At 41.6% G+C, this 72,089-nt stretch overlaps 2 long non-coding RNA genes across 3 annotated transcripts in view; both read left to right on the top strand.

Annotated features, from left to right (window-relative positions):
* LOC148219639 (uncharacterized) overlaps positions 1 to 5,167 on the top strand; it is a 7,705-nt gene extending 2,538 nt beyond the window's left edge. Inside the window, exons 2-3 of the long non-coding RNA XR_015799435.1 lie at positions 2,585 to 2,813; positions 3,793 to 5,167. This is a non-coding gene — a long non-coding RNA (uncharacterized LOC148219639). The remainder of the gene's footprint in view (positions 1 to 2,584; positions 2,814 to 3,792) is intronic.
* Positions 5,168 to 15,194: 10,027 nt separating this feature from the next.
* Positions 15,195 to 65,875, top strand: LOC148219638 (uncharacterized). 2 transcript variants are annotated; one of them, XR_015799376.1, is made up of 5 exons: positions 15,195 to 15,382; positions 33,811 to 33,903; positions 46,566 to 46,696; positions 55,794 to 55,908; positions 64,722 to 65,875. It is a non-coding gene; the product is annotated as an uncharacterized LOC148219638 (long non-coding RNA). The 2 variants fall into 2 exon arrangements; XR_015799377.1 differs by having other exon boundaries at positions 15,263 to 15,343.
* The last annotated feature ends 6,214 nt before the right edge of the window (positions 65,876 to 72,089 follow it).

Here is a 72,089-nt window from a genome sequence, read left to right as displayed (position 1 = left end):
AATCATTGGGCTCTCTGCTGAGGTAGGTGCCAATTAGCACATGTTATTTTAGTGATGTGGACAGCTGACCATTACAAGAGGACAGAAACCATGAATTTCACTTTGTGCAACGACAGTTCATCATCATGGCCATGTTGGACAAACTCGTGCTGCTGTCCTGAAAGAGTTTGTCTGGGCTTGAGTCACATTGCCAAGACATTCCTGGCATCTCAGCCCCACCAGCTGTGCTGGTTTTCACATGGGAAAAGTCTATGTGTAGTCTGCTGACAGTGAACCAGCTACCACAACCCTGAGCTTTACTTCTGTCCTTTTTCTGTCTAAAGGTGTAAGTCACCTTAGTCAAGCCAGACAGTGAAATATCACTGTCTGCCTAGAGTCTTACAGGAAGAGAGATAACCAGAAATACCCAGGAGTGGCAAAAACACGTTGAAAAACTCAAGTTCATGAGAGATCTCTCTTTAAAAGATCACCCTGTTGTTTCATGCTGGGGAATGGTGATGGTGGGGGTTTTTTTGGCCATCAGACTGGGAGTTACTGACTGTAAAACCAGGTGCTGTTAGTCCCCATAAACCCAACTGAAAGGGAAGAATATCAGGGTCCTGAGCAGGAATGAATGAACTTGAGGTGATCCCTGGCTCGGACCTATTCACTGTTTTTAAGTCTGGGCTGAAGTTAATGCATACAGAAGAATCTACTGTGATTACAGATGTGCCCTGCATGGCTTGTTTGCACAGCAAGAGGCCAAGCAGTCCAAGGAGGCTTTGAAATGTGCTTCTAAGAAAGGGAAGAAGGGGGTGGAGGATGCTGGCACTCTTGGGCAGTGTTACTGACATGCACACAGAGTTGCTCAGTCAAAGGAATTTGCAGCCAAAGGCTCCTCATTGAGACTGGTGGGCAGTGGAAGCCCCACCTTGTTGAAAACTTGAAAACATCCCAGGCTATAAATCTCATTCATTTGCATTTCTTTTCAGAGGATGAGGTGGAGCGTGGAGGATAGCAGTATTGATGAGGATTAAACTAGCAAATGGGATGAGCTTGTGGAATACCTAGTGCTAAGCCAAAGTGCTCTGCTTCTGATACATGTACCAAGTGAGACGAGGAGGTTGCATGTGGCATGGTTCAGTTAATACTGGATTGTTCAATTATTTTCATAAAGATGGACAAAAATCGAATCAGCATCCAAAAAATGAAATATTTTCCTTTCTTTTTGAAAAGAAAAATGAAATTTACATAGGTTGAGGCAGTATTTTGTGTTTCTATTATTTTAAATTGTTTTTAGTTGAGGAGATGTTGTGTCTTGGTTTTGTGGGCTTTTGTTTTTTTCTTTTGTTAAAGTTTAAAAACCCCACCTCTTGAATTTGGAAATCTCCCAACTTCTTATCTGTTTTTATCAGCCACATCCATGACATGACAATGGTGATGTAAAGTGGACTCATGGTAGTGGGTGGGATCCACCATGTGGACGTGGTGTGTCAACCTGACAAGTGTAAGAGACATTGTTTTGTATAAGCTGATTTATTTAGGTCTTTTTTAAACTGCTTTTCAAAAACAATATCAAAAATATCAGACCAGCCTTAAAGGAGAGAGAAAAAAAGAAGTTGTTTGCCTGAATGAAAACAAGCAGGAAAATGTCCTTGAGAACAAGGTGCATTGTTCTCCTGCCTTGAGAAGGCACAAGATACTTGGTCTGAAGCACTGGGGAGAGAAACTGATGTGGAGGAACACACATCTTGATATCTCCACCCTCTTCCTCCCCAGCGCTCCCCCAAAACTGAACAAAGCTGCCTCCCACTCTGTCTGGTGTAAGAACAATGCGTGCGATGATAGAACACAAATCAGGTGAGGTCTCCCTGAGTCAGGGGAGAGATTCCCCACCAAGCTGCCAACAGCTATTCCAGGGATTTGAATGAACCTTCAGAATACAGCTGCAGCCATCACGGAAATCTGGTAGGTCTCCAAGATACATAGATATCGATACAGATACACAGATATGTACATGTATGGATACAGAGAGAGAGGGAGGGAGGGAGGGAGGGAGAGATGCTGCATAGACCTGACAGTCTCCTTTATGCCTGTTGCAAGGTATCAGGAAGGGAAGATTCTCAGAATACTAAAAACAAGTCATGTAAAGATCTCCCCGTCTTCCATTCTTCACTCAAACTTGATGTGCAACCTTTCCAACATCAGCCTTAAGGTAGTAGATTTTGTGTTAGCAGATCTCATCCAAAGCAAGGAGTTTTGAAACCACATGTTCATGAACTGAATCCTCTTTTCTACTCATGCTGGTTATTTTTTTTTTTTCCTGCTAAAATATCTTGCTGTATAAAGACTTTTCTTTTTGGCAGCCACTAAAATCACTTTGTTATGAAGCATCCAGATTTTATCAGACAATTAGCAAGCCAGCTCAGTGTTTGTGTGTGTGCATGTGCGCGTCTGTTTGCATGTGTCCGTGTGGTAATTGATATTCATGATGTATGGCTGGCTGGCTGGAATATCTCACTACCCACACAGAATGATTGCTGGTGAGAAGGCCTTTTCCAGCTCAGTATTAGCATGCTTCATCTGAAATTTGCTTTGCTGACAGGCCTTTTGCTCCCGATTGTGTGCTCCCGATGCAAAATTCATCATTGCGCCTAATTTCAAGCACAACAGTCCTGTAATAATCTCCCGAGGAGATATTTAGTTGTATCTATTTGTGCTGTCTTGGGTGATCATGCAAGTTGCTCGTGTGACAGCAAGACCTGGACACAGAACAAAGGGGAGGCCTGCCAAAGCCACAGACGCGTGCTCCAGTTGTGGTGGTAATAGATGAGGTATGTAAGATGTCTTTTTAGGAATGCTGGGTTCCTGGCCTCTGCAGGTTAAATATTCCCCTCTGCCTCATGTCAGCTGAATTGATGGTTTTGCCACCCAGCAGCCCCAGGAAGATAATAACTGTCAGTCACCAGCAACCTGCACTGCATTTACAGTAACAAATAGGATGCCAGTTTGGGGAGAAGTTGATATTTGTACAAATATGTGGTAAGTGACCACGTATTGCTGCAACAGTTGTTGCCCCTTTATACACCCATGTGTGTCCAGACACCTGGGACAAGAGGGTGTTAAACACACACCGTGCCCAGCTGGTTCTGGGCATTAATAAAAGCATTGTAACAAAGTAATTTCTACACCTGCCTTGATGAAGAATGCGACGTGGATGCAGAATCCCTGCAAAGAAATGCAATATGAGATTTCTTTTTTGCTGGTTCAGCCCTATTAATCTGTTCAGCATGAGCTCAAGTATTTTAATAACAGGCATGGAATATTATGCCTGCTCTGAAATGGCTTGTTTTTAAGCACAACTTGGGCTGTGTTTGTGTTAACCTAGTTGGGGGAAAAAAAAACAGGTTTTAAGCTTATCCTCCTTTTCTTTCCCTAATCACAGCTACAGGGCAAAACATACCAAGGCTCTAATAGGAGAAATAGCATTATCATATGCTAATTTACAGTAATGTTAAGAATAGCACAAAGAACAAGCCGTTGACTGAATGTACATGTTGAAATTCATACTTGTGAATAGACCTGTGGCATGGCTGGTTGCCCTTTTAGGGACAGAATTTGTCTTCCTGAGTAAACTGCATTTCAGGAATTCGTGCTGATATAAGAGTTATTTTATCTGATACAAGAGATTTTTTTTCCTGATTTCACCTGTATTTATTTACTGCTGAATACTACTGCAAGAAAAGGCACTCAGTCTGCAGCCAAAGAGTATCTGCTCTCTATGATCAAGTGCAACCTCTCCATCTCGTACAGGAATAGACACTGACAACTTCCAAACGAGGATCTGTCTGTTCCTCTTCCTCTGGAAACTGCAGGCTACACCAGACAAGTCCAAGGGTGAGAGAAACTGCAAATGGAGAAGAAAAAGGACATCTGAGAGTCTTCACTAAATAATCAGAAGACTGATTGATTTCAGACAAAGACAGGAGTTATATAATGCATTCCTCCTCTGTGAGTAACCATATGCAAAGATTGACATGTTTGTGAGTGTTCCCAAAACTGATCCTGGGCTTACTGTGGCCGTTCCTGCATGAAAAAAACATCAGTCAGAGGGAAAGAGGAAAAAAAAGAGAGAGAGAGAAGAGAAAAAAAGGAAAGAAGTGTGATTGTACTCCTAGGACAACATCCTGAATTTTTCCCTGGTGGACCCTTGCCATTACCATGGCAAAATGCCTGGAAACTGCCGTTCTTTTCCACAAAAAAATGTTTTGAAGGAAGAACAAAAGAAGTTTGAGCTTTTGGCAGATCATTGAAGATCACTGTGTTCAGATCCTCAGCTGGTGTAAATCAAGATAACTACAGCATTGCTACAGTAGTTAAAAACTGACTGACTCTCCCATCCATCATGGCTTGCTGCTATGGGGGAATATTTCTTTACAGCTTAGATAGAGGAAGGAATTGCTTTTACTGCATGGTGCATGTTTTCCTGTTAAGAAAACATTTCTTATCCTTAATTGCTTAAGCTCCCGTGTATATATAAGGTGGTGGTGCCTTCTGTCATGGAGGCATTTGTTGTGTGTGACACCTTGCTTTATTTCTTTGTTTTACTAGTTGAATGACATATTAATCTGCTGTGAAGGTGCATAATAGGATCAGTGGGAATCAGGATGTATGTTTTAAATTAAAAAGAGGTCCTTTCTTTGTCTGATTCACGTTTCTGTATTATATCACAGCATGTGTGGCCAAAGGATATTCCCACTAGGCCAGGATAACCTGACACAGGTCAATAATTAAATAATAATCTGTAAAATTGAAAGGCTTTATGTTTCAGAGTGAAAGGGTGTTTTTGTGGCTAATGGTGGTCAACAGGTAAGCACCCTGAGACCTCCATACATGCAAATACCTCATGATCATTCAGATACAAGGGCTTGCAAATCCATTTTTTACAGTTGCAGAAGGATAAAATCTATAAACCCTCCTTTGCTTATGAGCCAAGGTGCAGTGCATCTGACTAGTGTGCAGCAGTGGTCTTTGTTTTGTTTTGGTTTTTTTTTTTGCCCCTCTATATAGAGAGAAATGTCTTGGGGAAATTAAACTCATCTGAGCTATGTCCGGAATTGCGTGTGCCCACAAGACTTCAATGAGCCTAGAAAATTCCATTATCTGTTCCTACCACCCATTATTTGTCAGCCCAGACTGGATTTGTGATGTTGCTGGTGAGTGAAGCAGGGGAGGCAGGTACAGAGCTCCACGTGCTGAACCAGCAGCAGTGTTCCACCTTCAAGGGATCAGGAAGCAGGCACAGGGGTGGAGAGGCAGTCTCAGAGACAGACCTCACATTCCCTTACACCCCGAATTCACCCAGCTCTCTCCACCCCTTGCAGTGCAAGGGCCCAAGGCTTTCCACAGCATGGAATACTGCAGCAAAATTTATCTTTGAAGGCATTCTGGAAGACAGATTTTCATTTTTATTGAGGAGCATTACTCCTGATCTGCAGCCCAAGCGCTGTATCCTGTTGATACATGTATTCACTTTTTTGTCATTGTTGGTAAAGGGTATTATTTCAGGATCACCTAGCAGCTGATTTGATTAGCTGTGTTATCTTCCAGAGAGCTCTAATGCTGCTTCGTCCCCAGACCAAGGGAATGTGAGGTTACCAGGGTAAGAATCATAGGTAGCAAATAAAATACCATTAAGACTGGGAGAATTTTTGGACACATGTAAGGAATAGCAGCCCTCTGAACTTCCACTTTTCCCCAGGAGTGTCCCAAATGGCATCCTTTTGATAAAAGGAGATAAGGTTAATCCAGTTAATCCAGGACCAATATCTTCTCCCTGAGGAAGCCACAGCTCTGCCTCCAACCCATCCTGTGCCCACACAGCAGCGTCTGACTCGTCCAGTGCTCACCCAAAGGTCACCTCTGTGATGAGTATTGTTGTGAGGAACACTGTGTGGGCCATCCTAAACCTCTTGTGTTGACAGAGAATGCGAAGGCTGGGAGAAATCTCCCTCTCTTTGTGGTTTTAATACATTTGGAATTAAAAAAAAAAATAATTACTTTGTTGCTTACTCTTGCTTAAATGTAGGTTTCAAAACAGCATTGTTCCTGCTGTTTATTTAAAACATTTTATTCCTGTGTTTGGTCTCAGAAACATTGCAAAAATAAGTAGAGCATGGGACTATTTATGTGGAGATTTGAATTTTTGTATCTACCAGCTTGCTGCTCTGTTACCTGAGGAATATCACACCATGTCTTTCTGCCTTGATTTACTTTTGCAAAGAAATAGTTACCTCTTTCTGTAAGATGTTACAGCCTTTCTGGGTGGCTGCTCCATTAATGCTTCCAGTTGCCTTTGGACCTCCAAAGAAAGTGGAGAAAACTCAATGAATGAGAGATTTCTGATCATATTATTTGGGAAATTGTGGATTCACTGAGGCAAAGCATGGCTCTGGTAAGCAATACAATACTAAGGGGGTTGAAATCCTTCTGAGTGTGTGGCTGGGAGAAACCTTGCACAACATGCACCTGGCTGAACTCCTTCATGGTTGGAATCATTGAGAAATGAATAGTAATGGATTTGCACAATGTTATGGATTGCTACACCTCTGCTGGGGTACCAAGCCTGTTATTGCTATTTCCCACCGTTATCCTTTTGGCTCTGAGCCTGTCCTTCAAATACACAGAACCTGCCTGTGGGTGAGGCCTCCTTCCTTACTGAATCCACCCATGACCTCCTCACGAGGTCGTTCTTTCTAAGGTTCTGCCCACCACAATTTTGTACTCATTTTTCTTCCACACTTTCCACAAATTTCTCTCCTTAGTGTTTTCAGTCAGCCCCAAGGAGGAAGAAGCTTCAATGCCATTTGTTTCTGTTGGACTTGAAAACTTCCTTTCCTTGCCTAACCACAGCTTCTCTGGAGATGACCCAGTCCAACCCCCTGCCAAAGCAGGGTCACCTGGACCAGGTGACATGGGGCCACACCCAGGTGGGTTTTGGGTGCTTCCAGATGGGAAGCACTCACCCACCCAATGCCCTCTCTGGGCAGCTATTCCAGTGCTTTACCATCCTCAGTGGGAAGAAGTTCTTCCTCGTGTTGAGGTGGAACTCCTTGTGTTTTGGTTTATGGCCATTGCTCCTTGTCCTGGTCTGGGCACCACTGGAAAGAGTCTGGAGCCATTCTCTTGGCACCTGCAAAATTTTTATATGCATTAATGAGATTCCCTCTCAGTCTTCTCCAGAATAACCAGGCCCTGCTCTTGCAGTCTCTCCTCACAAGAGAAATGCTCCAGCCTCCTCCTGGTCTTTGTGACCCTTAATGACAGTGCCAAGCCTTTCCAGCAGACCAACCTGCATATTTTGGTCTGCATATTTACAGCTGGTGAGTGCCACACACCCTTCTCTCCCCATGGATTGTATTCTCCTGCATGTGCATGCCAATTTTGATCTGCCTGCTGCATCCAGTGCTTCTGAGCTGTGTCTTTGGTCCTTCACTGAGGCTTCCTGCAGTCTGATCCTGTCCAGATCCTGCTTGCCCTCAGGACAGAGAGTTTTTGGGGATGGATGTCCCTGATACCAGAGTGGGTCTGGTGTATGTTCAGTTCTGAGGACCCTGGAGAAGAAAATTAACTCAGGAACAGGGAGCAGTCAGGCTGAGTTATCTTTGCAAGGCATCTGCTCTGCTGACAAATGAACTCCTCTGCTGTCTCCAGAACACCAGGGATTTCTGAGGGCCAGGCTGCTCTGTGAGAGCCCTCGTTAATAACAGATGCCCGTCACCTCCAGCATGGAGTAACTGCACTTCTGTCTGTGCTAGTACCTCCCAGCATCATCCAGCTCCCGTTGAAGCCAGGAACAACACCTTCCTCAGGCCAGGATCACAGGCTGCAGCCTCCTCTGGGGGTTTCCCCATGGCTGGAATGCTGTACTCATTCTAAGCGGACTCTTGATCTTCCAGGGAGAGAGCTGCAATGAGCTGTGAGAGCTGAGGAGACGAGTGGTGGAGCAGAACAAGTGTGCTAGAGGGGTTTTTGGTGTTTCTTTCAGGTTAATGCAATCACTAAAGATAAAACCTCTCCAACAGAAAGATAATACAGCTTCCCTTTCTTTACCTCCACATTAAGAGTGCTTCTTACACACACATAATAGATGCTAGAAAAATATGGGAGATGAGACTGCACAAGCTTTCAATAATGGCTGCAGAAAACAGTGAGTTATCGTCTCAATCAAGAGGTCTTGAAAATGTGATAGGGCAGCTAGCATTTCAAGAGGACAGTTATGTTTGTCTCTGTCCTTACTAATAATTTCCTTCTTCCCTTCTGTGCATAGGGCCCCCACAAAGCCTCTGAACACGGTTCTTTGTTTTCTGTCTGCTTAAATAATTTGAGAAGCAGGATTACATTGTGGTAAAAGAGTTGCAGTCGGGTCTGAGGGATCTGGCATAATTTTCAGACCCATGATATTCTTCATTCCCTAGCTGTGTCTCCCTGTCAAAGACAGTGGTGGGTGGCAGAAGGTACACTACCTTTCCTTCCAGAAGACAGTAGTCGTTTTCAGATGGATGCCACCTGGCTGATTTTCTGGGTGTGAGGAGCTATTAGCATGTTTGCTTTGAGTGAGCACACATTTACGTGGCCACATTTCCCCGCATTTCTGAGATGGATTTTTCAAAGCTCTCTGTGTGCGTGATGTGCTGCCATGAGTTTACACCCTTCCTGTCTGAAAGCATCTCCTCCCCACCCAGATACAATAGCAGTGGCATGACTGTTTTCCCAACCTCTGTCTCTTTTACTTATTTTCATTAGAAGCCTTTTTTTTTTTTTTTTTTGCAGAGACTGGCTCATCTGCTGTCTTTTTTTCAGCCCATCTCTCAGAAATGTCTTGCATGAGGAGTGGAGGATGAATAAGATGGTTGTGACTTAAGAAAAAAAAGAAAAAAGCAGCATATCTGTATTTTTTTCTGCCAGCTGATGCAGCTATTACTTTGAAAGCTGATTGTAAGGAGAAAGAAGGTCTGTGATACAAAGTCAACAAGCAATGGACACCAAAGAGGTGACATCCTCTTTTGGAGTGAACTACTTTGTGTGGTGCACACCAGAATGGGTAAACAGCCAAAAATTAGACTGTGATAGTGTACTTTTAGAGAGGGAGTTGGGCTTTTTAACCCCTGCTGGCTCAAAGGAGGTCTGTGATCAGGTCTAACCGTGGCAGACAAGCTATTTCAGACCCCACAAATGGATCAAGGGAGATCCTTGAATGCTCCTTTCCCTTGGCATATCTGTAAGAGGGTAGTATCTTTTCCCTCTGACACTGAATCAGTTCATCTTTACTGTGACTGAATTCAAAAGAATATGAGCAATTCTTCTCTCCTGATATCTTTTCTGTGACTCTTAGATAGTGGGAAACACTGCCATCATTTACCTATGCATCCCCTCACTCTTATTGCTGCCCCATAAAACAAAGCCTCAGAAAGGATGAACAGTTGTCAGTTCGTTGCCTGCACTGTCACTTTGCAAACTCTAAATAATAGTGAGATTATGGCATGCTATAAAAGTACCTTGAGATAAACCTGTCTGAGTGCAGGGCTGATATTTGCTTTTGGATTAGATTTCAGTATGATCTCTTTCTTCTTTCTTTTTCTTTTTCTTTCTTTTTTTTTTTTTTTTAACATAGCTCTTGTAATTCTCTTAGAAACTCAAAGAATGGCCTTGAGAGTGAACCTGCAGAACATATTGTTAAGCCAGAAAGGAAGACTGAATTAGGTTTACTTTCAGCTGATTTGTTTGTGCTCTTAGCTGAGTTACTCAGCCTTTCATGTAGTTCTCCCATGCAAGTGCTAATCTGGCTCACTGGCTTTTGAGATCTTAAAGGATCCTAGCTCAAGCCCAAGCAAAATTCATGTGGTGTCTAGACAGAGAGTTTAATTCGCATTCAGACTGCAAAAGGAGTCTAATGTTGTTTGCCTTTACGTTAGAAAGGCTGAGCTTGCTTAAATCTTGACTGAGTTCAAGAGCTTGAGCTCTGGCTTTCCAGAATAAGAAATTGTTCTTACTAGAACAGAAAGAAAAGGTATGACTTGAGCAAGAAATACATAAGCTGATGGACAGGCAGACCCTGGAAGGTAAATATAAATACACAAACTATCAATCAAAGCTCTTCTCCTTGTTTTGTCCCTTGCTCCATTTCACTTTCAGAGCTGTTCCAGAAGGAGCTGCTGCTTCTTGTTGTGCTTGTGCCTGGTTTTACAGCTGTCAGTGGCTGACTTATTTTTCATCTATTTTTTTTTAAAGTGAAACCTAAAAAAAGGGGAAGACTGTTCTCTACCAGGGACACCACCTTCCTCCTGGGCAGACTGAAAGGCTTCTCTGTTCCCAGCCTGTTGTTTGCCATCCTTGGACCAGTGAGTTAATCTCTGGGCAATGGACAGGAGGGGTAAGCTTGGTGAGCCTTTCTCATCAAGAACAGGAATTTCTGGAAGCATTTTCCAGAAGCTTAGCAATCTGTCTTGAGGCTGTGATCTCAGACTGCCTCACAAGCTCATTTGGGGAATCCCATGGTCAGTTCAGTGGTGAAATATCTTATTCTCCAAGTCTTATTCTCAGGTGTTGCTGACAGAGCCCTCCACATTCCCTAAGCCCTACGAGGCCCATGAATGAAATTGCAAGTTTTGTTGATGAGAAGTAAAAGAGAGTAAGATTTTGGTGAGCTTAGGCTGAGAGGTCAGCAAGGAATTAACATTGAAAACTGGAATGACCTTTCACCTTTCTTGCCCAAAATTTGCAATTAACTTCACCAAATTCTGGTGAGAACAAAGTACCCATGGGCAAGCACAGGTGGAGATGCCAGGCTGCCCTGGTGCTGAAGCCAGTGACTGTGTCAGCTACCTCGATTTGTTTTGCCAAACCCATCCACAAGTGGCCAACGTGCACAAAAAACCCCAAGCCATTTCATGTCATCTGACAGGCAGCCACGCAGGGGTCGTGGCTCTCATGATTTATTAACTTGGAGTGGCTGTGAATTGACCACGCAGAGGTACAAGGCTTTGTATCCTGCTGTCAATCCCTTGGGCTGCAGAGAATACCTAAATATATTTTAGTGCTCAGAACAAAGCCCTTCACTGCTACCCATCGTTAATCCTCTACACCACCTCCACCACATCATTAGCTGGAAAGCTTGGCTCTCATCAAATTGAGAGAAAAACAAATAAAACAGATATGAGAGAACAGAATGTGGGTGAACCTGAAGATTTGTTCAATAATTATTGTCTCTGTTAAAGAATAGGAGCAGTACTTTGGAAATGAAACCACATCTCACTTGAGTATTTGACTACACTGTCCTAGAGGCCTTGGTTGAAGTTCTGACAGCATTGTCAGCACTTTTCTTAGTTCAAGCTCACTGAGTTTCCTGCTGTGGAAAAAAAAAAAATCTGGCTAAAAAAAGAAAACTGCTAGAGCTTAAAAGCCCTCTGTTAGCAAAAGCCAGCACTGGAGGCCTTGGTTGATGAGTCACTTCACACAAATAAGTGCCACTAATCAATGAGAAATACTATAAGGGGCACTCATGGGCAGGAAAAAGCAAAATCAAAGATGTGGGAATGTTAAGGGTGGGTAAAATGGGAAGGGTTGTGTGTTGGCATGTGGGTTCTTCTGTATGGGATCAGAGAGCAGGTGGGAGCTGGGAGTGGGGTATTTCACTGGAGGACGTTGCTCAAGAGGTAAGAACAGGTGTCCAACAACCCTCTGGCCCAAAATCTTGTTTGTGATAATATCTTATCCAAGGGTTTCATAGTGAGGAAGGAAACCTGACATTTCCATCACATATTTATGACCTGCTGTGGAGATTAATGTTTCATATGCATTTGGAAATCCAGTCACTAACACAACTGGCTTTGTTATGCTTAGCATGAATTCTGTCATTATATATCTGTTAAGTATGTATTGGCAATTTATTGACATTGCTATTCAAATTAAATTCTTGAGTAATTAGTCACCAGTGAATTTGCTTTCCCAAGCTGCACCAATATGTCTCAAAACCTTTTCAAGCTTCTTCCAAGCTTCACTCATTGGCATTTTTCCAAGATGTTTCCTAAGAACAAGCACTGAAGCTGATATTTAGAACATATGGTGATGATGTGTTTGTATGTTCATTAAATCAAGATACCAATGAAAGAAAAGTGTAAGGCTTTCTATCCTTTTAAATGAAATTGTCAACCTAGATATCTATTGCCTTTGCTGAAATCCAGCCTGAAATGACTTGTAAGCAGTGCTCTGTTATGATGACAAATTAATTCACATCAGACTTTGATCACTGCTTGAAAAGTTTTCAAGCATCAATTTCCAGCAGTTGCATTTAGAAAATGAGAATTCAGTTTGGAGCCTCAGATTCAAAACAACAGAAATAAAAGTGCCTTCATGTAGCTGGTATGAAAACCTCCAAAAAAAAAAAAAAAAAAAAGGCAGGATATACAGTAGAAACTTCTTCTGTGGGTAAGATGAAGAATTTCAGCAGCAGTGGCTGATATGTGCAATTAATGTTCTACATATGGCTCGCTTTACACAAAGCCCCCTCATGTTACTGTTGCTCATGTGCACAGATTCATACACTCACACAGAATATATCTGTCTGTCTGTCTGTCTGTCTGTCTTCTCCCATTGGTCTGTCTCCTTGCCATGTAACATGTCAAAAGGAAATTAAAAAAGGGAGGAGGGGGGGAGAGCGAATCTGTCTTAAAATAGAATAGAATCGTATTAGCCAGCCTAATAGTGGAGGTGCATTTTGGAAATGTGGTTCTGTATATCTAATGTTTACCACTTGACTACTCATGCCTCAGGCTCAAAATGCATAATAACACAAATTAAAGCACAGCAAATGGAAGAGCCAGGATCTCAGAGATAACCACACCTAATGCAAAGTATGATAGAACATCTGCTCTTTAATTAATCTTACGTAAAGATTGAAGCTGTGCATTAAGATGCAGAGTGTTTATGACAACAGTTTTTATTGTAGTTAACATGCTCTTGGCCTCCCCCATGAAATTGTTTCTGCTTTGTAACACACATAAAGCCCTGATAAACAGCAACAGCCACCTAGAAATAAAAATGCAGGGAGAGGGATGGTTAAGAAACACAAAGTCAGGATGTTTCCAGGGAAGCACAGGAGTAGCATTTAAGTAAGTGGAAGTGGATTTTGATGATGATGAGAAGAATCTAACATCTGGTTTTGAGAATACACTGATGACAGCTGAAATCCTGTGATTAAGATTAAAAATACAAGAAACCCTCTGAAGTCCTCAGTTTTTAGGTGGTCAATTTGAGCTCTGCTTTAAGAGTCAGATTTTCAGAAACCATTCTGGCCTCTTTTCCAGTGCTTTTCAGAAAAGGAGGGTTACTTAAAAGAATTTGGATCCAGCTACCCCAAAACACTACTGATTTCTGAAACTCTCTTCCATTTATTCCATTTCTCCTTCATTAGGAAAGCATGCAGGTGTTTGCATGGATACAGTTGCTACAAAGATTAAAAAGTATATCTGGAACCTGCTCATTCATCTTGTTAAAACAGTTTCTTCATTCCACTGTTATTTATTTTATTGAAAAAGTAATTATCCTGTTATCCACGTGGACATAGCTGCACTGTGATGGACACACTGGATGAAGATTAATTTGGAGACAACTTGACAAACTAACTTGCTTTAATCAAGATAATTCTAAAAACAGTTTAAATCCGTTTTTTGGCTTCTGTTTAACATGGGGATATGAATCTGTTCTTGGCCTCAGTACAAAGGTGAGTGAGGGAGTTGTCACAACAAAATATGAGAAGAGATATTGGTAGATCATCCTTCTCACTGGCTGCAGTGCAAAATGCCATCACCATCAGGAGCTTCAAGAAGAACTCATGAGAGCTAGCAGGTTGACTGTCAATGTGGCTTAGACCACTGGAGAGAAGAAAAACTTCCTTCATCTTTATTCCCTCTCACAGAGTGGTGCAGGGCTTGGACACAGTCTGACACTCAAGAGGCAGATACTTCCTGTGCATCCATCTGGAAGAAAGATGTTCTCATCCAGATTTGTTAATCCAAATTTCATCCTATACTAATTCAGTCCAAGCCTGAATGAGAAACTCAACTTTGTGTTATTAGGAGATATTTATTTGCAAGACATATACTAGTTGTATCATCTGTGAGTGAAAAGGGAAAGAGGTAAAAACATCCATTTTGCAACTTGTTTGTTTTTTCCTAAAATAGTGTTTGGGACTCTATGAGGCACCTTGAAAACTTTTCACTTGGTGCAAATGGCTGAAGTCCTGAATAAAAATTATAGGATACACTTTAGGTTGAATGAAAATAGGTTACCTGGAGAAAATGTGAAGCTGGCATGTGGGCTACGTCTGTCAAGAATAATTTTTATTTGCCTAAATATGTATAAGGGAGGAAGACAGATAAATTGAAAGAAAAATGCCATCACAGTAGCATTCACTCTGGAAAAAGGTTTGTAAACAACATAAAATAGCTGCCTCTCTGAAATGATAGCTTTACTCAAAGTATGTCCAATATATATGTGTGTATATATGCACATATATATAATCCAAAGGTAGCCTTTTTGCCATGGGAATTGTCTGCAATTATTTTCCCCTTCCATGCTGTATTATAATTAGCAATTTCTGTGTCATCATGGGATGATGCAATGTAAATGCAGGCTTTCTGCTCATCCACTTCTTCCCATGTGTAGTTTTATTCCTCCAGCTGAGCCTGTGCAGCAGATGCCAGCATTCACTGTAATGAGGGACTGGAGAAGGACCTAAGCTTTACCAGCATTTGAATTGCTCTGGACTGCTCATCACCACTCCTTTAATTTATACCCTTAGAGAGATGGCAATAGGGTCTATGTCTCCTATGGAAGTGATTTGAAATCTTGCCAAGAAAGAGCCTCAGTCCCTTCCTCCTTATAGTCCTGGCACGTAAAACCACAGGAGAAAACAAAAAGCATTTGTGAGGAGTCATCCAGGAAGAAAGATTAACAATATAAACCAAAGGAGAAGAGAGAAAAGACCCTTTCCTCACTGAAAGTGGGTCTGTGCTTATTTTAATGGATCTTTTACAGTCCCTGAATGTCCTCTAATCTGAGCGTAATGCTCATTGCTGTTTCTGCTGCTTCTTTGTTCGACATCCTGCCTGTTCTGCTTGTGGTTGGGTGAGGGGAGGGGGAAGTGCAGTCACTGGCCAGCTTTATCTTTGTGTGAAGAACAAATGTTGTTGTCATCCTCAAGGTTATGGAGCATGTCTGCTCTGCAAAACAAAGGAGTAGCCAGGGCCTTGTTTGTCCACCTAGTTCTCAGCGCACCCTGGACCTCTCATGAAAAACCAGGAAGGTTTCTAATTTTTTCTTTTCCTGAAACACATCAAAGACCGTGAGTAGAGGAGGGAGATGCTTCCCCCGCTTCCTATGCTCCCCCCCGCTTTCCTCCCTCCCCCGGCCATCTCTTTTGGTTCTGAAAATTGTGTGGCTTTAACCTTGCTTGTCTAATAATGTGTGACCTTGACTAAAGGTGGGTTGGAAGGATTTCAGAGTTGGTTTTATCAGGATTAGCTTTTCATCTGCACAGAAGTATCCAAGGAAGTAAGCCATCTCATCTTCTTTCACCTTAGACTCCGAGCTTTCTCCTTTAGTTCTTGGAACAGTGAGGAGAAAAATAGGCAGAATTATTGCGATGGGTATGGTGATATCACACCCAGCGCCACACATGAAAGGTGAAGGCAGCGCTGGGTGCGGTGGGGAGCACGCAGCTGCCCCGTGCAGGGGCTCAGAGCTCTCCTCTCCCAGCACCAGGTACTCCTTTTCATGTGCTCTCTGCACAGGCAGCTCGGGGAAGAGCGGAGAAGGAGGGCTGTGGAAACCAAGTACAGAGGATTTATGCCTCCTCGTGTCTTCTCTGCTCCTCGGAACGCAAAATGACTTTGAAAGATTGGCTCGGAAAAATGAATACCCAGGACATTGCTCTCTGTTACTTTGCTGTGAAATTACTTTCCTGAATGAAAATATTTAATTCCTTTGAAAGCGAGTGCATAACATCTCTGGAAGTGAAAATCCTGTGGAAATCACAAAGGAAAGAAGGACGAGGGATAGAATACCTTTATATCTCTGAATGTTAGCGAGGCTGAGCTTCCTTTACTTTCTTTTTGTGTGTGTGTGTTTGTGTGACAACAATCATAAACGCTCTTTCTAATATTGATAGGGACAGTGCTAGAATCTTCTCAATTCTTTCGCTAGATTTAAGTTTTATCTACAATAAACAGCCTGTAATGTGATCTTTAATGCATTGGAGAGCTTATGAACACCCTGACCTAACAGATTCCAGTTGTTTAGTAACCCCAGATCTGCTGTCACCGTACCTTGTGGAAATTCCTGCCTTCCATGGAGGACTGCCTCATCCAAGATGGCATAATATAAAATTCCCCTACAGTGGGCCAACTCTTCAAGCCCCTAGCCTTGATCAATAACACCTGACTCCTCACATGTTCTCCATGCAGCTTCCATCAGAGCAAGGTGCTATTCCATATGGGAGAGCTGGCAGGAGGCATAAGCCTCAGTGAAGACTGATAAAATACGTTGGACAGATTTTTGGATGTAGCTGGCACCTTTCTCCTTTATATGTTCTTACTGCATCCATCCCAGGCATTAAGGAATGAAGTTGTTCCCCATATATAAAGTCAAAGAGGCAGGCCTAGAAGCCAACAGCCAGTCTGAGCATCTAAGAGGACACAGGACTGTGCACCTTGGCTGTGGCCTCCAGTTTTCTTTTGTTCAACCCACCAGTCTGAAAAGAAAAGGTCTCTTCTTGGAGGCAGCCACAGTCCTTTGTTGTTCACTGCAGCTCCCTGCCTAAAGTCTGGTATGTGTAATATACAGAGAGCTCTGACATGCTCTAAATCAAAATGTCCAAACAGCTCCTGGGTATTCCTTTAATGGAGTCACAGAGATTTTGTTGTGTGGGAAAGGGAAGTGAAGGGATGCTGGAAGAGGGGTGAAGGGTCATGCAAATTTTGATCTAATTTTCTTTAATAAAATACCTTGGGCTGCAGATAACAGAAATCTATGAAGGAAAAGGGGGTTTAACTGTGACTCCAAAACATCCTCTCCATAAGTTTTCACAGGAAGGTAAGCAGGTTCCACAGTGCAGGGTATGGATTAATTGATTCTGTATTTCATCCTTCTCTAACTTATTCACATAAGCCTCTTGCCTTACTCATGATTAACATCAGTGAAAAAAGATAGAACAAGCCAGTGAAATGTCCTATTACTAGTTTACATCCCCACAATTCTCTTTCACATTGAGTAAGATTCTTAAAATGTAGAATCTGCTGCAACTCTGCCCTTGCTAAAATCAGAAGATGACGACTGTGTAGAATTAAATCAACATGAAGTACTTTGGAAGTTCTCCCTTTTGGACTTGTTATTCAATATTATTTTTAAGTCTAGAATGAGAACACATTTTAGGTCCAATTATATCTATTTCTGGCCATTGTCAGAATAGTCTGGCTCATATAGGTGTATAATGTTCTTATATGTGCACATACACAAATCTACATATGATATAAAGAGCTGGTGTTTTCATTTTCCAAATTTCATTTCTAGTATATGCTGTTGACAAAGAGATCAACAGTGCTACCCAGACTGTCTTCTTCACTCTTGTCTAGAATCTAAACCTGTTTCTGAAATCCACCTGGGTGTCTAGTCATTGGACCAAGGTGTACACGTCCAAAACAAAGCTCCTAGGTGTGCCATTTGCTGAGCTTCTTCATCAATCTGTTCAGATGGTCACAATGGAAAATCACACTGGACAGTGTCTTCAGCTTTCTTCACAAACTCAGATCTATCTTATAACTTAATCTTCACATTGTTTTTACATCATATTTTACATGACTGTGTCTTCTCTGCCTACATCTCCTATGACTGGTCAGGGTCCTCACATCTTGTGCTGCAGCTCAAATATTCTGGTCTTTGGCAGAGATTTTGGCCATCTTGTCTCACTCTTATAAATCTCACCAACCTGTCATCTTGACTGAAATTCCCTTCAGTTAGTATCTATCCACTTACTTTTCCTTCTTTAGCATTTGGGATGTAGCCTGCTTGCCTTCACAGTACAAGATCCTTCACACCTTTCCTACCTATTACCTCTCATTACTGAAAGATACCTCATTAAGATAACATCTCCCATGTCTGATCTCCACCTTTGATGTTTAATATCTCCAAAAGGGAATCTTTGTGCTTTCCCTGTGCTGCTGCATTAATTTGATATTAAGTCTCCGTTAGTCTCTGCCTCATCTCCTCCAGAAATTCTTCATCCAAATCCTTATTTAAGACAATTTTATGGTCCCTGCTATGACGATTGACTGGTTGGTATGTGGGGATGGCTTCTCCTCAAAGTCCCTAACACGGCTCTGCTGTTTCTTTCTCCTCCCCCATCAAACATTTCCATCCTTTCTTTCTCCTTCCCTGCTGTGGCTGTTTTTATCTGTTGGCTTTCTAAGCCTTTCATTTTTGTTATGCTGAGTTTGGATAGAACCTACAACAACGAATTCTTAGCCAAGACCTTGAGAACTCATGTGACCTCTTGGAATACAAATCAAGAGTATGCATTTACAGAAAAAACCTGTGTTACTTTCAGGTCTTGCAATTAGAAAAGATAATACTGCCATAAATTCTTTGAGCAGGCACTGAAGCTCTATACTCAGTTTTAGCTGCCACAGTCCTCTTGTATGACCATTAGAGAGTCATTTAATCTCAGTGTTTTTCAACACTCCCTTCAAGACTGATAAACATTCATTAATATTTTGTTATGGTTTGAAGTTATAAACTAGTGCCCTGACAAGTCACAGCAGTATTTAGATAAAAATGCAGGGAAAATTCTTGATCATCTGGATATGCAGTGGAGAAAACAAGTTTATTGCAAGTAATAGTGTCTATGATAGTTAATGTCTGTGCAGAAGGATGATGATGGTAAGAAATATCTTTCCAGTGTCTTGGCAATATTTCCTTAGCAATCAAGAAATTAAAGTCGAGCTACAAACATTTTTCTTGCTTTGTGAATGACTATTTCCTCTAAGGATCTCCTGAAATCTGAGATGTGCAATAGCTTTAACATTTCTTTTCCCATACAGAATTAGTTTCGTAAGCAAGAAATAAAATTAAACCCAGGCACAGCAGTATTTTAAAAGGGAAAGGCAGTAGCCTTGAATTATCCATGTTGATTTGACAAAGCCAGTGATGCTGCAGATAAAATACACTGCACTGCTGTCACATCACCAAGTGACATCTTTTTATCCAAAGTGAAAATGAAATGTCAAAGTGAAGGAGTTCTGTGAGTCTTCTCTTGCTGTTTGCAAAACATTTAAAACTCACTTTTGTGTAGTAAGGTGGGTGTTTACCAGAACTTTGCTTTAAATTAGAGATTGTTAAGATAGCAAGGTCTAGCTGAGGTTCCCTAACATTCTTCTTACCCACGACCCTGTTGTACATTACTTTTAACCTTGCCAGACATGAGCTGTTTGGATTGAAATTATCAATGCTTCATGTATTTGCATCTTGGGTTTGTTTTGGAGATGCTTTCACCATTTAAACATTGTTTTGAGAATGTTAGCAGAAGGAATGCAAGAATAATAAATGTTTTATCATTGCTCTCATGGTAGTCCTGTTCCTCTTTGTTTTGGGGATTCTCCTCTGATTTGCCAGGAATGCTTTCCTGTAGAAGGCTCCTGTTAATATCCGTATGGAAACTTCCTCCAGAGGCCCTTTTCAGTTTCTTTGTGCTCAGCAACTTCCTGAATTATGACCAACCTTCTGTGGACGTTTTGTCTGCACTGAGAGATGGCTGCCATTGACAACAGAGTGTGCAAACTATTGCCAAGGAGAGGCTGACCAAGGTACAAACAGCATTGTTGAGCTTTCTTGCCAATCACTACCATAGCTTGCTGAAACTGGAATTAAAAAAAAAAAACAACCAACAAAACCCCAAACCCAAAACCACAACAACTAACAAACAAACAAAAAAAAATGCCCACAAAAAACAACCAAACAAAAAATTCAAAATGCAAAATAAACCTCCACCCACCCAAAAAAAAGGAAAAAAAGTGTAAAAAGTGCTCTTAACTGGGAAAACTTGAGTTGATGGCTGCCTGGTCAAGGTAAAGAAAGGTGGGACTTGTAAAGAAAGATGGGACTTGTGGAAGAAGATGGGGTTTGATCCTTTAGCTAAAGTATAAACTAAAGTAGGAATTATAATAGTTACTCAGTGGCTTGTCTGCTGTTTATAAGAGTAAATCTTATATTGTCCTCACTATTGTGTGTTTGACCTTGCAATATTAAACATTTTGCTTAATAGAGCTCTTGAAGAGGGCACAGAAATCAGGATATGCAATGTGCAAGTAAATTCAGACTAGTGTTTGCATTGTGGACCTTCTATAAACTTGTAATCTAGATGCAGACAAAAGGAAGATTGGAAAATTTCTCCAGCACGGATAACTTCATCAGCATGAGAAGAAAGCACGTTTGTGTACACACAAATACACATATGAGTGCAAAAAGGAATATATTTGGATGAATTTAGTTTTCCCATCTACTCATAACAAATTTTTCAACAGTTAAATGATACCAAATCACAGTCAGAACATAGTCAGAAGGAAAAAACCAGCTATGAATAGTACTTGGGTTTATGAGATTGATAGTGCTTGGTTGACACCACCACATAATTCTCTTTCTTTGCTTGCTCTCTGGCAATTCTGAACCTGTTAGTTTGTCACCTGTTAACTCTTACACGAGGAGGACAGAAGCTGTAAGAGATTTTGGCTGGCATTCTTCAGCTTGTATCAGACAGTTCTTGCAGGTAGGACATGATCATTCTGCCTGTGTTGCTCTTGGGGTCTGTCCTGGAATTGCATTTGCTTTTGTTATAGGACTGCCTGAGGTCCAAATGTGCTGCAGGTCATGTATGAAGAGAATAATTTCAAATGCGACCTACTGGTAAGGAACTGAATCACAGGGAGGTAGAAGTGACTTAGCTTAGATAGGAATCCATTGAAAAAGCCATGAGATGAAACAAATCCCAGTCCAGCGCCCTAACCATACAACCAGCTTTCTACTTCAGACAACATTCAGCTGGTGTCATTGGAAGAGTCTTGAGGGCAGGAATACAAAAAAAGACTCAGATACAATGTGTGTGAGACAAGACAACAGAACATAAGTGACCCAGGAGGTTCCTGGGATGTGCTGAAGACAACTTCCTTCTCCAGCTGATGGGGGAAATGATGAGGAGAACTCGTGTCATGGACCTTTGCCTCACCAACAGGATGGAGGCAGTGGGCAATGCCAAGCCCAAGAGATGCACTGGCTGCATTGACCATGAAATTCTGTGATTCTGTGAAAGGCTGGACTTCAAATTCCTTAGGGCAATGCAGGGGGTCTGCAGCAAATTCTCTGTCCTGGACTTCAGGAGAGCAGCTTTTGGCCTCTTCAGGGATCTGTTTGGTAGAGTCCCATGGGATAAAGCTCTGCAGGGAAGATCAGCCCAAGAAATCTGGTTGATAGTCAAGGATCTACTCTGAGCTCAGGAGCAATGCAGCCCAATGAAGAGGAAGGCAGGCAAAAGTCCCAGCAGAGCTGTCTGGATGAACAGGGAGCTCCTGGAGAAACTGAAACACAAATTGAAGTTTGTAGGGTGTGAAAACAATGACAGGTAGCCTGAGAGGAGAAAAAAAAACTGCCTGAGCAGCCAGGCATCAGGTGAGGAAAACTAAAGCCTGAGTAGAATTAAACTTGGACAGAGACATCAGGGGCAAGAAGAAAACTTCTATAGGTACAAAAGGGATAAAAGGAATACTGGGGAAAATGTGGGCCCTCTCCAGAAGCAAATAAGAAACCTGGTTACCTGGGACATGAAGAAAGTTGAGGTATTTAAAGACTTTTTTGGCTTGATCTGCACCAACAGGTTCTCCAGCCACAGAACCCAAGTCACAGAAGGCAAAGATAGCAGGGACTGGCCAAATAAAGAACCATGTTCTGTAAGAGAAGATCAGGTTTGAGAACATTTAAGAAACCTGAAGGTGCACAAACCCATAGGACCTGAGGAGATCCTGATGAGATCCTGAGGGAACTGGCTGATGAAGGATCTAAACACTGTCCATCATACTTGAAAAGTTGTGGCAGACTAGTGAAGTTCTCACTGAGTGGAAAAGGGGAAACCCCAATTTTAGAAAAGGGCAAAAGAAGGACTGAGGGAACTACAGGCCAGTCAGTCTTACCTTGGTGCCTGAAAACATCATGGAATAGGTCCCCTTGGAAAATATGCTAAGACACATGGAATACAAGAACATAATTTGTGACAGCCAATGTGGCCTCAGTAAGGGCAAATCACACCTGACAAATTTGGTGGTTTCTATGGAGGGGTGACAGTGCTGGTGGGTGAGGGAAGAGCAGCTGACATCACCTACCTGGACCTGTGCAAAGCATTTGACATTGTCCCTTGCAATATCCCTGACTCTGAACTGCATTTGATGGATGGAATTGATGGGTGGAATACTGGGGGGATAAGGAATTGGCTGGACAGTCACACTCAGAGTTGCTGCCAGTGTCTCAACATCTGGGTGCCCCAACAAATGGGCCCTCAGGTGACATGGACACTGGCACCAATAATTCTGCAAATTTTCAGAGCTACGTGCCCTGGTGGACACGCTGGAGGGAAAGGATGGATCTGGAGGGACCTTGGTAGGCTTGAGGAGTGGGTCTGTGTGAACCTCATGATGTTCAACAGGGCCAAGTGCCAGGTCCTGCACGTGGGTCAGGACAATCCAAAGCACAAATACAGGCTGGACAGAGAATGGATGGAGGGCAGCTCTGAGGAGAAGGACTTGGGAGTGTTGGTTGATGAAATGCCCAACACTACCCAGCAGTGAGAGCTCACAGCACAGCAACCACTCCTGGACTGCATCAGGTCAGGGGAAGGGATTCTGAACCTCTACCCTGCCCTTGGGACACCAATGCTGTGCCCAGCTCTGGTGTCCACAACATAAAGGACATGGAACTGTTGGAACAGGCTGGAACAAGAATTACTATATTATTTCTTCTGCAACAAAAATTATTAGAGGGATGGAACTCCTCTCCTATAAAGACAGACTGGGAAAGTTGAAACTGTTCAGACTGGAGAAAACTAGTCTGTGTCTAAAGACACTATTTCCAGTGTCTAAAGGAGCTGAAAGAAATCCAGAGAGACTCTTTACAAGGGCATGTAGGTACAGGACAAGGGGTAATGACTTTAAACTGAAAGAGGGCAAGTTTGAATCAAACATTAGAAAGAAATTCTTCACTGTGAGGATGGTGAGAGATTGGCACAGGTTACCCATCTCTGGAAGTTTCCAAGGCCAGGCTGGATGGAACTCTGAGCAACCTGGTCTACTGGAAGTTGACCCTGTCCATGGAACAGGGGGTGGAGCAAGATGGTCTCTAAGGTCCCTTCTAACCCATACCTTTCCATGGCTGTCTAATTCCATTAATTATTTGTTGTGCACATCTCAGAAATCAGCATGGCCAAGTCATTCTGCAGCCAAAGGGAGGGCAGGAAGCAATCAGGCAGTTTTCAGGTGAGGCACTTTATTCTGTCACCCTCGCCCAACATCTTCACTGCTGGCTGGACAACTGTAAACTGTAATTCATTTACTGAAAACTACTCTCAAGAGAGATGATCTTTCCTAAGAGCAGAATGTTGAATACTCAGTCCAAGATCCCAGATTCATGCTTATTATTTACATGTTCTCAGAGTATGGTGGTCCAAGCATACTTTATGCAAAAAATAAATCTTCACATAACTAAGCTCATTTTCTTCTTTGTGAAGTCCAATTTGCTGTAGCTCTGTTTATGTAAGATACAGATGAATCTTATTAGAAATATTGGATTACAGTAGTCTTGACAGATTAAAACAATTGCAGGAAAATGTGGACCTATTTACACATTGGAATGTACAAGACTATATCGTGACCATTCCACATTATTCCACTTCAGCAATAGTGATTTCTGTTAGGAAAAAACATCAACATTTAACACATGGTGATACTTGAAACTTCAGGGTTTTTTGGAAATTTTAGAGAACTGTGGGGTATTAAACTAAAAATTGTTGTATTGAACAGCAAGATTTACTGAAGTGCAAAGCCTTTTATAGTGCAGTACAGTACAGATTTAGAAATTAAGTTATTTAACCCTTCAGAGGTGGAAAAAAGGGCTGCTTGTAACATATACACAGAACAGCTGTATTAAATTATTTCATCATCAGAGAGTCCCATTCTGCATTTTACTGAAAGATGGTGAAATCTCTGTCTATCCCACTGGGTAGAAATTCCTATTATGTTAAATATTATGATGACTAATGGAAGTTAAGACTAATAGTTTGCATTTGGCCTTTTTTGTTGGTTTGGTTTTTTTAAAATGAATATGTAATAGATACTAATTAGCCCGTCATTTTACTTATTTTCTCATGACATGTGTTTTAACATATACAACACAATGCTTTAGCTCTTTTTTACAGATGCCTCAAACAAGGAGGTTTTGAACCCAAACACTTTTTTTGTTCTGAAAAATCCTTCCTTCTCCTTTGTGAACAAAAACATGGAAATATACTCCACTCTTACTAATTCAAAACTCTTTATGCCATTTTACTAAGCATTTTCAATATTTGTTTTTAAAGAGTGTCCTTCTAAGTTGCTGTTTTAGACAATTAGTGTGAAGTAAATTTCAAATTGTTTTAGGCAATGTTCAAGAATCACTCAAAATACAGAAAATGATTACTCATCTACTTCCTTTAAGCTGGCTTTCTACCTGTATCACCTTATATAGACTTGGTTTTGGACCATAAAAAAAATAACATTAAGCAGTGGTACACAAAATCTATAAAACTGCTTTGAGTTTGAATGGGCATAGTTACAAGAATCTCAGATGTCTAATAGAGAATTGTACATAAAAGCTCTGTTAAAAAAACTAACAGTGTTCACGAGATGCTCAATAAGGTCTCATGGGATTTGTGCACAGTTTCTCACTCTTCTTGACTATCTTTTTCCAAAAAACTGGCATCAAGGATAAAAAGTGTACTGAGTAAACACTCCTGTGTTATGCACATGCAAAGCCTTACTCCACCTTGATGAACTTTGGTGAATACCCCATTTATGTCTCGCCTGAACTTGTGAAACCACCTGTGAAAGGAGTTGCTGGCAGATGTGCACAAGGATGTCAGAAACTCAACAATGGTGAGTCAGGCTGATCCAACCATTGCCTGTGGATGGAGGGCTGTGCAAACACATCTCTAGAAGAAGGCCAGGTGAGATGTCAGGATACCTGGTCACTGAAATGTGATTTCCCCCACTCCCTTGGTCAGCACCCAGAGAAGAACTCATTCAGCAACAGTGATTAAAAGCCTGGGTGTGGGTCTGAGTGTGAACACCTCCATATCTCCATGCCTTGGTGAGGGTGGCCTTCCACCTGCTAGTCAAATTCCACCTGCATCTCTGGCTGCTCTGAGACTGTGGTTTCAAAATATGATTGTCAACCTGTCCTTGGAAATTTTGGGGACAGGCATAGTTGCAAAAAAAACCCAACCCTGCTCAGGGCATTCATGTTGCCTGCTAGAGAGACTGCAGCCCTTGCAGCTCACCCAGCTCAGCATCCTTAGAGGCAAGCCTGTGTTCTGTCCCTCATCTCGGTTATCTAACATATATATGAGTTTAGAGAGAGCTTCCAAATCCTGTCTGGCTTGTAAAGTTGTTTCTCTTGGTGGAGGTGGATGGGGAGCAAAACTCACTAGACTCACTACAGTCAGTGAAAACATCACCGAACATCTGGGACTAAGGAAGTGTCGACACTAAAAACAGCCACCACTTAAAATGCCAGCACTTGCAGAAGTTGATGTGTTATGGTATCAGTATCAGGCAGCTGCTCCCATACTCAGAAAGGGAGAAACTTTGGGGTATCTCATTTAGTCCTGGTAAGTGCTGGGCACCAGGAGGTCTCTCATGTTGTGTGTGCTGTGTACAGGGCTGTAGCTTTCAATGGATTCCCTTCCCAAAGCTCTATTAGGAAGAAGAACTCATCATTGTTCACTGTCTGAGACAAGATAATGGGGGAAGGCAAAACTCCTCCCCTGCTATCTCCCCACAGACTTTGAACAGGTAACTACCTGGAAAAGTCTTTGAATCTCTTAGAGGGAATTCATGGGTCTCCTTTGTCAAGCTGAAAGAAGTGTGCCTGCTCTTGCCAATGCTGAGCTGTGTGACAGCATGCTACTAAATCTGCTTTTAGCTGCTTCAGAGGTATGTGAAGCAAGGAAGAAAGCAGAGTATCAGTGGGTGAGCTTTTAATGGGGTGGGAGACAGACTGCTGCTCTTTTCTCCATCATTCTGGAGACCATCATGAAAAATGTTGCTATTTCCTTCTCTCTCCTGAGGTTTTGCACTGTTACTGTACCTTCACTCAAAACTGTCATTCTCCAGGTGTGCCACCCTGAGTGATCCCTCAGGTTTGTGTATGTCTTTACAAGAAGGTGTGATACACAACTTTCATCTCCAGCTTGATGATAAAAGAACAAATGCAGCTCTCCAGCAGACTAAAGCAAGTCCTGCTGTGTATTTCCACCCTTAGTAATATTAGACCAGAGTTAGAAATATAGGGAGATAGTAAGAGTCACTAGGCATAAAGTTGTTTGCTGCAGCTTGGAATTCCTTCTGCTTCAAATAAAGCCAAATTCCAGCTCCATATTGCCATTCAGTGTCTCATCACTCCTCTTAGATACAGTATCTGAACATGTTTGTCTGGGGCATTTAAATTGTCGTAATGTTTAGCTGTCTTCTTTACCCAAGTGAGTATTTAGAAGAAATGCATTCAAAAATCTTTCTTGCTTCATGTGTCATATTGATTATACCTGGTTTGGTTCTTACTGATTTGGATAGTTAAATGGAAGTAGTTCTTGCCTCCTACTAGTCCTTGCCTCGTTGCTTTGTACAGAAAGTTCTGGGCCAGATTTGCAGTAACTGGGAGAAGAAAACCATCCTCCAGCTCTTCCACATTTAGCCTGATTTATTTTTTTTCAATGTCATCTTTTATTTCCATCAAAACTGCTAATGACAGCAAGCCTTTAACATACTATTTCTGCTTGAGGTGAGATTTTTGGCTCATTGTACAGCTCTTTGAAGATGTAGAGTCTATTTAAAAATGTTGTTTTTCCCTCCTGTCTAGGTCTTTTGCATTCATTGAACATTTAGTGGGCCATGCTCTGTGGAGAGTGGTAGCCATGGAGACCCCTGGTTTTCCAAGTTTTTCTTGGTGGCTACCACCTAAACAACACCTGGGTCTGCTCTCTGGAAGCCTCGAAAGTTTGAAGTGTAGCTCACACTGCAGATAATCCATTTGATTTCAGGGACTATTCTGTGACAGTCCAGGGCTGCTCAGCATGGTTTTATCTGCTCTTCTGCATTTTAAGCTTCCATCCCCACCAACCCCTGACAGCATGGAGATGCTGAAACAAATGGCTCAACAGAGTCACTGCATTCATGATGACAGAGAATAACTACTAACAGAGCTCTGACCAGACATTTCAACCCCAACAACAAACCCAGAGTCTTCCACAGTTCTCAAGTAAAATTTTACCAAGCCTTTTGTACAATTACTCTTTATTTTCCATGACATCATCTGGAAGCAGAATCACAGTGCGTGTATGTGAAGGCAGAACGTGACCCATGCTTTAATAATCTCTTACAGATTTGTTGTTGCAGACAGTCAGGTGGGAGTGGAGCATCACTCCCCCAGCAGCAGATTTTTAAAAATCAACACTCTGATTTTCAGACCATTTTTCACATTAGAAAAAGTAGGCCTCAAATACTTGTGAAAATGTGGATACCAACAAGAATTTAGGTGACTCTCTTTCATGGGAGGAAGAGATGCTTAAGTCTAATAATCACAGTTATGAATTATTTTTTTTAACAAGAAGAGAGAAAATCAGTGAATACAAACATCTATACCCTGTTACTAATCCTACACTTAATCTGACTAAGCGCTGCTGATTTTGCATGTGAGAAAAGATGTGTCTTTGACAGGGAGTTTGAGAAAGTGACAATTTAGCTGGCAATTCCCCTGTTGCTACTGAGATCAAAGGCACACCAAAGCTGCTAACCTGGAATATGAAGTGTGCTAAGAAAGTGTGAAAAGAAGCAACAGATACCTCAGGAAAACAGCTACTTTACAGTATTGCTGCAAGAACTAAATTTGTTCACTTGTTTTTGGCATTGCTCCCTGCATCTGACTCAGTGATATTTTCCTAGCTGCCCTTATGGTATTTTTTTTTTTTGCTCCTAAGAACTAGTTTGGATAATAATGGCCCTGTAAAGTATGTCTTGGTATTTGTCATGCAATCTCTAGTTCTCCCATACAGGATGGCTCAGTCATTCTGCTTTGACAGTAGATGGGCCTTAAAAGAGAGTGCAGGTGCAATATCCTTCCTCCCTCCACTGGCTGATGAAAAGCTGGACCAGATCCCTGGAAATGTACCCCTAGCAGGCCACTGCTGTGAATGGTGCAGTGTTAAGGACTTGCATGGAGCTGATGGTCTCGCCTTTAGCTGTGCACTCTGAATGTGTCTCTCTGTTGTAGAAGAAATATTTGCTCTCGGCTGGCAAGGCAGGACTGCAAAAAAGAGGAAGTGAGCCTGTTCTCCTTATTTAAATGTTTCTCCTTTCTCGAAGCTGTTAACTGGTTAGATTTTTCACTCCATTATTCATCAAGCCCTGGTGAACTGCCTGCAAGCAGAGGATCAGGGGTTTCCAGAGCTGATTTACCTTGGTAATCCAGGACCCACTGAAATGTTCTTACCCTCTGACTAAGGGCAGCCCTGAACCTTTTTTGGGGCTTTGAAGTGTGTTTTGTTCCAGCCGTCAAAAGCAAGGCAGCCTTTTCTGCAGAGGAACTGGGGCTCCAAGCAGCCATCACTCTTTGTCTGGGACTTCCCCTGCCAGCACTGAGTTTGGAGTTGCCTGTGGAGAGAATTCAGGCCTTCCCTGACAAACAAATGGTACAACAAACATGATGGGAAGTGCAGAATGTTCTCTCTTGTGCGGACAACTTAAAATATTTATTGTGTTGGTTTTTTTTTCCCCAGAGAAAAACCAGCCCTCCTCTGCAATGAATCAATGAAGATTTAGTAATATGAACAAATGAACTTTGAATTGTGCAATTGAGTCTTTCAAACTGCACTATCAGGAACTATATTGTCTGCATCTCTTTAAAAGTCCAATTTGTTCCTAAGCCACGAATAGTTTAAATCGTCAACGATTTTGTGAAAATCAATGAGAATCATGCAGACAGAACTCAGAGTATCATTTTAACCATAAATTATACACCTGATGAATCCTATCCCACGATCACAATAGACAACAGAGGACCACAGAAAAACAGTATCCTTGTTGCTTTTATTTCCTTTCTCTGTGCTACTTCCAGTGTTGGTGATCAGAAGGGGAACATGAGCTACAAACCTCTTGGCTCTGGAAAACAGGCAGCATTCTTACTGATACACTTGAAAAAATGCTTTTAGACAAATGGTATACAGCACATAATTCAGCATATAATTTATCTTTCAAATGTTCTGTCAATTTCTCCATTGAGAAAATTCTTCAGGTTTTTCCAAAGCTGGTGCTCTCTCTGGTGAGCTCCATTCTTTTCCCAATAGTGGCTCATAATGCTTCTTGCAGCTATAAGAAGGTGATTAATCTGTTTAACCTGGCAGATCTTAAGTCTTCAAACTGCAAAGCTCACAAAATTTCCAGCAGACTCCCAACAATATCTTGATATAATCTTAGTAATGTGGAGGATGATCCTCCAATTCTTGCAGGTTTCTGGCAGCTCTGCTTGAGGTGGTGGCATGCATGCATCATGCTAGGTTATCCAAACCAAAATTGATTCCCAAACTTGTGCATAAATTCATTTTCAGATGAAGAAGGGGGGGGGGGTGTAAATCCTTATTGCTTTAGTGCTGAGGAAGACCAGAGGATTAAACCCCATAATTTTTTTTCTTGATCATCTCCTTCATAAAAGTTCTCGATCAACATTTTCCTTTCTCCTTGCTCTGCTGTTTGGAGGAAAGGTGGTAACTCACTGCTGAATTTACAAGAGGGATGTTCTCTTGGATCAAATGGGAAGAATTTTACCTGAAGCATAGTATGTGTCTGTGATGGCAGCAGCTTGGAGCAGAAAATTCTTGATGTGTTCCTCCCAGAGCAGGAGGCATGGGCAGGGATGTAGAGAGAGTGATGGGCTTGGGTTAGAGGCACACAAGAAAATCAGCAGAAGGGGGAAAGAAAAACCACACAAACTAAATAATATAAAATAAAAAAAAAAAATTTAAAAGAAAAGAAAAAACAAGTTAAACAAGACCTTACAGCAGAAATTTTCTCCAAAATCTGTCACTGCTTTTCATGCTGGAACAAGAAAAAAGGAATGGACTATTTCAAGTATCTTCTTGGCAAATCCTGTTGATAGCATTCACAGTTTTTAACTCCAAGGAAGTCAAGAAAATATGGAGGGAGACATGTCCATAATGAAGTTTCACAGTAGTCCACTGATACAGGAATCAGCACTGGCAAAAGTACACCTTGCACATGTTTAGATGAGGAGCAACCACGGCCAGTTTCTTCCTTAAAGCTTTTTGGCTCCTACCCGCATATTTCTCATTTTTGCATAAAACCTGCTGAACTGTTGCTTTGACCAGTTGCTTCTTCATTTGAGTCATTCCCTTTCAATATACAAACCAGATGGTGGCTGTTCTTCATGAAAAGATCTATTGTTGCATCTTTTTTTTCTCTTTGTGTTTTGTTTTGTTTTGTTTTTTTGTTGTGTTTTTTTGTTGTTGTTGGTTTTTGGTTTTTGGTTTTTTTTGTTAGTAAACGTGATTCAAATTACTTGGAAAAAAATATTGTCAAATTCTTATTGAGAAAGTTTTCCTCTCTAAATTTTCTGCTTGCATTGAAATTAAGAAGTTACTTACAATTTCAATTTGCCAAAACTTTGGGATTTTCCTTGCATAATATAGTCCCCTTGAAAGTTTTGAAAACTTATTTTGAAGTTTTCTGGTGGTTTTCTTCAGTGATAAAATGCAGAGAGAAATAAAATAAGTTCTTTGCTGTTTGTTTTTAAGTCATCATTTTAGAGCTGTTTGAAGCGGAAGCAGCTTTAAACACTTTCTGTAGAAAACCTCTTTCATTTTCAATCAGTGTACTTTAATGCACAGAACAGAAGACACAGATACCCAAGTTATGAAGTTTGGGTGAGTTAGACTCACAGTGTGGTTGCAACTGTGACACACTAATTTTAATTTTTTTAGTATTTTACTTAGATGCCTGGAGAATCTTACAAAAATCCCCTCAGTGCTGCTGGAGACAGCTAGGAATGGATTATAGCTATTGGAGAGTCTCCATCACTGTAAGGTCTTATAAAAAGGATTTAATGAACCTTTGACAGGAATAGTTTTGGTTTTCCTGACCCAGTTTTAGGGCAGTGGAACAGGATAGATAATGGCTTTGCATCCTTGTCTCCAAGAAAGATGATCTTACTGAACATTTGTAAAAGTCAGTAGGCTCCAATAATTCAGGAGTTGCAGAAATCCTAAAGCTCAGTGGAAGCTGCAAAAACCAACCCACCCTGGTACCAGGGCTGCTCTGGTGTGCATGTTATCTTATCAGAAAAAAGGCGTTTTGATTTTTTAAATGTTTTGATTTCTGTGGGCAGGAGCTCTGCTCTTTGGTGGACAATTCTGACCAAGAGTATTTTTGTCCTTGTGGTGGGCCAGTAGCATCTTGTCCTGTCTCCCATTTTCTTCACACCTCTGTGCATATTCAATGAAGGTTTGGTTTGTATTTCTATTGTACAGCAATATACCGAACAGTCATTTTGGAGGTTTTTTTTAATTATAGAGAAGGGACTTCGAAAAACCTTCTCTTTGGAAAGTATCCAATGCTTTGACGTAGTCTTGAAATAATCCCTGAAATTCATTATAATCAAACCTTGTCAAAGACAGACTATATTACATTCTACCACTAACATGCTGCCTTTTCTGGATTTAAATATTGGAATGAAAACAATAGGTGAGATTTTCCATTATACAATGAAACCTGATGTTTGTCAAAACCTATCATACTGAGTCCTTCTAGCTTTTCAAACAAAAACTGTGAGGGTTTTTTTTATTACATGTTTTTGATATGTTGACCTGCTTGGGGATTTTTTGTGGTGGTTTTTTTGTTTTTGTTTTTGGTTTTGTTTTTTTTGTTTGTTTTTGTTTTCATTTTCTTTTGTTTGTTTGATTGGTTTCTTTTGTTTTGGTTTGGTTTTGTTTTTTGTTTTTGGTTGGTTGGTTGGGGTTTTTTTGTTTGTTTTGGGTTTTTGGTTTTTGGGTTTTGGTGGGGGTTTTTTTGTTTTTTGGGGGGATTTTTTGTATTTTTGTTGTGGTTTTTTTTTTTTTTTTTTTTTTTTTTTTTTTACTTCATTGAAACTTTACAGTAAAACATCACTGTTCTGGTCAGAATAAGGATATAAGCAGAAATCTCTCAATTTCTAGATTTCTACCCATACTCCAACTTTGTGTGGGAACCCATTTACAGGACAAGTTGACAAGTAAACACAAACTTCTTGGCTGCTGGGAGAGGGAGAAAATAATTCTAAAATCTCTTTACCCAGAGGAAGGCCTCAGCAGTATATGTATGCATGTATATGGCAGAGCAGTTCTGTTTCAGAACTTACCTTGAACAGCCATGTCCCCTGCAGATTGAAATATTTTGGTGTAGCTGACAGAACTAAGCATTTACAGGGGGCTCCTGGAGAAGTGTAATCACCATTTTCATGCAGAGGAGCAGCATGCATGGCACTGACATCAAAAACTTTCTGGAACTGCTTTTTCAACTGGTGCAGAAAACGACCAGTTAGACTAGAAGCCACTGAAAGTGTGTTTTGGTTTGAGAATGATGGGGTTCAATGTTTTAAAAATGTGCTTAAGTCAAATTCTAAGGTAAGGCAGTTTGCTCCTATATGTGCTTGCAGGGTATTTCTCAGCAGATCTTTTTGAAAGGTATAAGCCCTTAAATAGGTGCAGTTCAACATTTCTGTAATTACAGTAATTTTTGGTTATTCACGTCCTGATCTATAATTTGGAGGGTTTCAAAGACCAGCCATGTTTAGCAGTCACCATGTCTAATGTGTTCAGCTCTGCAGTTCTGAGCCAAGAATGAGTGGTATGTGCATACCAGAGCAAATGGAAAAAAAGGTCTGTGAGCATTCATTGAAATTCAGAAGTCAGTTTGAATTCAATGATGTTCATGGAATGTTCCCATTCACTTCCTACAATCAGATTTTGAGCATTTGTGAAAGAAATCAACCAGGCCACAATTTTGCACAATTTTTTCGTTGCAAGTTAATTTTAAATTGAATGTTTAAAGCACAGGTTTATGGGGGAAAAAATTGAAAGCATGAAACATTAATAATATTTTCAAGCTGGGTTTGGTTGGTTAGATGATGTCATTATCCTCTGCCAATTCCCTCTTGGATGCTTTCCATGAGTGACCAAACGTCTGCAGATCAAACCTCACAGATAAATCCAACTGCTACATTTTGTTGCTGATTTCATGCAAAAACCCAGTTTGGACTAGTACAGTCTTGGGGCTGGCTCACCATAAATGTGATAAAGAAAATAGATAGCTTTAAAGAAATCAGGCATCAAGAGAGTGCATTTCATCCTATTGGATCCTAATTTTTTTCCCCTCTGGTTTGATTCAGGAACAATGGTCTCATCATCAGTGGAGCTTCACTGGACTGGATTTTTTTTAAACTGTTGCCCTCGCAGAGACAGGATTTTGCATTTACCATTAGGTAAGTCAGGAGATGCTGAACCTCAGCTGTGCTTTCTACAATCCTTAAGTCACAGCATTTTCTGAGTCACAAATACCCATGTAGACCCTCTGCCACAGAGCAATGGGCTGATTTGAGTTGGAAGGGACCTTCAAGCCCATCCAGTCCCATCCCCTGCCATGGGAACACCTTCCCCTATCCCAAATTGCTCCAAGGTCCATCCAGCCTGGCCTTGGACACCTCCAGGGATGGGGCATCCACAGCTGCTCTGTGAAGGATGAAAGGATCTTGGTGGGTGTGATGTACGTGACAAATGTTCTCTTTGGGAGAGAAACAAAAAATGGTCTGCTAGGGGAAAAAAAAAAAAAAAAAAAAGATATTTCATAAGGAACTGAGAAGAAATTAATTTTTCAAGGTGTTCGTTTAAAGTTTGAAAGTTTTTGACAAGTAAAGGGCTTAGCAGCTCCATGAAATAGTGTAATCTTTTGGTTATACTGTTACTGTCTGTGTCAGTCTATTTATGTATCTGCCCAGGGTTAAGATCAAGGGCATTTTTCAAAAACTTTCTTTAATTCCTGGATTGCAATTCAAGTAAAAATCAAAGATACCTAAGAACATCTTGTGACTTGTAAAATTTTCTCTTCTTGATGTTAAAAATGCTGTTGAAGATCTCTCTTCCTTTATCTTATGATCAGTGCCACCCAGTGTGATCTGGATCACTCAATTCTCAGTTAAAAATTCTTTTGTAAAGACTATTTGTCTGTTTTTAAAATTTGTTCTACAATTATATATGAAATTTCAGATACCTTGTTTAACACATTTTTCCTAAGAAATGTAATGAAATGAAATGTGAGAGGACAGAGAAATACAATTATTTGCTTTTTAAAAAATAAAAATGAGATTCAATTAATGAGACCGCAATCCCTGCAAAGAAGAAAATCACTATAAGACCAAACTATGGGAGTCATGGATAAGCACACGAGAATTTTTTTATCTACTACAGTTTTCAGTTTTGTTCCTCAAGTAATGATAATTTTTGCTCCTGATAGTCCTAATAATGTGCTGAGAGTGAGGTGTGAGATTTCTGTGACTTTGTGACTGTGGGGTCAGGATCTCTCACCCATGTGTAGGAAAAGTGAATGTGTGTGCACATTCCTGCTGTGCTCCCTGAATAATGGTCAGATTCTGTCCACTGGAATGGCACCAGCTGGCTGCTTGGATTTCTTTTTTTTTTTTTTTTTTTCTTTTTAATATTTTTTACAAGTGAATTAAAGCAAATTGTATAGTGCCCTTCTCTGTTAGAGGGCTTATTTCCACATCTTCAGTTTGGATGTGAAATGAAACCTGGAGTCAGCACACACCAAAAAATTCCTTCCACTGGAAAAAAACCTGGGGGAGATTCCTAATGGTGGCTGCAAAAGTGTTTCACTGAAAACACTGGACACTTCTTCTCAGCTGTCATCTCAATTTTCTTCTGAGTTAAACAGTAACTTCATTATGGCTTTCGTATGGCAGACACATGGAGGACACTCCAGACCCTACAGAGGCTTTGTTGTAACATGGAGAAAACAGTGGCAAATACACAGCAGCAGCCTGAGTGGGGGATCCAAGCCATAGTTTTATATTAATCCATGACAATTGACTAATGAAGTCATCCAGACTGGGCAAGGTTACAGGAGACAGGGCTGGGAAGCCAAGAGCTGTGTTTTTAGGATGTGCAGATGTGTTTAAGGCAATAGGCCTGCAACACTCAGGAGCATGTGCAAGCCAAATTGTGCCTCCCAGTCTCCCCAGGCAGAGCCCCAGTGCATGCTCCTGCCTGTTCAAGGATGATTTGTCATTTGTACAACATGCAACAACCCACCAGTTTATTTGGACAGCCTTTTGGCCAAATTCTGGGCTCAATTCCGTCCCTGCAACCTGTGACCTTAGTGCTGCTGAATGGGTGTAAGGGAGCACAAGATTTATTTTTTTGTGCTGCTTTTTAGACAATGAATGTGTTGAAATCCTAGGGAAAGATGTAGCTATTTACCATGTTTCACAAAACTCATCCCAGTCAAGTTATGAACTGATGGTTTTACCCTATTAGGCTTCCTGATGGAATGGTAAGAACTGTAGGTGAAGGAAGACTTCTAAGTTTGGGAGTTTTGTTCTGAATTAATGAGTGATGCAAAAATTAAACAGCACTACTGTAATTTAAGGAAATGAAAAATCTCTACCATGTAAATGATACTTTAGGAGAAGTGGGCCACAAGCTGCTTCCCAATTTCTCCACACTTTTGTGTGTTATTCCAATATATATTGCTGTAGACCACTGAATATGGTCTTAAAATGTGAAACTAATAGTAAGTACAGCCTTCCCATGCTCATGCTCCAGTAGTTTTTGGTGGCCTTTGTAGCAAGGGAATCTTCTACATCTAGAAAATACGGTTCAAAATTTTTGGTTCTGTCAGGCAGAGATTCACCTGCAGATCTCCTGCAGGGTTTATTCTGTATTTCACTGTTAGATCCTTCACCCTCCTTTGTGCTTTCCTAATCGTGACACTTGTCTCTACAGAACTTTTTTTTTTTTCCCTAATTTTCAATAGTTTAAGTGCAGTTATGTGTGCATTTGTCAAGGAGAATACGTTTTCAAAAATAATACATTCTTGGAATCTTTTAATGCTGACACAAACCTTTCTGACACATTTTTCTCCTGGCTCTGCTGCTTCTCATTTCCAACAATGCCTCAGAAAAAAAAAATCCCTGACCCGGGAGAGTGGGAGCAGCTCCCCACTTCTCCCCACATCTCTACTACTTAACCAACAGTAGTTTGGGGTAGGTAGTTGCAGTGGGTAGAGCAACACACAGACACACAAAATCCCCCCAGAATGGAAACTGAGGTATCCAAGAGCTTGGGTTTTGGTGGCTGGGAGAAGGCATTTCAAAACAGACCATGTTACACATAAGCTGACTTATGGATGGAGAAGCTGCAGGGTAAAGAGGAACACAGGGAATAGAGAGGAGATTTGAATTTCCCCCAAAAAAGGTTTGTTTGGAAGTGAAAAGGAAGATTTCTCGAATATCTCGTGCTGATGTCAGCGCAGTCTCTGGGCAGGTTCTGTGCCAACGATTTGGAGTTTCCTGGAGAAAAAATTGTTGTGTCAAAAGAAAATGTCTGAGCAGCTCTGGAGCTTAGTCAGTATAACATCACCACACATGGGACCACTCACAGCACACCACAGAGCCACACACCTCACTGTGCCATTTCACTGCCTGGAATTTAAGATCTCTTAGCAACCAAAGGAAGATGGCTGGTGTGTTTGCCCATATTATTTCAAGTCATAAAGCTGACAGGAAAAGAATTCCTCTTTTGCAATTAGTTGTTCCCTTGGGAGGGACCATCTGCAATATTCTCATGAACCATTCTGAATCCTGCACAAAGAAATGGGTTAGATAGCTGATAAGCAGAGCATTTAGGCTGAGAGACCTTGCACACAGAGTTTTCTGCAAGGCTTCAAGGACTTACCAGTGGTTCTCATCCTCACAGGTATTATCTACCAAGCCTGTTCTAAGGCCTGAACTAAGGCTGAGAATAAAAATCTGATAAAAGAACAATGGTATTTCTTTTTTCTTTTAATGTGGTAAGGATGTTAGTAACTCTGCATAATTAGGTGAGAATGACAGGACAGCTATTTTCTACCCACAAAACACCTCCCATGGTATTTTACTGATATGGCCATGCCAATGTTCTTGCAAACAGAAAAAAATTCTGCTTCAAAAATATTCTGCTTCTGTCTCTCTAGTTTTGATATGTGTTGTGCTGTTTTACTAACTTATATTTGTGCATGGTAATTATTTTTCACCCTTAAAGAGGACCTTGAAAGAAAAAGATTTTCTGTCTTCTACCGTGTACAGTTTAGACTGCTTCCTGTGCCCAGAGAGAGGCTGATGTTTGATAAATTCCCTGCTTATATTTGTTCCAAAAATAGTGGTAATTTCCCGTGTCTGCTCTCACCTGTCCCTATGCCAGCAAGTAGGTTCTGGTGGTTTAGGTTTTCTAAGTGTCATGGATTATTGTGTGATTCACAGAGCAGCCTGGAGCAGCTATTTTTGTGAAATCTTCTGATTTAACAGTAAGTCCTGGGCTGGACTTGGTGAGCTCCATGGTGCCTTGCCAACTTCATCCTGGGCTGGTTCAGAAGAAAACTCACAAGCCCATTTGTGCCCTTGTACACACAGGTTTCTGCCTGGGCTCAGAGTCACTGGTGTCACTTGCTGCACTGGGCTGCTGCTCTTGAGCTTTGATTCCTCAGAATCACAGAATCACAGAATCAGAGAATCACAGAATCACAGAATCACAGAATCACAGAACAGCTTGGCTTGAAAGGGACCCAAAGCCCATTCAGTGCCACCCCTGCCATGGCAGGGACTCCTTGCACTGTCTCAGGCTGCTCCCAGCCCCAATGTCCAACCTGGCCTTGGACACTGCCAGGGATCCAGGGGCAGCCACAGCTGCTCTGGGCACCCTGTGCCAGGGCCTGCCCAGCCTCACAGGGAACAATTCCTAGCTCCCAAAATCCCATCCAGCCCTGCCCTCTGGCAGTGGGAAGCCATTCCCCGTGTCCTGTCCCTCCAGCCCTTGGCAATTGTCTCTCTCCATCTTTCCTGCAGCTCCTCCAGGCCCTGCAAGGCCACACTGAGGTCACCCCAAAACTTCTCCTGCCCAGGCTGAACAATCCTAGCTCTGCCAGCCTTTCCTCCCAGCAGAGCTGCTCCGTGCTCTGCTCCTCCTGGAGCCTCCTCTGGGCTCTCTCCAGCAGCTCCAGCTCCTTGCTGTGCTGGCCCCAGGGCTGGGGCAGCTCTGCAGGTGAGGTCTCACCTGAGTGGGGCAGAATCCCCCTTGCCCTGCTGGTCACCCTGCTTTGGATGCAACCCAGGATTTGGTTTCTGGGCTGTCAGCACACACAAAAAAATTACCTGTGTGCATCATCCTTCAGCATAAATGTGCTTGGCTGAGCCACAGTTTTTCATGTTATTTGGGATTTGCGTGAGTCACTGAGAAGGGGGAACAAATTGTGGCAAACCTAGATAAAAGTGTCAGGTTTTCTTCATCATCAGTGTTGATTCCTAGCTAGTGTGTAAAGAAGGTCTTTGCAGGAAAGCTTTTCTCAGCTTGGCTTCTTTACTGGAAATAAGGCTTTCCACAACAGCCATTGTTGGCAAGCTCCATCCAGGCATACTGTCCCTCTTCTTTTATTTTGCTTTATGATCCAATGCTAGTCAACATCTGCAAGCCTCAAAAGTACACAGATGTCCCAAATTCACTTCAGATGTTCTGTTGCTCGGGTTGTCTGATGGACGTTGTCATTTTAAGTTTATGAACCACTAACCCCTTGTAAGTAAATGCATACTCTATTTTAAAAGGCAAAACATTCATTTTTGGTCATAAGCCCACATATTCTACTCCTTTGGTGAGTATCAACACTCTCAATCTAATCACTGTTAAAATGTTAACAATCTTAATTTTGAAAGTGACTGAGCTATTTCACATTCAATAAAGAATAAATGTCAGATAAATCAAATTCAGGCAGACAATCACCACAGAATATTATGGAATAAGTGGGTTGGGTCTGGCAAAGTTATAAAAAACAAGATTTAATGACAAAAGTTTAATGGCCTCAGGTTCCACTAATTGTGTCTATTGCCTGTCCACACACATGCTGTTGAATGGATATATATAGAATGATACTACATAAATGTATAGAATGATACTATATAAAATACACTGCTTCCACACATGTTACAAGACATAATAATTCAACTATTTGGTTTATCAGCACCTTCTATTTGTGAAGCACCATTTGCAGCAGTCTGGTCTTCTCAGAGACCATATTTCAGGAAATAATCTGGTAATCTGGTACAAATAACATTAAGGTCTTGTGCCAAAACATCCCTCGTGCACAAGGATATTTGCATTCTGCAAAGAAATAATGGGGACTCAAGTCTGATTTTCCTTCTTCAGAACTCTTATTGCTCTCTCCTGCTGCTGTGACTGTTTTGGACTGACTCCAAACCACTGACTCTTCTTTCAAATGTACTGTTAATATGCTATTATGTTAAACAGGCTGATAGAGTAAAATGGAAATGAACATGTGCAAAAGTCATTTAGGTCAAATGAAGTAACATGCTTTCAAAATATTAGCCAAAATTTTAGCATAAAACTTTGATGAGGCTGAGAAATCCTCTATTGAGCGGGAGCGTGGAATTAGCCCTCGTACAGACCATGTTTAGAACCTTATGATACTGTTTAATTCTACAGTTCCCCAAGGGCTACTTATAACCAAATTAAAGGGCGTCTTGTGCATGTTCTGGACACTGATTACGGGACCACAGACTGAAGCTGAAGACAGCTCTACAGCCACTAAGTATGCAAGTAGAGACACCCCTTAATTCAACTATATGTACCCTCAGGGATCTTGGTAATTATAATAAGAAGACATTTTGCAATTTATCCAAGGCCAGACTTAGTGCTGGTATGGTTTTTTCAAGTGGGTTCCCCCCCACCGCCGTGGTTTCTTTTGTTTATTGTTTGCTTGTGGGTTTTTTTGTTTGTTTGTTTGTTTTTGTGTATGGGCCTGTGAAGAAGGTATTTTTTCAGCCTCAGAAGATTCAGCGAATCACCTGTGTCTGCTTTTCCTTGAGATATTCTTTGAGGATTGTGGTTGCCTTGCAGAAATGTCTCAGAATGCCTGTGGTTGATGGAGTGCTGCACTTGAGAGCGTTCAGGAGCTTGGGTCTTGGTTCTGTCTGGTCTAAGAGAACACATTCCTGGGAGAGCAGCCCTGCTGGACAGACCCATCATTTAGAGTCTGCTCTGGGTGGTCAGCAAGTCCCTGCCAGCCTGGAGATGGTGGAATGCAGGAGCTGAAATGGCACTCGAGACACCTGAACATCCCTGAGTGGTCTGAGAGGTGGCAAATGCCACAGTGTAGAGTTGGGGTAGGGGAAGGAGCCTTCTGCTCACATTTCTCTACTTCTCCACAACAGATTGTGTGGTTTGTGAGGATAAGTCAACTTAAGTACAACTTATATATAATAATAATAAAAACTTATCTATAATAAGTACAACTCCTTGGACTTTGGCAGATGTCTGCCAGCAAGCACCATCTTAAGATTTGGCTTGGTCAGTAAACTGGGTTTTTTGAAACAAATATGTACATTTTAGTGCAGAGCCTGGTCACACAGATCCCTTTTTTTTTCTCCCTCATGTAAAGTAGCAGATGTTCCTTTGGATGATCATCAATACCTCCAGGACCAGAGGCACTGTCACGCATTTTCAATGGTTACATCTGGTAGACTGTCGTGTAAACCACTGCACTCTCTTTTCATTGTCAGTGAAGGGCATATACTGGTGTATATTAACAGCATTCAGCTGAAGTAGAGTGCAACTAATACACTTTGCATACTATAACATAGGTTTCACTGGTTTCAGACCCCATTTTTTTGGTACAGTGTTACTAGGCTGAGCTAAAAATTATTTTCTTCCTATTCCCCAGGCTGGTTTAGTCGCAGTGGAAATTCCCATCTGTTTTTTTTTTTGCCAGCTGAGGATCTGGTCCTGCTGGGTTTGGTCTCAGCTGTAGGGCTGCCACCAGCAGAGCTCGTGGCCCCTTTGTGCTGTCTCATCTCCCCTGAAACCCCCTTGCTCAGACACAGGCAGTGTCCAGAGCAGAGAAATTGGGACAAATACATGGATGTAACAATAATGTGCAGTCTGTAAAAGGGTGACATTGCAGAGTACATCTCAGGCACACCTTTATGGGAGCCAACCAATAATGGACCTGTTTGGCCATTAGGAATGGGAGCCCTTGAGTACTTGCACCTCTTAATGACATTATGAGGCATTAAAGGATGGAAGTGCAAAGATCTAAGTGGGTGATAAGTTGTGAGTGTCCCCGAGACTTTCTTCTGCCACCTTTGAATTCAGGAGTGATTATGCAAGTGAGGTGCTACTCAACCCAAATTAAACTGAGAGACCGTGTGTTGAGAGCTGTGAAAAAGTCTAAAGTACTTGTTGTATTGTGGGAGCTGGTGCCTAAGAGGTTCTGCAGCGAGCAGCAGAAATTAAAGCAATAATATAAGCAAGAAGGCTGCTTACTGGCACTGCAAACTTAAAAGAAGTTTTTAACAAACTGCCTCTGCTCTAGTTCTCCTTAGACTTGTGCAACATATTGCCTACAAGGAAAAAGTCATGTTTGGTGGAATAATTGTCTCAGTGCTGTCAGAGTTAAAGACAACCCCCTAGAGTGGGACAAAGGAAATTCTTGAGGGGAGACAATCTATGGAGAATGACCAGAAAACAAACAGATCAAAATAATTCAGAAAATATCATGTGTTTGTGTAAACGTGCTGTTTTAAACCAAAAGCAACTCTCGACTCCTTTGAGTTGAGAAGTTTTCCCAGCAAAAGCAGGTAGGAAACATGAACAGAAGCAGGTTGGTTGCTCTGGTTCATGAGCTGCCCCTCCTCATCTGTGCATGCAGTGAAATCCAACTTGGGAATCCTACTGAGGGACACAAAGCAAGCTTTGTGAAGGACCTAGGAAGGTGGAATGTGAGAAGTGTCACATGCTTTCCTTGCTCTTCCACCCTGCCTTAGGCAACTGGTACTGTTTCCTGTCATGGACACAGTATTGAGTCAGGGGGATTTGCAGTCTAATCTGGCATGTCTGTTCTTACTCTGCCAAAATAACCTAAGAGAGGGACTTAAAAATCTTGTCTTTTGAGTGGAACAAGTCAAGAGTTTTTTTAGGGGGGAAAAAACTGGATGGAAAGCATTAGAGCTGTAACCTGAAGAAATGAAAAGGCCATCATGAAAAGCAGGTCCCACCAAAATGCTTTGCAAGCCCTCAGGTATATCACTGCTTGTTCTGGCATTCAGTCCAAAAATGCATTCCATCCACTAGGAGTTGATTGTGCCATGGGTTCCCCTCGGCATGTCTCTCCTCCTCTGAATAAAATTAACTTCTGTAACTGGCAACTGATAAATTCTGGTGAACACTCCAGGCTTCCTCTCAGTAAAGCCCACCTGGAAAAACCTGGCAACATCAGGTTGCCACCTTCAAACCCATGAATTTCCTGCTTGCTACTGTTCACCAAAGCAGACCTTCTTCTCTCTTTTTAATCCCCCATCTCACTCCCTGCTGATCACAGTCATCCTTCCTCCCAGGGATGTGGAGCTTGATCAAATACATGATATTTGAAAGATGCACTCGGTGCATGGTCTTCTAGTAAAAGCCAAGACTCATGCCACATGAACATCTTATAACACTTCTGAAAGAGCTTATATATTCAGGAGGATGAGAAGAAATTCCAGCCCAACCCTTAGGGTTCTCCTGTAACGGTGTTGTGCTTCCTTGGCATGAAAGCAGAATGGGTTTCTTTGTGCCATTGTCATCCTTTAGAAAAGAAAGGAAGTTCCCAGTCCCTCTGGAAGGTTCTCTGCAAAGCCTGCTGACAACGAGGTGTCTTCCAATGATATTTCAGGGGCTGGTTATCATGTAGACAATGAAGAAGCAAGGTTTAGCATTTCAAATTCAGTGATTTTGCTGTTAGAGAAGGGTTGTCCCTGATTCCAACAAAAAGAAAAAAAGGAAAGTCTGTTTCTAGTCCTAGTGATTGTAAAAATTCAAAAATTTGACCTCTTCAGGCCCTCACACCAGAAAGCAAATGAAAAATGAAAAAATGTGCTTAAAATTATTCAGGCCTTCGGGTGGGCTCGCTCATGAATTTTGGATACCTCAAAGATGATGACATATTTTAGTTTTCTAGTTCCCCACTGAGTAAGCATAGCTCAACTCAGTTGCAGGCTGATTACTTGGCAGTTTTCATAGTATTCAGTTTGGCAACCAGTGAGGGGTTAGAGACAAGTCAAAAGTGATAAAACAGGATTTTCTCTGTCAGGATGGCAATTACTTTGGTAGGATTTGTCTCACAGTGGACTGTGCTAAGCTCAACTATCTTTCTCCTGGTGTGGACTAAGAGACATTTACCTTAGCTCAGCACATGGGAAGCCACCTGCTGAAGAATGGCAAGTTGAGGGTAGACCAGCACTTCTGGGGAAAATAATATCTTGTGTGAAGAGATAACTTTCACTGAGAACATTGTATGGAAAAAAATAACAGTGGAGACAATTTTTCTAGAGAGGATGGGATGGAGAAAGGGGGAGAGGAGAGGAGAGGAGAGGAGAGGAGAGGAGAGGAGAGGAGAGGAGAGGAGAGGAGAGGAGAGAAGAGAAGAGAAGAGAAGAGAAGAGAAGAGAAGAGAAGAGAAGAGAAGAGAAGAGAAGAGAAGAGAAGAGAAGAGAAGAGACGAGACGAGACGAGAAGAGAAGAGAAGAGAAGAGAAGAGAAGAGAAGAGAAGAGAAGAGAAGAGAAGAGAAGAGAAGAGAAGAGAAGAGAAGAGTCCCCAATATTTTGTTTTACAGAATCTGAAGGGCAACCTGAATTTGAAACAGTTTAAATTTCTTTTTTTTTTTTTTTCCTATGGCACAGTAAGACTGTTTGGCCTTCCTGAAAATTAGAGGCCATCCATTTCAGTTTTCTTCTCAGGGGAAACCTATAATATTGGTAATACGACATCCACACAGTTGCACTGTAATCATAATAGTATGTTAATCCATATAATTACCATGAGAAGCAATGCAGATTTGACCATAATTATCTGTATCTCACATAACCATGGAAAATTCATGTTATTTTGATTCTGCTGATTGATGTGTCATTTTGGAGCCAGCATCTGGACACTGTCTCCTGATGGCTACCTAGCAGGCTTTGAACTAGGTACCTCCAGGCTGAAAATATGAGGCCAGGTCCTAAGGTGACAGATATCAACATAGCTTCACTTAAGTTAGGGCAGCTGCTAAGCCATAGCTGGGTGTCTGCTGGTGGCATGAATTTGTTCTTGCTTCTTCCCAAAAACACAGGAAAAAAAATTGCAGAGTTCAGAGAAGGACAGACAAAGTGATCTGTGAAAAGACATCTTATGACAGGAGGAACAGACAGGCTGTGGGAGAGTGTGAGGGTTCTGCATTTCCCCACTGAGCACTTCGGATGGATTTTGAGAGGAGAAAAGTTCATGAACTTAATGGAGAGGTTTCACCAAGGAGCATTGGAGATAATCTCTGCTATTTCTCTCTGCACATATTAATGGTGATCTTCCATTGTTACTGAGGGCAATGCAAAAAAAATCATGTGTGTAAAAAACCAGATTCCCCTTGGAGTAGAAGCAAAAGTAACCAGTGAACCTCAGATGCTACAAACACAAAATGAATGACTGAAGATGATTGACCTTAAATGTGAAGATTTGCAGAAGGTCAGGGTGAGAGGAAGTGAAATGAAGCAGATTTTGAGCCTCTCAGTGTATTACACTGGATACTCCTTGTACTTATGTCATAGGAGGAGATCAGAAATTTACAGGCTCCCCCATTGTCTTCTTGCCTCCCATTTATGTCAAAACTGCGCCTGTCCCTTTCAGAAGTACAATTAATCCTTGAAAGCCATTGGAGCAGAAAATTATGCAAATTAATTTTCAAGTTTGAAGAAAGGATTAAGAATTGAGAGGAGCCAAAGTGAGGGGCTAAATTTCGGTCTTGCACACCATGCTTTCTTCTCACTGTGTGTCAGACAAACGCATGACTCTGACTTGTGAAGATTATGCCACTGTAAGGGATCTTTACAGACGAATCTGGGTCTCCTGCACAACAGTAACAGCAGATATTCACAGACCTCATACTAGCAGCTTTTCGTGGAGCTATTCCTGCATGCCATGGATTGCTGGGACTTTCCTAAATGAACCTGGTAGCTGAGATAATTTGCAGGCTGGTTTAAAAGTGAGAGTGTCACAGTGGTGAAGCAAAAGCTGTTTCTGCTCCCTTGGAACTGGAGTCTGCTGTGACCATTTTCCCTGTACTGCCAAAGTTAAAATCACAACAACATTAGAAATTAGTCATGGGCAGGCTCAAAGGCATTTTATTCGTGGGAAAGGTCATTTACTATGAATGTAAGTGATGTAAACAGTGCATGGTGACATGTTATGCTCCTTCTCTTTTTTTTTTCCTTTTTTTTTTTTTTTTTCTCTATGAACACCCATTGATATTACAGGCCAAGGGCTTAAATGTACATATCTTTTTCTTCTTTTTGTTTTTTCCTCCTTTTCCTTCCTCCTGGTCTGATAATTTCTGTGCTTCTGCTTGTCTTCAGATTTTAAGAACAAGACAGTACCTGTTTTATTTGTGGATTCCAAGCCTGTTCACAGATTGCTCCATTCCCCCTGCCTTGGCAGTCATCACACCATGTTTGTGCTGGTTTTTCACAGAGCTAAACCTCACCTGTCACTTTCATCTGCTAACAAGGTTTCCATAACAAGCAACGGAGTGCTGAGGAAGATGCATATATTACCTCCTTTCACTGTCATTCCTTCTCCTAACTGCTCATATCAGGTAGAACATTCATCCTGGATACTTATATGCTTCTCCCTTCTAAATTTTCATCTACCAAACCAGAGCACTTTCACCCACAGAGCAGAAGCAGGAGCTTGCTCTGATGGGAGGTAATGGGATCCATCTGCTTTCAATAGATATGGTTATGCATCACCCTGCTGCTCCCAAACACTCCTTTTAACCCTTTCACATACTCTGCCAGATCCCTAAGTGCCATCCCGTGTCTCTGAATGACTGGGAGGAGAATAATGAAGTAAACAAGAAAGAGTTAAGCATGGTTGAAGGCCAGCTTACTGCCCAGATGACTTCTTTACACACTGGCGTCATTCAGAAGTAAGTGACATTTCAATATTCACTGGCTCTCCTTCAGAGAAACTCTATCTCCCTTCAGATCTCCAAGCACCCTCCTAGGTTATCTCAGACCACTTTTCTAGAAGAGGCAGCCTTTCCTGAAGTTGTCAGGCTGAGCTGTTCAGAAAGTTTGTTGTAGAGTTTTAGTGTTTCTATCACATGGCTCTTTTCACCAAGAGATTGTCTCTACTTCCATCTACATTTGCCCTAAACTGAAATCTTCTGAGTAATTTTTTCGTCATTAACTGATACCATAAACATCAGAAATTAATGGGTTTTAATTCAGAAGTTGGTGAAAATCAGTTGTATCATTTTTGGGATGTTCATTAAGGTGTATAATTTTCAATATTATTGGTGAATGGTAATTCTGTTCTTTGTTTAAATGAGAACACCAAGTTGAGTACAAGGGATTAATTTCGAGAAAGTGAATTGCCAGTGAAGCAAAGAGTAAATGATAAATATGTAATTTTTGTGTTTCTATTTCTCTTATTATGATCTACTTGCAAAAACTTTTACTAGAAGGGAGATTATGCAAAAAGCAGTTTAATGTCTGTGTTACTTGGTAGTGTTTAGGCTAAGATATATGTCCATCAGTCATTTTTATATTCATCTGCTTCATATTCAAATATCACCTCTGCTGAAATTACAGGCAAAACATTTCTGCAACAAAATATTAAACTCTGCTTTTCCAGGTCAATATAGTATTTCCCAGTTTGCCAAACTGATATTGCAATAACATTTCCTTGTGTTACCATAATGATCAGAGAGATTTCTGCTATATCATGCTTCTCCAAGCCCAAAACAATAACCAATTTTTCTAGAAGAAATATCCACCTACTTGTGAACAGGGAACCAGTCAGTGATATAAAAGTGCCTCCTTTTCATGAAGGAATGGTAAACTAGACCAATGAAATCTATGTTTTCTTGTCAAACAGTAGTGAAAAGTCAGATTGCAGCCAGTCTAATGCTGTTGTTATCATTCTCTGTGTACCCACAAGTTGGTCTCCTTCAGTTAGGCCAGGCTAATAAAGCTGAGCTGAGGTGTGCAAAGCATTCACTGACTTTGGAAAGTTAAAGAAAGCTTAGGGGATAATTGATTAAAAGTCTAGGCTTGCTGAGCTGTGAACTCAGTTATGTTTCTTTCAACACCAGCCATCTTGCTGCCCATGACTGTATTTTATATCCAAGATTTAATGGAGGAGGGAGGATTTGGTTGTGGGGGTAATTGGGAGTGGGGAGCCAAAGGTGCACATTTTTAGAAGTTCCTTCAATTTTTGGGGCTGAAATCTCAAAAAGCTAATTGCTCTCCAACGGCACTTGGAGAAAAAGCACACTTACACAGTGTGTTTGAACTCAGAAAACTGAATAAATTTTCTTCCTCCTAGCCTAGAAGATTTGACTGGAATACTTCTTTTTCTTTCTTTCTTTTTTCTTTTTTTTCCCCCAAGTGGTTCCTCTGCTCAAAGCATGTCTTTGTTTTGTACTTTCTTACTTAATTTCAACTATTTTAGTTGATTTATTTTCAGCTGGTGCCTTGTTGTTCTGGTTGGGAAGGCAGTAACCAGCCACAGCTTGAAAGGAGGAAAATCACAGATTGCTTTCTAAGGGTGGCCTGAAGAATGCCAGTAGAATTTCTCATGTCCATCACTCATGAGGCAAAGATTTGTCTTCACAGCTTAGAGTTGTGATTCAGGTCACACAATTTGAATTTAGATCTACTGACATTATGATTACATAAGATGATGCTCTCTGAAGAAAGGCTCCTGCCTCTCTTTAGCCTGTTTCTAGTTATGAGGTGCTCACTTGAAACAGGAAAACAATTTCAGGAAGCTTCCTCTGCATGTGCACTGGTAAGATAGAAAGCAAGCAATCTTGTGGATCATGAAGGAAAAAAAGGTGTTTTATAAGAAAGAGTGATTATTTGTCTCAGAAATGGTGGTAGTCATTAGACGAATATAAAATGGGAATGTGTGGCAATATTCTTCTAAATAATATCCATTTTCTGTTTCTCTGCTTCTGCCCTTTACTTCATCTTCTGTTTCACCCAGTTGAAAAGTCTCAGTTGTTTCCATTCCTCCCCGTATCACCACTAATAGAGTTTTCCATTACTCCTTTTCCATTCTCTTTATTCCCCGTTTGTCTCCTTGGATCGCCTTTGGCATTTTTAGCTGTCACTCTAATTTTTCATTTGTGTGCTCCAGCACACAAACACAGGCTCCTGTACACACACCCACGAGCAGCCACAAACTCTCTCTCTTGCTCCCTCTCTGTCTGCACCTTCTCTGAGGACAAGGATTCCTCTCTCAGCTGCTTCCTGGTTACACAAGTGATTCCCACAAAGTCTGGGGGTTAGTTTGACACCATTGTTTTTCATTTTGTCCTATTTTACTGTAATCATGGCCTTGGAGAGGTTTTGGTTCTGCTCTCGTCTTATCAAGGCGAAGCTGATTTTTTTTTTTTTTGGCCTCATTTTTCTCTCTGGCTTTCTACTTGTTATTTTATTGAATTGCTAGGAATGCAAGACTTTTTAATGTGCCACTGAAGAAGGTAAATGCTGTAAAGGTTTGAGGGAACATTGTTGCTCTGAAATTGCAGGTTAGCCCCTCTCTCACCCTCTTTTGTACTGGGGGTGAGTAGAAAAGACATTCAGAAATATTCACGTACCTGCTCAGATACACCCTCTTTCTTTCTCAGAATATACAGCTTACTATTATCTCTACATCACTGGAAAAAAGGGGGGGTAATATCTATAAATTGCCAGAAGTCTGATTACTTCTAAATAACCATGACTGCGTCATACCTGATAGTTCAAATAACCCTGGTACTTGGTTTTCCTCATTGCTTTATAACTGTGGGTAATATCTTGAATTAAGCCTTGAAGGAACATAGGCATATTTCACAGGTTAAACAGGATCATTTCTTCCTAGAAAGACTAGGATTAGGTTTGATTTTCACCTGCATAAATGCACACAGAGAGTAGGGAGACGCTGGCACAGGGTGACCCAAGAAGTTGTGGATGCCCCAAAACCCTGGAGGTGTGGAAGGCCAGTTTGGATGGGGATCTGAGCACCCTGGGGTAGTGGAAGGTGTCCCTGACACCATCAGGGGGGTGGAATGAAGTGTTCTCTGAGGTCCCTTCCAACACGAACCATCCTGTGATTCTGTTATTCATATATAAACACCTTTATGCTGGATCTTTTTTTCCAACCAATGTTGTTTTTCAGCAGATTAAAGGGTGCTTGGCCTAAAAGCTGCTCCAAAAAGCCCAACTGCAGTATTTCTCCAAGCAGCACCCTCACCGAATGTTCTGTCCCTACAAAAGATTGGAAAACCTTTGCTTTAAACTGTTCTCCCCCAGTGCCCCCTTTCCTAAAGAACCTCCCTGCATTATTGTGCTTTCTGGCTCGGTGATCTCAGTAATAGAAGATGTCCTTAGGAAATGGTTTAGATAGCATACTTGTGTGAAATTCTTATGCAAAAAACTCTGTGGGGCTGGCTGACCTGGTTCACCAGGCAGCTTCTGCTCCTGCTCTGAAGGCAGAATGGAGAGGCTGTGTGCTCCCTTGCTGCTCCAGCAAAGTGTGTTCTGCTGCTCTGTGTTATCTACTTATTATGCATTTATTAAGCTCTTTGGGTGACTAAGTTGTTTGCATAACAGGCTGTATTTCTGGCAGTAACTCTCCCCTTGGAGGAGGGATGTGTGTGAACGCCTGCTCGTGGCTACCGTGGCTACAAGCACGCAGGCACCTTTCAGCCACAGGAGGAGGACCAGCCTCCTGGCCAGGTGAAAATTTCTGCTGCATTGTTCTCTGCTGGCAGCTGTGGACTGTGAGAGGGCTCCTGTGAGCTCGGGGCTGTGTGGTGCCAAAGGCTGAGGGAGCACAGCCACCGTATCCAAGGGCTTTTGCAAACACTGCTCAAAGCAGGATAAATTCCTCATCAAACCAAGCAAAATCCCAACTCCTCCCTGAGCTGCAGTTGCTGCTGGATCAGGGATCTTGTTAGGTTTGTAGCTTTTGGATTAGCGAGACCCTTTATTAACTGGGACCAAAAAACCTTCTCTGAATGGCTAAATCCTGAATTACTGAGCCTTATTCTCCTGGTCTCCAGGAAAGGTCATTGGTGTAGGCCTCCTTGCATCTTCAGTGTAAAAATGTGTCACTGTGGGTGGTCACTCTCTCAGCTACTGTGCACCAGCTTTGTGGAAGTCATGGCCTATTGACACTGAGAACATCTCTACCTTCCCTTTGTAGGAATCTGAATTTAAGCCATGCGGTATTTGTGTAGCCAGTTAAGGGTTTAACCAGTTATTCACCCTGCAAGATGAATAAAATTCAAAGTTTTGAGTTTGCAGGGAGAAATTTGACTACTTTAACCTGAGAAAGGACTGTCAAGGTCTGTGCTGTACTGCATTGCTGAATTTGTTAATAAGCACACATAACTTAATAGATCTAAACTCCAAGCACTTTGATCATGATAATAGTATTTCCTGATATACACAATGTGATGATGGCTTGGGATTAAATTAAAACATTTTCAGTTGTTTCCAGCTTAGTTAAATCAAAGCGTTTAATCCCACAGATATTTTGCAATTTATTTTGTAAGACAGGTAAACTTGCAGCGCTTTGTTTTGTGTTAGTGGACTTAACACAATTCTTTTATACTTGAGCAAGGAAAGTAAATAAGCATGAACCAGCAGACATGAACAGTAATGAATTTAACATGGTAAAAAAAGTTAAGTTTCAGGTCACAGTTTGTCCTATAAACTTTGCATTTTCAATGAATTGTGCTAGTAGTAGGTTTCTTTTTATTTATCCCATCATGAAACCATGTTCTGTGCACATATTGCTGAAAGCAAAATTGAGATTTTTAAAATGACCAAGTTTGGGTTTTTTGTTGTCTTTGGTTTTTGGGGGTTTGTTTGTTTGTTTTTTAGTTTTGTTTGTGTTGGGAGATTTTTGTTAATTTGTTTGGTTTTGTTTGGTTGGTTTTGAGGTTGCTTTATTTGGGTTTTTTTGTTGTTGTTGTTTTGGGGGGTTTTTTTGGTTTTGGGTTTTTTTTTGTTTGTTTGTTTATTTTTTGTTTTTGTTTGTGTTGGGAGATTTTGTTCATTTGTTTGTTTTTGTTTGGTTGGTTTTGAGGTTGGTTTATTTGGGTTTTTTTTGTTGTTGTTGGTTTTGGGGTTTTTTTTGGTTTTTTGGGTTTTGTTTGTTTGTTTTTTGTTTGTTTGTTTGTTTGTTTATTTCAGGGGTTTTGTCTTTTTTTTTTTTTTTTTTTTTTTTTTTTTTTTTTTTTTTTTTTTTTTTTTTTTTTTTTTTTTTTTCCCCTCTTGTTTTTGTTTCTGTTGACCATTGGCAGGAGAAGACAACTGGGGGTGTGTGGACTAAATTAAACTTGGGGTGGACACAAGTGATTTAGATCAGCATTCTCCCTGCAGCCGTGTGTGCCAGCCAGGTACTCCACGCTGCTGCTTTAATGCACAAGGCACAGAGGAGTCCTGTGTTCTGAATAACTTTATCCTGGAATCTCTGGCTGGAGCTAATGTGGCACATTGAAAGGAGCATTAATAAGGCGAAGGAGCAGTCTTCATGATCTTGTTTAGACAGTGGCAGGAGAGCCACAACATTTCACTGTCGAGCTGCTCCTCCTCTAACATCAGGACCTGAAGCACTTTCATTTTATTGGGAAGAGTTGGTTACATCCAGTTTTAGGCAGGGGGGCTGTGCTGTGCAGCACATTCTGCTCTCCCTGGTGAAGTACACACCTTTTTTGAAGCTTAAACCTGTGAAGAACCACTGAAGGTGCTCACAGAGGCTGGCAAGGAGTCAGAAGATCACAAAGGGACTAAAAACTGCAGCAGGAAAGCCTGCTGCCCACATTCCTACAGACACACACACACTGACACGGAGCTGGGAACAGCTCTGGCACAGCACACATATGCAAATCACGGGGACACTGCTTAACTTCAGAGTTCAGTGGGGGGGCTTGGTGTTGGGTCACTCATCTCGATGGAGGCAAAGGGAACCTGGCTGGGTCAAGGGGAGCTGATGTGCCAACAGGAGGAGTTGCCCCTTGTGCCTGCTATGGTATCTGCTCACTGTTTCTTCCAAATAGGAGTTTCCTTACTGTTTTCCTCTTTGTCTCCTTCAGATGTGCTTCTTCCTTCTTCATCTTGCTTCCTTTCTCCCTTTGAGGCACAATGTTCCTTCCCCCTCCTACCCTCCCTCTTTGTTAGTTGCCTTTCCTATTATTCTGCAAATACATGCAAACACTGAGGGACTTCGAGCAGATTCAAACTGGTACCTCTGTCTAGCCCCAGAACCAAGCTGAGTTTTGTGTATTCTCTTCCACTTTGTTCTGGTTTATTGTATCTCTTCCTTCTGCACTGCTTTAAATTGTTCACTGAGGAATTCCAAGTCTTTATTTAATGATTTAGCAGAGCTCCTCTCTGAACTCACAGTAAATTTCACTGAGCATCTGTTTGTGAGTTTGAATTTTGTCTTGCACTGAATTCTTTCACTTGCAGTGCATGGTTTTATAGCACCCTTAGATTCATTTAATCTTGTGTAACACATGAATGATCCCACTCATTCTAAAGGCCACATGCTTGATTTGGTAATTACTATGGGTCTGTCTCTGACTAGTTTGGTTTTGTCTCTGTTTCTTGTCTGTTAATTATTTCTTGAGATCTTGCAGTATCTTATCTCCCATCTCCAGTTCATACTGGTATTTATTGTTCTCCTTTTTAATTCTGAAATTTGAATTCTGTAGAAGTTCTGCCTTATTTTTTTCCTCTTTTAATGCCAAGACCATATTTAGTTTATCAGTTTTGTTGCCTAAGAGGCCATCAGACACATTGTCCTTTCACACACAAGGTTTGTGCTCTTCCAAGACCATCTCTAAGCCCTGGTAGCCTGGCGATTTTGTAAGTGTCAAGACCGGGTAGGTTTTAGACAAGCCTATGAGAAAGCATGAACTTCACTGGCTCTAAATGTTCAAAAATCCTCTCTTGAAGCTGTCTCTACAAAAAAAATCTCTCTCCCCCCAGCCTGTGGTTGCCATCAGAATGATTTGACCTGGTTTTGTGTGTGTGTGTGTGTGTGTGTGTGTGTGTGTGTGTGTGCAGAAATAAGTCAGGACTTTCCCTCTACAGCCATTTAGCAGGCCTACAGGTCTAAAAGAGGGCCATTCCAAGTGTTCTGAATTCCCTTCTGTGTCCCAGTCCCTGGTAATAGAGAAAGCTAAATATTACTGAAAAGTTATTCAGAAGTTACAGGCAGAGCCTGCTTTGGGACATGCATGAAGCTGGACTGCTTGCAAAGGGCCCCTTTCCTTTTCCTTTTCCTTTTCCTTTTCCTTTTCCTTTTCCTTTTCCTTTTCCTTTTCCTTTTCCTTTTCCTTTTCCTTTTCCTTTTCCTTTTCCTTTTCCTTTTCCTTTTCCTTTTCCTTTTCCTTTTCCTTTTCCTTTTCCTTTTCCTTTTCCTTTTCCTTTTCCTTTCCTTTCTTCTCTTTCTTTAATTTTTCTTTCTCTCTCTCCCCACTAATTCCTTTTCAAATGAAACCAAGACAGAAAAATGCTCCTGTTAGGTCAGGAGTCAGATCTTTCAGGAGACCTCTATACCTGGCCAGAAACACAATAAATTTGTTGAGTTAACAGCAGTGTAACAGTGGAAAGATCCGATTTTGTACCTTTACAAAGCCAGCAGAGCTAACCAAGGTTGTTGGGGTGGTGCAATATTCCTGAGGAGCTCCTTCTGATCCCTGCCCCACCTCTCAGGAGATGTTTCCTGGAATTCTGGGTTGTTCTGCTTTGTGCTGTGTGTGTCAGGACGTGTGATGTTCAGGGCAGTGAAACAGACCATCATTTCTAAGAAACGAGATGTCTGCTGCGGCAGAGTGAGTGCTGAAGTCCCGAGCATGTAATTTTGTCTCGAGCAAAGTGATCTCTGAAATATACAAGGGTAGCATGAACTACATGACAACTACGACTAAAAAAACCTTATTTTTTGAATTGGAAAAGCTTTTCATCCAAAGGCTGCGAGGGAGGGTGAAGTTTGTAATATGATGATTCAGGTGCCAGTGGAACACTGGACCATCTCTAACAAAGGTCTTAATTTGAGATGTGTTAAACCTCCAAAATTAAGATTAGGAGAACATACAAATAACAGAGAATTTTGCCTGTTGAAACTTTTGAACAAACTGGCAGCCTTTCATTTTGCTGAGAATATTTCATGTAGTTTTCGGATATTTAATGAAATGATTTGCATTTAAAAAATATTTCCTGATTCAAAACAAAATGTAGCTGCAGAGAAAATAGTTAACTTCTGTTGTTTTTTTCTTCCTTTCTTCCACTCCCTCTTCCCCCTCCTCAACTGAGGAGATAAACAAGGAAACTAAATTATATTTATTTTAATTTCTTCTGATTTGAAAGGAAGTGAATATTGTTTCCAATTGATGAGAAATACTTTTGAGCATGAATCATTTAATTGAAAAAATTCAGTACATTAAAATATTAATATATTAGCATATTTTCAGATGCAGATTTTCCCACTGAACATCTTTCAAGAGTCCTGCTCAGATTACAACTTTTCCAATGCCTTCAGAATTTTGGGAAGTCTTGGGGAGTACAGCTGCTCACACTGGCCAATTCCAGAATCAAAAATTTGAAAGTCAAGTCTGAGATGTCCAAGCCCATAACCTCACACAACCCACCTGAAAAAAAGAAATTATGCTGAGAGTTTGGCTGCTTGCTGGGTTGGGGTATAATTCATAAAGCATGGAACTAAATAACATGTGGAGGCCAAAACTCTTCTACGTGGAAAACCCTTGACAAGGCTGCATTCAGGGCTGTTGAGATAATTATCTGAAATAAATTATCTGAAGCAACAGACAGGCACATAAACAGAGAGGCAGAGGAAAAGAGGCCCTTCTGAGAAGAAGTCCTGATATCCCCCCTCCCACATTTTTACCTCACTTCAGGTCAAGTGAGACACTTCCCCCCAGCAGCACATCATGTCCTAGGAGAAAACAAGTCCTCAGCTTCTCAAGGTCACTGGTATTGTTTTGTGCCTTTGCACAGGGAGCTGGTTCCTGCAATCAGACTTCCTTGATGTCCTTCTCTCATGGAGGGAATCAAAGAGCTCCATTTGTGAAAGGCTGACAAGCCCTGGCATACTTGGAGAGACCAAACAAAGGTTAGTGTGGGTGGGTATCATGAGTCATTTCTATGACTAAGACGCTCGGATAAACTACCCCTTCCTGGTAATTTAAATTTATGAAGGTCATGGGCCGTCTAATGAATCAGTGTGTCTAAATGAATCCAAGTGTGATGCTCATGATGTTAAACACACCAAAAAAAAAAAAAAAAAAAAAAAAAAAGAAAAAATCAGGTGAAGGTAAAGATTTAGTTCTCTGTGATCTAATTCAGCATGAGGCCTTTATTCCTGCATGTGCTATCAAAATGTGGTTAGCTGGTAATGCTGACGTGGTGCTTCTGTTTCCTGCTATTTCCTGTTATTGATGCTGGACTTGGACAGTCAGCACTTACTAGAAGCCACTAAAATGCCTTCTATGGTCTCTGAAAGGACTTTTCTGGCCAGAGTCAGAATGGAGGGGATTCCTCCATTTTTGTGGTTCAGGAGAGCATGGGCTTTCTAACCCCAAACTACTCGAGGTACTTCTGTCCTTATTAACAGAATTTTAATTAACAGCAGGGAATTTAGAAAGAGGCTTAACTCCAAATGCTGTGTGCTAGTTGTGGGCAATGAAAGTGGTATCTGAATGCAAAAGAAAGCTTCACACGTGAAATATGAACGAATATCAATCACTGGTGCAGAGGACACAGCTTTCATCCAGGAGACTGCAGATCCTGGATCCTCAGCAGTGGACAACTGTGGTCCTTAAGAGTTGATGACTGTTGGTAACTGATGGAACAAGGAGAGGGGACACTTAAAAATACGTCCTGACACATCCTTTTCTGTGTTGTTTCCAAAGTCACAGCTCATTCCTGACCTCTGCCAGCCCTCTTAAAATGACAGGTCTGTGTTCACCCCCACCCCGCTAGGTTGCATCCAGGCTTTCCAGCACATTTTCCTCCTGGTTGCCTGCCTCAGTCTCCCTTGCTGACAACCAGAAGATGATGCAACGTGTTCTCTGTTCATGTGTGGCCACCAAATGAAGACAGCATGTCATTTATGGAGGTGGAAGTGGCTGCCTCTGAGTGGCAGCAGAGCCTACAGAAGCAGTCCATAACCTTCCAGTTACCAAGCAGGGAGTGGTGGGGCTGGCCTTTAGGGAGTCACCTGAGAGCCCTTGAGTGGAAGATGAAAAACATCTTGTTCTGAGTGTCTGGCATCCAGGAGAGGAAATGAACTTGGGTTTATGACATGGGTAGCAAAACAACAGGAGGTCAGATTATGGAAATGCCTTTTAAGTGATGTTTGTTCTCTTGCAGCATTCAAAGCAGCTGAGGGATATTTCAGTAGGAAGGACTTGGCTGGCTGACTTGGCAGAGCACCCCGTTGTTCCTCACCTACCTCCCACCAAACAGTGAAGAATAAGTGTTGGGTGTCAGGCTGTAGACTTCACTTTTAAAATTCAGGAAGTCTTGACTGCTCTCTAGGATCCAGCCGCAGGATCTCAGACCTGCTGATATTTTCAGATAGCTGGGAACTATGAATAGTGTGGAAAAGAGCCTCATGTAAAGGACTTGAAAGGACACAATAAATGCCCCCCATGTAAACAGTAATGAGCTACCTAACAACCTTGTCTCTTGTGTTCATGACAACCTTTCCTTTCTTTGCATGTGTGAGGAACATATGGGTTCACATTTATGCAGGTATGCTTTGATTAATGCCTTTATTGTTAGCCGTAGAATGCAACCCTTGTTTAAATTTCCATTTTGTTTGGTACAGTTTTTGCTGTACATTATTGGGCAGAATATCTTTGTTGGTTCGTTTACAATGGTAAGTGCTCTTCTCTCTGGGGCCACCACCAATGCTTTTACATTCTGATAGGTTCAGTCTTGCTGCTGGCACAGATCTCTGTGACTTCATGTCCAAAAATGCATGCCCTGTTAGGCACTCTGAAAAGATGTTTCATTACTGCTACGGAATAGAGGACACTCAACTTATCTCTTATTGAAACGAAAAGGTGGGTCTGAAGTGAATTGCTCCCCCTCTTTTGCCTTTCAGCAGCTCTCTCTTTCTGTATGTGAATGTGTGTTTGTGGTTATATATACCAGTATCAGCTACTTTGGAACTGTACACTGCTTTTGGTGTATAAAGCTACTGTGAAAAAACTGCTAAACACAGAGATGTGCATCTCAGAGATGAGAAACTGAGGCACAGAAAAGCTGGGAACTAGATTTTCTCCGTTTTGAGACATATATTCTGGGCGGGTGACTGAGATGAGATAGCTGAATGAGATACTCAGAGAGCTACTGCAAAATAATTTTTATACAATATCTTGAACTAAGCACAGCAAACAGTGAATTGAGCTGTCCTGTTTGGTTCCCCACTGCTGAGGTGATAGAGATTATATTTGTACCCACCAGACTGCAAGACAGGGAGGGCTGATTCCATCTGGGGAAGCAGCCTGAAATGGCTTTTTCCACAGCTTCTGGCTCTTAACATTTTCTTATCCTGAAAACTCTTCTCAACCTTTAGGAACTCAAAATAGTCAGGCCTCTAAATTGGCTGCTTTTTGTTGTTTGTCCTGACATGAGGACATCCCATTGAACAGGGCTGGATGTCATTTGCCACCCAAATGGTCACCAGAGCTTGCAGGTTGAGGCTGGGTGGTGGCTGAATGTGAGTTAATGTCTCATTGGTGGCAGCCTGGCTTCACAGATAAGACACTGCAGTGACAGAATTGCCAGGTGTTTTTTTTTAAGGAACCTCAATTAATAAGCACCTATTGCCACAACTCTGGCAGAACTTAGGCTTCAGACTGGTTGCAGAGCAGCAGACTGAAAGCAGCTAGAAGAGAAAAAAAAAATACTGCTGGGCAACATCAAAATGTTGACTACAGGGTCCCTCCAGTGCAAAATATTCTGGGACACTAATAAAAATAAATTAATCCTTCCAGCCAACTTAAATATCCCTTGACATAAAGAATTTAGATTCACTATTTTTAAACACTGAAGAAAAAAAAATTATCACTTGTGCAATGTTGTTACAAGATTTCTCCCATAGCCCTTAACTCAGGCATATTTTATAGTGTGTATAAATACATAAGAAATTGCACAGAGCAGTTTATATTTAATAAGAAAACAGGAATAGAAAATTATAATATGTACAGAATAAGACGGGATTTAACTTTTTCTGGGCCATTGGATGTTAAAATCTTCTATCTCCATGGGGGTTTGCCAGAATTCCTCCATGCTCCAGCAGCAGACAATGAACTAGATTGTGACTCCATGGAGCTGAATTCCTCCAAGCAAATAGCTGGGATGGATAACATGCCATGCCCCAGTGCCATGCACTTCTGGTGCAGTACTTGCTAGGTCAGAATTTTCTAGCTTGTAGACAAGGCCCCCATGACAGGGAAGGGTGGGATGGCTGGAGGGGCAGGGCTAGGGAGCAGAGTCATCTGTAGTTTTGGGGATCTCACTGGCCAGCACCCCTGCAGAAGGTCAGCAATGTCTCCTCCTGCCGTGGTGGTATGTGGCAAAAATCTGAGACCACACTGTCATAGCCACGTCATTCCCTAGCCTAGGAATGGGAGATCTCTGGAAAAACTATGCTTGTCTGATGAAGGCATTTTTCAAGAGATGAAAGAAGCAAACTGCCCTGCTGGACACATCGTATAATCTGTTGGCTGTCATGTGAATATGACTTGTGTTGAGGAAATAGACTTGAGGAGCAAGAAGTAGCACTGAGGCACTGAAAAACTGATCCCAGACCACTGGCAAGGTGACCACGTGTGGTACATTACCATGTACCAGACCACCTGTCTTCTTCCTGCTGTGTCACAAAGTGCACGGATGTTAAAAGTCATGTGGTGTACCCTCCTGACTTTATTTGGTGGGGACCCAGAAGAACTTGTCAACAAAACTGAGGACTGATCACAGGCCTCTCACTGAAAATGTTCATCATCTTCCCGAGAAAACAGCTCAAAATATACAACTAAATTTTTTTTTGTGCAGCTTTTTTCAGCGTAGCCATAGTGTTTTGCAATAATTCTCAGGGAATGGAAAGCTTACTTGCTTTCAAGAAACCCATCAGAAGAGCAATAAAAGTGATGAAAATTCTCTTTATGGCTGGTAGTTGACTCCGTACTTATTTGAAAAAAGTCTGCATGTCCAAAGATTAGTCAGATACCCAATCAGACTCTGACATCCATGTCAGGGACAGCTGCTGCTTTGTGTTTCAGCTGTGAGAGTCATCCCATGGACAAGTGGCACAGATGTTGCCTGTGCTGCTGGCACCTGATAGAGACACACTTTGGGAAGGTTTCATCTTTCTGTGGCCACAGTTTCTGACAGCATCCTAAATGGGTTGAAGTAATGCAGCAAAAAACCCTTTCTGTCAGAAACCAAACCTGATGCTTCTCCCAGACCTTAACATTCTGGGTGCTCTGTCTCTCAGAGTGGAGATATCTGAAAATCCAGCTGCTGCATGGGACCAGATCGCCTCTAAGGCCTGGTTCCACATCCCTGCATGGCTGTGACTGTATGAGCTGCACATTTAACTGCTGGCTCACACAGGCTGGGCCCTGCAATTGCTCTTTCTGGGAACAATGCTGTCGAGCAGACCTCCCATCTGAAGCATTTTACCCTGCTCAGAAGCCAAGTTTGGGGTGGCTCCTGAGAGGTTTGGTGCTGTCAGCCCCTTCCCTCTGGCTCCTCAGAGTCAAGGGATGGTTTCTTTGGGGCTGTGTGTGGATGGCAAACCATCTGCTGCACCCAGCTCTCCAGCCTGGAAACACCTTGGGCAGGATGTGCAGCTCTATCTGTCCCAATGGATAGTCTGGGTTTCCAGAGGGATGCTGCTGTTACTGACACGAGTCATGCTGCTGTTTTCTCACAACACTGGCATGAAAAGCTTTGCTGAAGGACCGGGTTACCCTATTTTCAGCAGAGGAATACTCAGGCTGGAACTTGTGCTCTGAACTCCCGTTTTGCTCAGGTGTAAAGCAGGAGGAGGCCACGGGAAGTGCCAGAGCTGGGACTGAAAAAAACTGACTTTTCTTTTTGTGTGCTGGTTAATCTGGCATACACACCTCCACTGATCTCCCTTAATACCCTAGGGCTGAATCTGTAAGCTGGGCTTCAGGCAGTGGCTGCTGTGGCTGGGCACTGAGGGCTGGCATTCCCCAAAAAGCCATGCAAGCCACAAAGGCAAGTGATGGCTGGAGACCGAGGAAAGCTGCCAGGTGACTGCTGATGGGTCAGAGCCTGAGGGCTGACCCAATCCTGCTGGAATGAATGCAAGGTTGCCCATTGATTTAGTGAGGGCTGGGGGAAAGCCTCAGACACAAAGGAAGAGTTAATTAGGACAGGGATGTGTGAGAGAGGCTGCAGATTTCATTGCAAGGGTGGGGACAGTGGTTCCTGCAAAGCACTAGGCAAGTAAACACAGAGAATACACAGGGGAACAAACCCTGGTCTCAAAGCATCTCCCAGGAGACATGGGAAGTTTGGATCTCCGTGGAGAAGAAAAGTTGTGCATAAACAGCACAGAGATGGGTTTTGAAGGGCCCCACCATGGTCAGCCAGCAGAGCTGTAAGGCAGGGGTGGGACACATTGACCTGCTGCTTTTTTGGCTCTTTGTTGTAGTTGTCCCCAGAAGAACAAGCTCAGGAGCCAGGACACAGGCAGCTGGGCTGGTCCAGCCCAGTGAACACCAGCTTCCAGGGACAATTTACAGCTTTCTGTCTCCTGCTGGTGCCAGGAAAAACCACTGGGCATGACTTTCATCTTGGTGGATTCTCCTTATTCTGAGTCTTGGTGTTTCCTCTGGGCCACCCTTGAGTCTAGAGAGTGGACAGGGCACAGGAGATAAAGCTGTGGCCAAATCACGGGTTTTACAATGTAAAAATGGCATACTATCATATTTTCTCAGTTTTTATTTATGTGCTTTGCAATGCACCCACTGGGCTCATGGTGTTTAATTCCTGGAGCTATAGGAGGTATTTAAAGGTTGATTGTTTGGTTGACCTCACCTGTCCACTGACTTCAGTGGGAGTTCCCAATAGATATTAACATAATCCAGATCTTTTCTACATCAGCTCATGCTCCCAGGAAAGCTGGAGTATTCCTGCAAGAGCTGCACTTAGGACAGTATGAACAGAGGATCACTGGCCATATATTAGAAAATGTGGTGTTCCTCAGCTCAGCAGCCTCACTTTTCTGATGCACCAAATAGCAGAGAGAAGGTTTATCAGTGAGAAATACAAATTTAGGCAAAATTTCATTCAATTAGCATCAATCTCAGGGTGAAAAACATCCCGAAACATATGAAATGGAGCTAATATAACATAACCCCCTCTGCACTGAACATATAAAGCAAAAGAACCTTTCAATGTAGCTTTGAAATAGGTTCACCATTAATATTTATATCATTAAGTGGATGGTATTTTCCTGGCAACAGTTTGGTCTCACAGCCTCCTAGGATATTAGAGAGTTTGGCTCAAGCTCATGGTCAGATTTTAGCCAGTTCTTGATTTCACAGCTGGAGCATGATTTTATACATCTCTGTTGAGAAAGAGAGCTTCATGATAGCCTCCAGGCATCAGAAAAGCTCCTTAATTGCTCTCCACAGAATCTGCTGACCAGAGAGAGTTCTTGTTATCTTTAAGCAGTCCTGTTTGTGTTGAAGGATCAAAATCACTCACAAAGAAAACAAAACCATCTCCTTTCTCCCCATCCCCCCGATGTTTCCAATTATCCTAGATTGCTGTCTCTCTCATTGACTAGTAAGTCATCCAAAAGCTAGGACGTATTATGGAAAAAGCCTGTTAGCCCCTTCCCTGGAGTGTCTCAGAGAATTTAGACTCCACTCAGGAGGACTGGAAAGTGGACCACGATAAGGGCTGGCTGTACACACAGCTGGCAAGTGCTGCTTCTGAGGCCACTCCTGAGGTGGCCACTGGCCACTCCTCTGGTCACAGGAAAGCATCAGCAGGCCAGGGTGAGGACAAGGAGCCATCCCCACAGGGACCAAGGAGACTGGTGATTCTCCATTTGTGCTGCAGAGGAGGGCACAGGTGCTGCTTCAAAGCCTGCAGGAAGGGTGGCAAATTCCTTCTGGATGAGGGCTGAGAGCTGTGCCTTGCAGGAGAAACCCTATATCTCCATCTCCTAGTGCATCAGACACGAGCTGAAGATCAGAGATAAAGTGTTTTAACCCAACAGTTCATTGAAGTCTCTGTGGCTGTACCAAAACAAAACAAAAAACAAAATAAAACAAAAATACCCAAAAAACCCCCAAGATCTGGGGCTTTCCCCAGCAGAACACATCGAAGAGCAAGTGGTTTATCACAGATTAGAATCAGATCTCTCCCTCTAACCATAAGCCTCCACCACATCCTCCTACTTGCCACTGTTTGGCTGCACACTGAAAGGAAACAGTGGAAAGGGACGTGGTTATGCCACACCTGGCAAATGTCTGCAGGGGCAGAAACCTCTACAAATGTCACATACACTTATAAATGTCTCAGAATCCACCATCATCCTGCTTGTCTCCGTGTCTGGAAAGTCACATGATTCCTCCCAGTGCACACTATTTTGTGTGTTTAAATGATAGGCCATTATAAATAAAATGCTACTTGAGTGCCTGTAAAAATGCAGAAGTCTTTCAGAACAAGCAAATTACCCCACCTTGTAATTTCATTGAAAACACTGTAAAAATAGCCATACCTTTCATATCCCAAGGAGGAAAAGGTGATAGAGATTTATGTTTTTCCTTGAACACACAGATTTATAACAGTGTGTAATACACATTCATTTCATCCATATTTATAACTGCATTGATGCAGAGTCTGGTATCCATTACTTTAATCTATGTAACTTGATCATCAGAAATTTAAACCATAATTTTTAACACATATCACCAAGAATTTCAGTTTGATTCAAAAAAGAAGAGTATATTAAAATCCCAGGGGCAATTAGTTATTAAAACTGAATTTTTTTGCTTAAATACATCTGTTTGTTCACATAGACTTTGTTCCATTCTGCCTTGTGCTGGGTATTTTACTTCAGGTTAATCCTACAATAACTCACTACAAAGTACCTTGAGGGTAGAAGAAAAAGAAAAAAAACAACCAAAAAAACCCACAGTTAAGGATCATATTTGGAAGAATTCCTGTAAATAAATCTTTTACATCTTGGCAAAGTGAAATCAGGAATTGAAGAGTCAGTGACAGCAGTAGCCTCTAGTCACTTAGAGTGAAGTGGAAAAAATAATTCCAGGCCAAGATCAAAGGCTCCAATTGACAGACAGCAGAAATTAAACCCAGATACCATTTCATAAACATGGAGCGATTGACGTTCACCACATGGTTATTGTCCAGCAATGGAAAATAAAACATCTGTACTCCTCAAGATCCTCAATGGGTGACCCAGAACTGAAATTACTCAGTTGCCTGGTGCTAAGAAGGTGTTCCATTGTTTTCTTTCTCCACTGATTTCATTCTTTCAGCAGCATTAAAAGGTGGAATACGTGGATTGTTAGAAAGTAGTACATTAAAATGAACATACGTTCATTTTCTGACAGGAAATAACCTTCGTTTTTCTCATCTTTGGGCCCATATTTTACTATTCATACTGCAGGTAAACATCAGTAATTCCACAAATTTCCATGGGTTTAGTTTAAATAAAGCAACACAATGTTACATGAAACTAATAGGAAGAGGAAGCTGTCTGTGGTGTTGCAGGAGCAATATTCAAGAATAAGCATTTCATGCTTTCTAAGGGAGGCAAATGACATTTTTCAGAATAATTCTTCACAACCTTCTTTTTTTTTTTTTTCCTTTCTGCCTTCCTCATTGTTTTTCTTATTTCAGATCCATTCATCTGTACAAATAAAAACAGTGGAAAGGGGAGACCATGTAGGAGGTTGCTGCTGAAACCTTTGCATTACTGGGACCAGCAAGGTGATGTTTTTCAGTGAAAGCTACAAATTATGAAAATGATCACTGAAAAGGACAAATAATTTGCCATTTAGAATGAACTTTTTTATTGATAACATTGATTAGTTTTGTGTTGCTATTCTTAGTGCTCACTCCATTGAGGAATTACCTCTTCAATAATGTCTACAAAATTTGTCTGAACTTTACCTGTCAAACTGTAAACTGTTGAACAGTTAAATTATTTTCCTTAGGTAGGAAATTGTAGGAGAAAGATGAAGAATTGAGGATATGTAACACATAGACCTCCAAAAGAAAAAGGAGTGCCCTGTTGCAAAATAATGTCTTTGTTTGAATAATTATATTACAATAACCTCTATATAAAATTGTGGTAAGTGTGGAAATGTCTTATTAAACCAGGAGCATGGGTGAAAGTTGCTCTCAGATTTTTTTCAGATTTTGTTGCTGTAAGAGAAAGATCTTGTCCGCTGTAACCAGAGCTAAAAAATGTGTTCCACAGCCATCTTAGTCCTATTGTATGAGGGCTAAACTCAATCTGAAACACCGAAGAGGCACTGAAAATTAGAAGACAGAAAAAAAAAATCAGACCTCCTCTATTCAAACTTCAAAGCATTTCCTCCACAGTTCATTAAATGTAGTCGCTGACTGGATTCAGAGGTAGAGATGCTCAAAATAAGGTTTTACAAAAGTAATTTGTTCTGTTTCAGATTCCTCTTCAGCTGCAATGCAGTTGCCCTCCTCAAATACAGAATAAAACAGCAGCAAGGAAGAAAAAGACATGTCTCGTCACTTTGAGAAATGTGGGAGGTATGCTGGGCCTCTAAAAAGCTCTCATTTTCTGTTTGATTTGGACAGGTTCCAAGAAATGCAGCTACTCACCAGAAACCTATCTAAAGCTCAAACTCAACAATATTTAGCAGAACATCTCAAAACCACAGCGGCACCCATTAGTTCTCTCCATTGTTTCTCCTGGAAGGATCATGAAAACAGTCTCCTTTCCAGAGACAGACAAATTCCTTCAACAACAACAAAATGCAGATTAAAAAAAAAAAAAAAAAAAAAAAAAAAAAGCAGCACCATGCTTTCTAAAAAATATATTTCCTTACTATATCTTCTACTTGCTAGCAGCCCAGCTTCCAGAGAGCACCAAATGTTTTCTCTCCCAAGCTACCCTTCTGCTGCATCCTATGGTATCGTGGCAGCCCACACAGACTAGATGCAGCAGAGGAACAAATAAATCACTTGCATCTCTCGGTCCCCACAGAGGCTCCATCTCAGGTGTTGTCCTCGCAGTGGGCAGAGGTCCCACAGTTCCACCACGCTGTGAGGCAGCTCAGCCCTCCTGAGCCAGCACCCTTCAAGACTTGTTACCATAACAGCCGAATTTCTCCCCGTGGAGCGATTCCCACCACCGAAAATATGCAAAGTAAAATAAAGTAAAAATATGCACTGTGCTGTCTGCTGAGGAGGCTGATCCCTGTATTGTCTGCACCTACATGGTGAAGCTAAGACAGAGCTGCTGGGGCTTTTTTTTTTTTTTTTTTTTTAAAGACATCTACATTTTTCTGCTGGTGAGAGGAGCAGCGATTTTCTGTCAGTCATCGTGTTTCCCACAGCTGCCATCACACCACTTGAAAACAGACCCCAGGTGACCTGAATCCCAGATCCCCTCAGCCCAGGCAATATGTGAGTTGCCATATGTCGCTGTGGGTAATAGCTGACGCTGAACAGGTGTATGTCATCACAGCAGACCATCTGGAGGGCAGAAGATATTAAAAAAAAAAAAAAAAAAAAAAGGGAAATAAAGGTACATTTCCAACGTACAACTGTTTCTGGGTGACTTTTTCAAGCAAACCTGAATGTGTAATGTCTGCCTTTTTTTTGTTTTCTTTCAGTGACATTACTTAAAATGATAGAAACCGTCACACATGTTTTACTTGACCTGATTCTGCTTTTGTCTATCACTGGTCTATCTTGAAACCTGATTAATAACCACTCCAAAATACCCACAAAGATTTCATTAGGGTTCATTGCTTTAAACTCTTTCCATTAACCTCAGCAGTGGAGATCAGGGTGCCACAAAACTGTTGTACATAAAGCAGGAGGTGACCAGGCAGTAGCCAAGATGAAGAGACTTTCTGAAACTCCACCCAACCACCAATTTGGTTAGTGGGAATGGACTGGGAAAGCTGTTGAAAATATTCTGGTCATCCCACTTGCCTCCCAGCTGAGCCAAAGCAATGGCATCTGTTCTCTGATAAGAAGTTTGGAATTTTGAATGGTTCTTCAATGTCACATCAGGAAATCTGAATCCAGATGCTTAAAATTATGTAGAAGTTGTATGGTTTGGTTTGGTTTTGTGTGTTTCTGGTTTGTATTGGGTTTTTAGGCCTTCCCCCCCTGCCCCCACAGAGAGAAATCTAACATCAAAGAGATGCGGGCATTTCATAGAACATGCCTTTTTTACAAGATTTCTGAAGAAAAAAGTAAGTCCTCTCTCAGTTTGGCAAATGATATAAAAGGAAAACAGGTTGTGACAGGCTTTGATTTGACAACACAAACTTCAACATGGAATTTTTAGGACTCACCACTGCCAATATCTCAGGGTTCTGTGACATAAACCAAAGCCTTGAATGGTCAAGTTTACCATCCTGGCTGAGGCCATGCTATGAAACTTGGATATATCAGAAACTTCCCAAATATTATTTTTTATCCAAGTTTAATTTGGACTCCATGCATAGTAGCATTATACTTTCTTAAAATAAATCATTTGTACAAATAAAAGCTGGGTGGCACTATTTATGTATCGTTTTAAACTTCAGGATAACTGACACGTTTTTTACCACTTTAGAGTAATCTAGTCGTGAGTCACAGGATTTAACTGTTTAGGGATTTTTTGGGGGGAGTGATTCGGTATTGTTTGGGGGTTTTTCTGACATATAACCCCCCAAAAAGCCATTATTTGCCTAACATGCTTGTTTCAGTCTCATTTGAGTGTCTTTTTTTGCAGCAGTTCACAATGTCAATGAATTTAATGTTTTAATTATTAAATCTCTGGTAATTCTTGATCCAAAGATTGCCAGAGTCAGTGGAAACCAGTCAATTTTCTTTCAGAAATTTCATTGCCTTCTAAGAGTTTTAGAAATCAATATCATTTTCTGAGTTAATACTTCATATTCATAAATGATAATAATGTGTAATATTTAAGGTGGTCTTTTGTTTTAAACAAAGGAGAACATAATACCTCTGAATCTCATAATCAAGTGATTTCACTCATTTTCCTATTACCATGGTTTCCAGATGAACGAGATACACAAAGTGTGGCTCCAGATCTTACGAGCAAAAGAATGATTTCCTGGTGTAACTCCACTGAATTTAGCAGAGTTTACATCAGGGAGTAATTTTGCCCAGCAGGATTAGGCAAGTCATTTACATAAAATTGGTACTGTACATCATGTGTCGAGTTGATGAATTTGCTGAGAGATTGACTTTATAACAGTGGGCTTGTATCACATGTTATAATTATTTGTATCATCCTTGGCTTCTTATTGTGATGTACATTACACATCCCAAAGGAGTCCAATAAAGGACATGCAATTCAACAACATGCTGCTGAAACACACAGCAGCTGGAGGAACAACACAGAGACTTTTCTCTTTGGAGATTGCAAATATATCCAGAAGTATTAATTTTATAAGAGTGGAAATTAGGTGAGTGAGTGGCTTGACTGGAAACTTGGTTTTTGGTGCTTGACTTTTTCCTTTTGTAATTTAAATTAATTGGATATTTGACAATAACACAGGCCATCTTGAACTCTAGGTCAAGTAATGCTTTCATGTTGCTCAGAGCCTTTAAAGTTTACTTTTACAAGGGACTGTTTTATATGATTTTATCACAGATCTACAGATCCAAGTGTTTGTCCAGAAATGCAAAGAAGCAAAAGAAACTGAAATGTGAAATTAGTACCAGCTGAAGGGAGAAATTACTTGTAGAAAAGAGCAGGTCCCACCACTCCACCCACAGAGGAGTTTGAAAACACAGGGGATGGCCTGTGGAGGGAACCAGCCTGGATAAATGTGCAGCTGAGAAAAACAGATCCCACTGCCTGGAAGAGCATATCTGCCAGTGCGACCTTCCTACATTTCTAAATTGGTCTTTACACAGCATTAGGAGGAAATTAATGAGAAAAATCGGGAAGGGGAAGGGGAAGAGAAGAAGAGACAGCACGACCTGAGCTTGACTCACATCAAATAACCAAGGACGTGCAATGGGTCTCTAACAATCATCCACTCGAATGTCCAAGTCCACTAAGAAGTTTCCAGCTTCTTTTTTTCCCACTGACTTCCAGACCAGTGCGGTTCAAGGCTCTTCTTTGTCCAGGACAGAGTACCATCAGCTCACATGCACAGCTCTGGGATCAGAGGGATCAAATTGCATTACAAACCTCCAGGGTCATTTGGCTCTGAACTCCAAGGAGAAAGCTGCCTCAGGTGCTCCAACAGAAATGTGTTAGTGCATTAAATACTGCACAGCTGAAATTGCTCCCTTACTATGCCAGCAAGGAGAGACTTCCCTACCAGGGAGAATCCTGTCTTGGAGGTCCCCAGGGAGTTGCCTTTTGGCTTTTCCCATAGGCCTGATGTTTTGATACATGAAGCTTCTGCCAAAGTGTCCCCATGTTAGACTTTGCACCAGCTTGGGATGTTACTCTTGCTGATTTGATAGTTCCAACTCAAAAAAACCCTAAACATATATGCACATATATAGGTGATAAAGCCTATTTTTCATCCAGTCTGTTTCCAGAGGAACCTTCTAAAGTGTAGGACAAGAGAATGTTGAGCTACTGATGAAAAACGCTGATTTCTCAACCTCAAGACTATAATTGTAGCAACAAATCCAACCAAGAATAATCAATTTCATTCCCACTACAATCTATTCCATGTAGTAGCACTTCAGAGTTTGCAATAGGTGATCTGGATGCTCCATTTCTGTGTGAAGCATGCTGCCCATACAGTGCTTTGTAGCTATTCAGGGCAAGCAGGCATTGATGCACTGTGCCACTGAATGCTTCCAAAAATAGACTGTAGATACTGCAAAGTAACTGCTTTCTTTTGAAAAATGCTGTGACCTCCACGTGATCACAACATGTCCAAAGCAAAGTGAATCTGGGCATTTCACTGTTAAAAATGCAGGCAGCAGTCATGGGAGGGTAGCTGGATAATTCAAATCAGTATTTTTAGGCTCTGACTTCCTTCATTGTCTCCAAACCCAGAAGAAAACAGCAGCTACCTAACGACAAGTGAGCTTTTTTCATATCTGCATGTGTGATGCTGCCTTATAGCTGATCAATATATGGAGGCAGCTTCAGATGTACTGCAAAATAAATGTGCTTCAGCTGGAAGAATAATGGTAGATGAGCTCAATAAATCTTCAGCAATCTGGATGTCCATATATAAAGGCAAAAGAAACATGTAAATGGAACAAAAACAAACATAAAAGAAGGGAAGCAATTGCAGACAGTGTAATATGAAGTCACATGGAAATTTTTGAACAGCTGTTGCACAGCCAGTTTTGCATTTTATTTCACCTGTAAAGATTGCAAAGTAAAAGGGGGTATATTCCCCATCATGAACACCTTCCAGATAACTGCTGAGGTTAACAAAGGCCCCATGAGAATGTACAATAGTAGAGGGACCTATTTGTCAGCCACTGAACATCCAAGAATTAGGCACCTTAACATCAAAAAAGACAGACCTGCTTAAACATCACAAAATCTGGAGAAGTTTTACTGACAGATGTGAACATAGTGGACAGCTATGCTCATCTTTGACTCAAGAACTCTTTGTCACTGTTTGACTCATGAGAGGTCCCACCTCTCATTCTCAGGTGACCTGAGGGTGTAGGAGTAGGAGTTTTTTCTCGGGAGTCTCTTTTGGGCTGCAACAGAACCGAGCTCCAAGACGACTCAAATGCACAAAATACCTTTTTCTGATAATCTGGCTGCACAGTGGGCAAGCACCTGAGTCTTGGACAGACAGATTAGGGGGGTGATGGCTGTGACACACATTGGAATAGCTTTGGAACTTGCGATGGTGACTGCAGATGATGATTTGACATTGGCATTCTTCAGAAATCCTTAAGGAGGTGTTCAATCTTGAACTGCATGGGGATGGATTCACAGCACTGAGCTCTTTGCAGAGTAGAACAGCTGCTGGTTTCCAGCATCCATCATGTTTATGGTAGCATTTTATTGTGTGGTAAGATGCATGAAATAATATATCCTAAAAGCACACTCCTCTCTTCTCAATTTCTTCATCTTAATGCTGAGCCTTTGAGACTTTTGACAATACATTTAATTTCCCTTTGTTGCATAATCAAGCCCTGGAAAGAATGAGACGAATCTTTGGCAATTGCTGTGTTAAACCCTTCCTCCTGTCACCTACCCAACTGGAAAGCCAGTTAGGGAAGAAGAGTCTATCAAAGAGTCAGAACCACAGGATCACAGAGTGGCTGGATTTGAAGACATCAATGGACAATGTTCAGCCAACCCCCTTCTCAAAGAAAGGCTGAGCAGAGAAGGTTTCTTAGGACTTCTCCAATTCAGTTTTGAATGTTTCCAGGGAAGAAGACTCTCTGGGCAACCTGCTCCAGCGTTCCACCGCTCTTCCAGTAAAAAAAGGTTTTTTATGACATCTAAATGGAATTTCCTGTGTTTCAATTTGTGTCTGTTGCCCCTTGCCCTTTCATGAAGGGCCATGAGAATGGGCTGGTTCTGTCTTCTTTACAGACTCTGGCCAGTGATTTATGCACGTTTATAGTACCCCCACTGACCCCTCTCTTCTCTAGGCTGAACAGCTCCAGCTCTCTCAGCCTCTCCACACACTGGCAGATGGCTCTAGTGTTGTAATCTCCAGTAATTTCCAGTGCTGGACTCTCTTCAGCACATGTGTGTTTTTCTTGGCAGGTGGAACCCACCACCAGACTTGCTCCATTGAATCAATGCCTTGCACTGAGGAGCCCAGCACTCCAGATGTGTGTCCCTGGGTTGAGTAGAGGGAAAGGGTCACCTCCCTTGATCTGCTAGATCCCACTGGCTATGTTTGCCACACGAGCACATCCCTGGCCCATGGTCAGCTTGGCATTCACCAGGACCTCCAGATCCTTCCCTGCCAAGCTGCTTTTTAGCAGCTGTCCCCTGGCATGCAAAGTGACCATTCCTGCCCAAGACGAAAAATTGCTTCTTCCATTTGCTGAATGTGGTGATGTCCCCAAGGGTGCTTTTCT

This window comes from Sturnus vulgaris, chromosome Z (genome assembly GCF_052056855.1).
Source record: "Sturnus vulgaris isolate bStuVul1 chromosome Z, bStuVul1.hap1, whole genome shotgun sequence".
In the NCBI taxonomy this organism is placed as follows: domain Eukaryota; kingdom Metazoa; phylum Chordata; class Aves; order Passeriformes; family Sturnidae; genus Sturnus; species Sturnus vulgaris.
This window is presented reverse-complemented; position numbering and strand designations above follow the sequence as displayed.